Here is a 72,089-nt window from a genome sequence, read left to right on the forward strand (position 1 = left end):
AAGGACATTACTAAGTGACCCCCAACTTAATATATTTTGCAGAAAAAAAAGTACTACTCCAAAAAAAGTTTTGTATTTGACAAATTACTGTATTGTAATGAAAGTATACAGCTCCCTGTTATGTTTGAGCCCAAATTAAGACACATCTTTGGTGTTAGAATGTTTCACAATCTCATGAAAGATGCCAATACTTATTGAATGGACTGCATGTGTTTGTAATATATGATAAAAGACATATGACAGAAATCCCACAAGAACTTACATTGATCCTGAGGTTTGTGGAGATTCTTCTCTGATTCCCATATTATTATGATTCTACCTTTTGGTCGAAAAGGCCAGGCTACTGTACTTGGGTCACGGGTAGACCCCAGATGGTGAGAATGGGGCTCCTCTGCACTGACCCTGAGTACTGGAAACCATAGGGCTGCGTATTCAGTCCCCTCATACTCCCATTTCATATTACTGCTAGGCCACACACAGTTCCAACCTTATCCTCGACCCCCATCCTTTATGGTTGTAACCATAAAGCTCTATTTTGGTTTCGTCACTCAAAATTACAGGGTGCCAGAAGCTGTAAAACGTGTCAAGGTGTTGTCGGGCATATTGTAACCGGGACCTTTTGTGGCATTGGTGCAGTAAAAGCTTGGAACTCAGGACTGATTGTTGCTGATAATGGGCCTCTGTATGCCTATTCCATTGTAAATCAGCTGTTTCCAGCTAGAATTGTCACTTACAAAATTAACAATGTCTACACTGTACAGTATTTCTTTGCATTTCTATGTGACCCCAAACTTGAATTGTAGTATAGGTTTAAAAGTTTCGGCACCCCTAGCCTTCCCTGAAGTTGATGAAACAAGTAAGAAACATCCTCTAATTCAAAAAAGAGGCCATTACAATAGTTAACCCTACTAGTGATAAAAGTAAGGATGAGCTTCTCTTTGTCTTTTTGGGACACCAAGCCCCTGATTCTGGCTATATTTTAAGATGATAGAATACTGTTGTGGTGACTGCTTTGATATGACAGTTAAATGTGAGGCCAGAGTCTATCAGAACACTTAGAACACTGTTTTTTAGGGCCAGGGAATCCAGCTCTTTAGTAATACCAGTTATTTAATTTTGTTGCCAAACCCAATAAAATAATCTTTATCTTGGTTTAATTGTAGACAATTTTGGTTCATCCAGGTATTTATGTGCTCTATACAGTGACACAGAGAGTCTATTGAGCTGTTGTCATAAGGTTCGAGGGCCATATATATTTGAGCATCATCCATTGTTAGAGTTAAAAAAATGAATAGAGATTGTTATAAATTAGGTCCATTGTTATAGAGTTAAAAAAAATAGGGATTTTTGATCAATTAAAACTGTAACATAACCAAGTTATGTCTTGGTGGTCATGGTGACGGTACAGAGTCCTTGTTAGACTGCATAGTTCTGATGGTCCGTCTAATACTTATACTTTTTTCAGTAAAGAAACACCCAAATTCATTACATTTCACAGTGGACATGAGTTCTGATGCTATCTGCTTTATTGGGTTTGTAAGTTTGTCGAGCATGACCAATAGAGTGCTGGTATTGTTGATATTCTTGTTGATCATTCCCGATAAATGTTGCTGTCTGGCCCAGCGTAACTCATTGTTGAAGCTACCAAGGCTTTGTTTATAGAAGTGATAGTGAATTTGAAGTTTAGTCTTCCTCTACTTACATTACACTTTCCTACATTCTCTTTTATTGGCGCTTACCATCATGATTGTTCTCCATGGTGTCTACTGTTTGCTCATTTTTCAGGTGCAAAATGATCCATGACAATCAATATTTTGGCATGAAAATTATCCAGTTTAGCACCCAGACTCTTTTACCATGTAGGCATGCTACATTCATTTACAGTTGGCAAAAGGTAAAGCCAACTACTACACAGTTGTCATCGTTAACACACAATGACTCAACATCATTAGAAACACACTTGTTTCTAATGATGTGATCAAACCAATTGCACAGAATATAAGCCAGTTCAGAGTGCACAGGTGGCACAGGTGCATTGAATGTTGATACCAACATTGGATGGAAACAAACCAAGAGGCTGAGGACAAATACGTCCAAGGGGTCATGGAAGAGGAGGTAGAGGACAAGAATGGGCGAGAACAGTAGTGTCAGATATAATTTGGGCAACTGTGATAGACCATGTTCTTGTCCATGGAATGACAATGAGGGAAGCAGGACAAAGAGTACAACCCAGTTTGAGCTAATGGCCACCATAATCAGGACATTCAGAGAAGAGAACAGGTAATTGTTTCTCTTCATTTTGGTAATTGAAAGTTTCCTTTATTCATTTGAGTCAGTACATAACTTTGTCAATAGAAAAAGGACTGGGGAAGAAGAAAACCTTTCTTACCATACAACATTTTACATACAGTATAGAAGTAATGTCCATTCTACTTTATTCATATGTTTGTAAGTGCATGTTCCCTTGCAAGACGACCACATGAGTGTGGAAGGACTGCTATGTCCTTCAGAAAAGCACCATCTGACTGCCTGAAATACAGCAAAGAGTTTTAGAAGACAATGTAAACTTGGAAGGAATCAGCAGTGTGATCCTACCTCAGACCGTGTCCTCCAACGCAACAGGGTACGTATGAAGCAAGTGTACACAGTAACCTTTGAGTGCAACTCAGAAAGGGTCAAAGATCTATGATTTCAGTATGTGCAAGTAAGTGCACCCTCAGACACTCTCAGTGCTGATGGTTACAGTACAATTCTATGCTACTAACCAACTGTTACTGTAGACTGCACTATATTGTGGGGAATGTACAGTGGGGAGAACAGGTATTTGAGACACTGCCGATTTTGCAGGTTTTCCTACTTACAACTGTACCTATGATAAAAATTACCGACTTCTACATGCTTTGGAAGTAGTAAAACCTGCAAAATCGTCAGTGTATCAAATACTTGTTCTCCCCACTGTAAATAAGGTGTGCATACGAATACATTATTGCAGAAGTTGTCATGTCCTCCCTTCCCTGAGGTGCTCTGTCTTGGGTTGCTCCAGGTTGTCAGGGCAACGCATTAAGGGGCGTGGCATCACTCTTTTGAATAGAGCCGGTACCAGCTGTTCCCTATCCCCAATCACACACCTGTTCCCGCTTGACTCATCACCGGCTGTATATCTGAGGAGCCCTGACGAACCGTCCCTGCCGGATCGTTGATCCACATCCGTATGTCACGGCTCACAAACCCAATCCCTGAGATACTTGCGTGTCGATCCTGCTAATTCTGTTTCCCTGTGTTTGTAGGAATCTCCTGACAACCTTCACCAGCCCGTGTGCCAACCTCCTGCCTGTCCAAGACTACTCTGCCTACTCCCTGTCTGTACCTCTGCCGCCAGCCCGTGTACCGAACCTCTGCTTGCCCACGACTACTCTGCTTACTCCCTGTCTGTACCTCTGCCGCCAGCCCGTGTACCGAACCTCTGCTTGCCCACGACTACTCTGCTTACTCCCTGTCTGTACCTCTGCCGCCAGCCCGTGTACCGAACCTCTGCTTGCCCGCGACTACCCTCATATTAAATTGATTCTCACCGCACTCATCCAGTCTGCGTTTGGGTTCCTTTCAGATCTGACAGAAGTCTGTCTTTCAATATTACTTATTTAACTACTTATTTATCTGTTTTTATGTATAGAGAGTGTTTGAATTGGATTCCATGGAAAGGCCCCATGAATCACTTTTGTAGATGAGGCAGGGTTCAATCTGGCAAAGAGGAGAAGGAGAGGCAGGAACATAATTGGCCAACGTGCCATTGTGGAAGTCCCTGGCCAGCACAGTGGCAATGTCACCCCTGGTGCAGCCATAACTAATTGTGGGGTTCTCCACCATCATGCAATCCTGGGGCCATATAACACTGAACATCTCCTTCCATTTCTGGGTGGTCTTTGGGATGATTTGTTTGAGCGTGACCAGCAGAATCATCAGCAGGGAATGCATCCTGTCTATGTGGTGGTTTGGGACAATGTCAGCTTTCACCATGGTGTCCAGATACGCCAGTGGTTCAACATCAACCAGCGATTCATAAATGTTTGCCTTCCACCATACAGCTCTTTCCTCAACCCAACAGAAGAGTTTTTCTCTGCATGTGGAAGGTCTTTGACTGACAACCATATACCAGGGAGAATGTTTACAGGCAATGGAACTGACCTGTGGTGACATAGCTGCACAACATTTTTGAGTTTTGAGTATGCTTTTCATTTAGAGTTTTCTTTTTCAGTGGGCTTTTGCAGTTGGACTATTTTATTTTCCTGCAAGTGCTGAATATAAAGACATTCAATACCGTATTAATTACAGTAGTTGCAGTTTGCAATTTTTTCATAGAACTAAGTTGTGATTGTTATACTTTATTTATTGCAAGATGCATTTACTATGTAAAAATAAACATATTTGTCTGTAACTACATGCCCTTGAGAGGAAATGGGCATGAGAAACTTAACACAACACAGATGTGCTGACTAGCTCTGAACAAAGGACAATACATAAGACATGATGCCTGTTACTGATGGGCCCCACACATCCTGTCCATACCTCCTGTCCATACATCCTGTCCATACATCATGTCCATACCTCCTGCTAGGAGTTGCCCATGTGACTGTCATAGGCTCTGTGAATAGGCCCATGTACCATGGGTTGGAACATACCATACAAGGGTCTATTGTAGTATAAACCTTTCTTATTGGAGGATAATGTACTGTGTAATGGTTGGTTATGACCACTGGCCACCTCCGGACGTATCCTGGCATAAAAGACTGTGTTAACTTCATAATTATTGGAAAAAAATGAAAGAACTATGGAAGGTCAACATCGTAGACTCATGCTGAATAAAGATGTCTCTCCCCTGACATCCGATTGCATTAATTTTGTTCATGGATAAAAAATGAACCCCCTGGATGCTGTGTTCTCCATTTTTATACAGTTAAGCCCAAAAGTAATCATACCATGCCATAGTGAGCCATAGTTTGAGCCATAGTGAATTTGTATTTGACCAATAGGTTTCTTCTGGCTGGAAATTATATAAACAATTTGTTTCCTCTGGCTGGAAATGACATAAACAAGTGGTAGAACACAGTAAGACATTGTGCTGGAGATACAAATAAATAATGGAACTATTTCTGAGATTAATAACAGAGTTTCTTTACAAAAAATACCATGTCTAGCATTATTCATACCCCCTTGAAATTGTTGCAAATGTTTGAGAAAATGCAAGTTTCAATACCATTTAAAATGGTCTTGTAATTTCCACTATTAGAGAGCATTCTACAGTGCGTGCACAATTATTAGGCAAGTGAGTATTCTGATCGTATTATTATTTCTATACACATTTTCCGACTCCAGACCATATAAACCTGAATGCTCATTGGATTGAATCATTTTCAGGTGACATGTATTTGTGTGATGTGGGAGGGTGTGGCCACAGTGAATAACACCTTATATCAAGGTGTGCATAATTATTAGGCAGCTTCATGACCTCAGGTAAAATGGGCCAAAAAAGAGATTTAACTGACACTGAATGTCACGGCACGGTGAGCAGCAGTGCCACTGTTCCGTTCAGCCTCAGTTCCCGTCACTCATGAACGCATCCTGGACTTGTTTTGTGTCGCGTCGTTAATCATGCACGCCAGGTCCCTATCATCTACTTTGTAAGTGTTTAAATGTTTCCCCTCTGCTCCCCGCATTCGTGGATCATTGTTGTTGTATTTGATGTTGTCGTGTGTGTTGCCGCTAAATGTAAGTTTATACCATACCATACCATCTTCTTCCGCTTATCCGGGGCCGGGTCGCGGGGGCAGCAGTCTAAGCAGGGATGCCCAGACTTCCCTCTCCCCAGACACTTCCTCTAGCTCTTCCGGGGGGACACCGAGGCGTTCCCAGGCCAGCCGGGAGACATAGTCCCTCCAGCGTGTCCTAGGTCTTCCCCGGGGTCTCCTCCCGGTGGGACGGGACCGGAACACCTTCCCAGGAAGGCGTTCCGGAGGCATTCGAAACAGATGCCCAAGCCACCTCAGCTGACCCCTCTCAATGTGGAGGAGCAGCGGCTCTACTCTGAGCTCCTCCCGGGTGACCGAGCTTCTCACCCTATCTCTAAGGGATCGCCCAGCCACCCTGCGGAGAAAGCTCATTTCGGCCGCCTATATCCGGGATCTTGTCCTTTCGGTCATGACCCAAAGCTCATGACCATAGGTGAGAGTAGGAACGTAGATTGACTGGTAAATCGAGAGCTTCGCCTTGCGGCTCAGCTCTTTCTTCACCACGACAGACCGATACATCAACCGCATTACTGCAGAAGCTGCACCGATCCGTCTGTCAATCTCCCGTTCCATCCTTCCCTCACTCGTGAAGAGGACCCCTAGATACTTAAACTCCTCCACTTGAGGCAGGCACTCTCCACAAACCTGAAGTGGGCAAGCCACCCTTTTCCGACTGAGGACCATGGCCTCGGATTTGGAGGTACTGATTTTCATCCCCACCGCTTCACACTCGGCTGCAAACCGTCCAAGTGCATGCTGAAGGTCCTGGCTTGAAGGGGCCAACACGACAACATCATCCGCAAAGAGCAGAGACGAAATCGTGTGGTCCCCAAACCTGACACCCTCCGGCCCCTGGCTGCGCCTAGAAATTCTGTCCATAAAAATTACGTACAGAACCGGTGACAAAGGGCAGCCCTGCCGGAGTCCAACATGCACAGGGAACAAGTCTGACCAAGCTCCTGCTTAGCAAAGGACCCAGGACCCCATATTCCCGAAGCACTCTCCACAGGATGCCGCGAGGGACACAGTCGAATGCCTTCTCCAAATCCACAAAACACATGTGGACTGGTTGGGAAAACTCCCATGAACCCTCCATCACCCTGTAGAGGGTATGGAGCTGGTCCAGTGTTCCACGGCCTGGACGAAAACCACACTGTTCCTCCTGAATCCGAGGTTCTACTATCGGCAGTATTCTCCTCTCCAGAACCCTGGCATAGACTTTCCCGGGGAGGCTGAGAAGTGTGATCCCACTATAGTTGGAACACACCCTCCGGTCCCCCTTCTTAAAAAGAGGGACCACCACACCGGTCTGCCATCTGGGATGGTGATAGAGTCATTTTTATTTTTATTTGTGACCGATGCGGAGGAAGGCTTTATTTTAATAAGGTTGTTTTTGTTAGCACTTCCTTGTTTAACTTTTCTCAGCCTGGAACGAGTCACAGTGGCAATAGGTAAAGCTGTACTAACTACTCTGGCTATGCTATCGACAGACTCCACTATGCTAGCAGGCTGCCTAACAGCCTGACCTGCACCCTAACTCATGGTGAGGCTTTAGGAGTGAGACTCCTGTCAATGTTCCTAGATAAAAGAAGAGCACCACTCCAGCTAGGATGGAGTCCGTCGCTCCTCAGCAGATCAGGCCTGGCCCTATTTCTGGGAGAGTCCATAAAAAGAAAGCCAGTTACAGTTTTTTACAATCGCTATGACAGTTTTTTCAATACATTTAACAAGTTTCCTAAACTCTTAACACAGCTAGCACAACATCCATCTTTGTAGGCTATACAATTAACACATTTCTTGTTGCTTTGACACAAAATGCATACAGTTAACACAAATTTAAAATGCTTAAACTTATTTTACACACAAGCTCAACCAAGACCAAAACAATGTAATTTTACAGTCAAATTTACAAATGCTTTCACACTGAATGTCAGAACAGATAACACCATGTTCTAAACCTAACCTTACAGGCTAAAGTCAAGGTAAACAGCTGTGTATATTGTGAATTGAAACACAAATATATTCCCTGTATCTTATTCCATTGCTAATGAGAAACAGCTTATTGAAGTTATGCAAATATATAAATCACAGCTGATTCCCATCTAGGAAGCACATTTAGGTGTTGAGGTTCTTTCAATCGCATGATCATATGTTCTAAAAGAGTACTCTTTGGGCTGATATTGTGTGGAAAAGGAACAATATGGAGCAACACAAAGAAAGAGAGAAAGAAAGAAAGAAAGAAAGAAAAAAAAATGCCTGCACGACGGAGAGGAAGACGAGTACCAGGACAAGGGAGAGGAGTGGGACAAGGACAAGGGAGAAGAGTGGGACAAGGACAAGGGAGAGGAGTGGGACAAGGACAAGGGAGAGGAGTGGGACAAGGACAAGGGAGAGGAGTGGGACAAGGACAAGGGAGAGGAGTGGGACAAGGACAAGGGAGAGGAGTGGGGCAAGGACAAGGGAGAGGAGTGGGGCAAGGACAAGGGAGAGGAGTGGGACAAGGACAAGGGAGAGGAGTGGGACAAGGACAAGGGAGAGGAGTGGGACAAGGACAAGGACAAGGGAGAGGAGTGGGACAAGGACAAGGGAGAGGAGTGGGGCAAGGACAAGGGAGAGGAGTGGGGCAAGGTAGAGGATGAGAACATGTGGCCAAATGCAGAAGACCAGGCAGATTAGAAGACTACTTTGTTTTTGTTATTATTATTCCAGTGCTTTTTCTTTTTGTATATCTTGCAGCAATGTCCTTTTACAAATAAAGTCTTTACTGCAGCAATTTTGTCTCTCTCCTTTTTTTTCATAAACTGTACATTCTATAAAGCTACTCTAAGATGGTCATTCATTTTTTGTATTGAATTTCTGCAGCAAAAGAAACAAAATGCATGCATTTACTAAACCCAACAAAACAAAAATGTAGAGGCATCAAAAGAAACTGCAGTGCAAAACACAATCTATGATCAATACAATATACTGTCTATTGTATAAGGGCAGACCTGATACATAAAATAATGCAGTTTCTGTAATTTCAGCTGATGATGGTGTTTTTTTTGTCATTGTGTTATGATTGACTAAATGTTCCTGTTGGAAGAGAACATGTGTTAGTGTTTTGAATAATTATTTGATTTTGAAACATGTTTGCAGTGTTTTGTTAGACATAGTGTATTGTGTTAGTGTATTACTGTATTTTGTAAATTAGTTTTGGAGTTTAGTTTACAATGTGTGATTTTGAGCATGAAATTAACCGTTTTGCCAATTGTGTGTTTTAGGTGTGTTGGTGCGTTAAGAGTTTAGGAAACTTGTTAAATGTATTGAAAAAACTGTCATAGCGATTGTAAAAAACTGTAACTACAAACTCTACCTCCTGCGACGGGCAGAACTCCGTTTTCAGCCAGCGATTGAGTTGCGCAAGTCTGCTGAAGAGCTCGTCACCACCCCTAGCTGGGAGGGGGCCAGAGACAATTACTCGATGCCGACACATCTTTCTAGCTAGTTTACACGCTGATGTTATGTTCTGCTTCTTAACCTCTGACTGTTTCATCCTAACGTCGTTGGTGCCAACGTGAATAACAATAACTCTGTCCACTCTATACTTGCCAGTTTTAGACTTCGCTAGCACCAACCCCAGATTTGCGGCTACGTCGGTGGCTGTGCCCCCTGGTAAACAGTGTACGATCGCCGGCTGATTCTTTAATCTAATACTGCGGGTAATGGAATTGCCAATGACTGAAGTTTTCAGTTTTTCAAGGCCACCGGTAGAAAATGCCTGCTCATTCGTCTTCATTGTTGTTTTTCTCTTCCCCTTTTGTAGTTGTTGTAATTAAGAAATTGGCTTTTTCTGTGTTGAGTGGATTACTGACTCATCAGATATCAATTTGGGGTTAATTGAGGACATAAGGTGTGCAATTGACTATTTCACAATTCACAGAGTTTTGTTTGTTGTGTTTTGAAAATGGTTCAGAAATGCTTGTGATCATTGTGAAGACCAATGAAAAAAGCTCCAAATGTCTTTCCTGATATATTATAGATTTGGTTGGCTGTATGAACTGCTGTGATAAAAATAGGGAATTTTGTGCACAGTGTTTTGAGAAAATTATGCTTTTGATTTGTAATTTGTATGAAAGGAAGGAGAATTTACTATCTGTTTAGGACAATTACAAAGTGCACAGATCACTGTGTTAAATGTTTTGAGAGCAGTTACCTGAGATTGGAGAAATGTACCAAATCGATTGAGAAAAACTGCAAATTATTGTACGAACAATGACACAGTGAAATTATCGGTTGTGTGTGATCTAAATTAACATTTCAATTGTATTTCACAATAAATTATTTTTTTTTAACCAATGATTGTGCAAGTGCAAGATTTCTTTAAAGATATTAATCCACAATGTAATGTTTTGAACACAGGACAGTCTGTGTTACAAGTGATGACCATTTAGAGTTTTGTGTCTAGAGTTTTGAAAAATGAAGTCAAGGTTCTGAAATTAGTGCCGAAGTGATTGTAAAAAACGGTAACTGATTGGAAACAAACAGAGAAATAACAGAGTTTTGTTTATGTTTGAAAAATTGTACAATGCTTGTGATTTTTGTAAAGATCAATAAAAATAGCTTTTTTTCCTGATATATAAAAGTTTTGGTTGGATGTATGAACTACTTTGAAAACATTTGAGAATTGTGTGCACTGTTTTGAGAAAATGATGCATGTGATTTGAAACATATTAAATGAAGGAAAATGTACAATCTTTTTAGGACAATTACAGTGTTCAGATCACTGTGTTAACTGTTTTGAGAGCAGTTACCTGATTTTAGAGAAATGTGTCAAATTGTTTGAGAAAAACTGTGAATGGTTTTGAGGCGAGTGTTTGATTTTGACAGAAGAGTCAGGGGTTTTGTGAATGTAGTTTGAAGATTTGGATCTGTGTTAAACGTTTTGAGAAAATGGGTGAAGGTTTCAAGAAGGTTGGAATTTACCCCGGTGAACGAGAGGGTCGTTTCCCTGCGCCTACGGGTCGGGGATAGGTCTCTCACTGTTGTTTGTGCCTACGGGCTGATCGGCAGTGCAGAGTACTCAACCTTCTTGGAGTCTCTGGGAGCGGTGCTGGAAAGTGCTCCGACTGGGGACTCTATCGTTCTACTAGGGGACTTCAACGCCCACGTGGGCAACGACAGTGACCCCTGGAGGGGCGTGATTGGGAGGAACGGCCCCCCTGATCTGAACCCGAGCGGTGTTCAGTTATTGGACTTCTGTGCTAGTCACAGTTTATCCATAACGAACACTTGTCTTGCTCTCCCTCCGGGACCTTCTCCTCTCCCTTGTTGGCCTCCTCCTCTCCCTTGTTGGCCTGCTCCTCTTCCTCATCTGATTTGAACTCCTCATCCTCGTTTTTGCATTGAGTTGTGTTACAGTAGTGTACATGCAGAATTTACTATAGATTTATACTCTTCATATGAAACTCACAAATCTAAATGCCTAATCCTCTGCAGAGATCTAAGAAGATCCATTACTGTAAAGTTTCTAAAAATATGCATTGGCAGTTATGAAACAAAGAACCTTCTCACAAATTGAGCATTGTGTTTTCAATTGTTTTGCTGTAGTGTGTAATGATGTGTATAGTGTTTACATTTTTGAAAGCTTCGAGCTGCTCTTTTGGTGTGAAAGTTTGAGTTTTGAAGTGAGAAGGTGTGGTTGTGTTTATGTAGCTTTAGAAAAGGGTGTTGTGTTTAGACATTGGGGAACATGGAGGAAACGTTTGTGATATGATTTTTAGCATTTGAGAAAAACTGTAATTGTTCAAGAAAATGTATCTCTCAAAACATTGAGAGCAATTCAAATATGATCATATTTATGACTAATCTTGATTAAAAAGTGGGTATTAAAACACATTCCAAGGGCAAAATTCAGACAATGCCAATGACAGAATATGGAATACATATTGCCTCATAGCTCATAAACTATTGAATATTCCACAGAGAAAGCAATGTTGGAAATGTTCAGGAGAATGTGTAGAGTAAGAAAAACCTGTCTAATCATGGGGAATGGTGTGCTACATCTAGCAACAAGGCAAGGCAAGGCAAGGCAAGGCAAGGCAATTTTATTTATATAGCACATTTCATACACAATGGTCATTCAAAGTCCCTTACATAAATATCCATTTGACAGAGGTACTGTTACAGAAATAAGAAATAATAAAAACCATTAAGAATATAAAATCAAATACAGAACAGTGAAGAAATAAGAAACATTAAAACCGTTAAGAATATAAAATCAAATACAGTTTAGAATAAAAAATATAATAAAATAAAGGACAGTGAAAACAGTCGGACGGACAGTGGCACAGTGCTCATTCATTAAATGCAAAGTAAAATAGATGTGTTTTGAGTCTGGATTTGAATGTGACTACTGTAGGAGCACATCTGATCTCTTCTGGAAGCTGGTTCCAGCTGCGACTGGCATAATAGCTAAAAGCAGACTCTCCTTGCTTAGAGTGAACCCTTGGTATTTCTAGCTGATGTGATCCTAATGATCTGAGTGTTCGTTTGGGTTTATATTCATTGAGCATATCTGCAATGTATTGAGGTCCTAGGCCTTTGAACGATTTATATACCAGTAGTAATACTTTAAAATCGATCCTATATGTAACTGGCAGCCAGTGTAAAGACCTGAGGACTGGTGTGATATGATCATATTTTCTGGTTCTGCTGAGAATCCTGGCCGCGGCGTTCTGTACGAGCTGCAACTGTCTTATAATCTTTTTGGGAAGGCCAGTGAGGAGTCCATTACAATAATCCACCCTGCTGGTGATGAAAGCATGCACTAGTTTTTCTAAGTCTTGACTAGAAACAAAGCATCTAATTCTTGCAATATTTTTCAGATGATAGTATGCTGATTTAGTTATTGCTTTGACATGACTACTGAAGTTAAGGTCTGACTCTAGAGACACACCGAGATTCCTGACTTGATTTTTAGTTGTTTGACCTTTAGAGTGAAGTGTAGATGTAGTGATTGTATAAGTTAGTGAACTGTTATAAGCTGTTGTAACCAATGTAGATGTATTGATTATATAAGTTAGTGAACTGTTATAAGCTGTTGTAACCAATGAAACAAAATATTAAATGTCTGTGATATGAACCGAAACTGAAGGAGCAAGTAGGAGAATAGGAAACCCTGGTTAAGCAGTTGCCGGGGAGAGAAAGATTTAGTATGTCTGTTTTGTGAGAAACAGGACACAGGTTAGAGACACACACACACATAGTCTGACAGGCCAGACAGATACCAGGAGGAGACAAGAAGATACTTGCAGTTATCCTATAAGGAATAAAACTGGGATTGGGCCAATGGCACACACTTTGTAAGTTAACGCCTCTATCTTTTTGGGCGTAGTAGAAGTATAAAAATGATGTTTTGACTGTTGATCCTTAGACATTGTGCGGCGACACCTTGTCTCCAAAAGCTTTTGTAATAAATGGACGTATAATACGGTATTTGCCCTGACTCCTGGTGTTTTATTCTCCTTTCCAACAAACCAACTCGGGGAAGTGTTATACTTCAACAATTTGGGGGCTCGTTCCGGGATTGGAAAGAGGAGAAGGAATTCGATCTTGTCCAGACAACCTACGCGAGATTCACAGGTTCCGAGCCGGCTCATGATAAAGGTAAGCAGAGCCTGTTATATCTAAATCTGCATATTGGCTATGAACTAAATTGTGGACCTGTGGAAAACGTATTGGGAGACTGGTTTAAATTCAGGGGGTCAGGGGAACGGTGTGTGAGTTAGAGTCTCACTGTAAGTCGGGTTAGAGGCCCGTTAATCGTTCTAGGGTTGACTACCCTACGCCACTTCCCGACGGGGACGGTGGAGAGTTGCGAGTTAGAGTCTCGGCAACCAGTCGGGTTAGAGTCCCGAGGACTTAGGGGCACCTCGAAGTATTTATTGTGTGTAAAGGTTCATCTGGGTTAGAGTCCCGGGGAGTTTTAGAACTCCCCAAATTCTGTATCTGGGTTAGAGTCCCGGGGAGTTTTATAACTCCCCAAATTCTGTATCTGGGTTAGAGTCCCGGGGAGGTTTAGAACTCCCCAAATTCTGTATTGGGTTAGAGTCCCGGGGAGTTTTATAACTCCCCAAATTCTGTATCTGGGTTAGAGTCCCGGGGAGTTTTATAACTCCCCAAATTCTGTATCTGGGTTAGAGTCCCGGGGAGGTTTAGAACTCCCCAAATTCTGTATTGGGTTAGAGTCCCGGGGAGTTTTATAACTCCCCAAATTCTGTATCTGGGTTAGAGTCCCGGGGAGTTTTATAACTCCCCAAATTCTGTATCTGGGTTAGAGTCCCGGGGAGTTTTATAACTCCCCAAATTCTGTATCTGGGTTAGAGTCCCGGGGAGTTTTATTACTCCCCAAATTCTGTATCTGGGTTAGAGTCCCGGGGAGGTTTAGAACTCCCCAAATTCTGTATTGGGTTAGAGTCCCGGGGAGTTTTATAACTCCCCAAATTCTGTATCTGGGTTAGAGTCCCGGGGAGTTTTATAACTCCCCAAATTCTGTATCTGGGTTAGAGTCCCGGGGAGTTTTATAACTCCCCAAATTCTGTATCTGGGTTAGAGTCCCGGGGAGTTTGTAACTCCCCAAATTCTGTATCTGGGTTAGAGTCCCGGGGAGTTTTATAACTCCCCAAATTCTGTATCTGGGTTAGAGTCCCGGGGAGTTTTGGAACTCCCCAAATTCTGTATCTGGGTTGGAGTCCCGGGGAGTTTTAGAGCTCCCCAAATTCTGTATAAGGGAACTGGGTTCAAGTCCCAAAAAGTGTTGGGTCAGGTACCCGTTAATCATTTGTTAATTATTCTGAGTCCCGGTAACGTAAGTCAGGTTGAAATGGACGGGAAGTGTGAGAGAGAAGTTGATGACGATGGGCGGTGTCCAGGCACTGGGAAGTGGAAACAATTGGGGATACAGGTGGCAAATGTAATGACTGTTGTAGGCAGGATGGACCCAATTCAGAAAGAAAAAGAAGGGATAGAAGAGAAATTGCGACAAGTGGTGAGCGAGGCAGGATTAAGGATGGAGGAAAGGAGACCATTACATGTTATTTTGTGGAATAAGGAGAAGGAGTGTTCCAAAAATCGAGATAGAGTTAGAGACAAGAAGGAAACAGCCAATTTGGTCAAGAGAGGGAGATATAGAGAAAAGGAGAAGGAATGGGAAAAGCACAGAAAAGAATGGTGTAAATTAGCAGTGTGGTGTCAGGGTGTAGACCATTTGAACAAAGAGAATAAGGGACAGAAAATTAAGGAGGAAAGAGAGGGAGGAGAGATAGAACCCCCAGCATATGAAGATGACTTGGGGCTTGGTACGGGCCAGGCACCATTATATCCAGTCTTACGTTTACAGAGTGGTATATTGTCTTTAGACACACAGGATAGCAAGCCCATAACTCAAGTCACAGGAAAGCAAGATAAGAGAAAGTTGACTAGGAAGGCGGAGTCACAGAGCGAAACAGACACTGAGGGGGAGGTGAAACCGTTCAAGGCAAGGGCAGAGAGAGAGTACGGAATATACGATGAAAAGAGACGATTAGGAAAGAATAAACAAGAGGAGATTACAGGGGCCATAAAGAAAAGATCAGGCCGTACTAAAGGCAGGGTAGGTGAGGACTCAAGGTCGGGGTCGGACGATAGTGACACAGTGAGAAGGACCAGAACTAGGCAGAAAAAAAGGAATTCACATAGAGGACGGGTGGTACTCACGGGTAATGCAGTAGGGAGATGGACTGACTCAGACAAAGACCCCGACACAGACAGTAGTGGAGACGGGAGTGAGGGAGACGTGGACGTATACCCTCTGCCGCGTACGCCCCCACCAGAACATAAACTACACCATGACACAGTAGAATCACTTCAAAAGACTCAAAATAAAATGTATACACGGTCACAAGCAGGGGAAGCTGGTTGTGCTGGGTTTCAGCTGCCTCTCTTTAGAGTGGGAGGCGGCGAACCGCGATATAAACCATTGGGGCTGGGAGACGTACAGGCACTGGTAGATAAATGACCCCCGATGGGAGAGGGAGGTGGACTATGGTTGTCACAATTTGATAAACTCACAGCTGGTCAAACGTTGGCACTGGGGGACTGGAGGGCAGTAGCCGCCCGAGCCATGTCCGCCCAGGCTATGAATGAGATAGAAAAAGGGGCCGCCACTAGGCGGAGCCCTGACGACACTCCTTTCAGTCAGGTGGTCGGGCGCATAGCCACGGCCCTGAGGGAACGATTTCCCTTGCCCGCTGGGGCCCCGATGCCCAAGTTACCTTGGGAAAAAGAGCAACACCCTAGACAGTATCTAGAAGCATGTAAGGACACATGGACCAAACACACAGGGCACCACCCGGGGAAAGGGGGTCTGCAGCAGGAGTGGTTTAGAAGGGCGGTCTTAGAGGGACTTCCAGAGAAAATAAAAGAGGCAATGATGGCAAATCCTGACTTGCCGGGTAGTGAATCACACGTATGGGAAAGACACATAGTACATCATTTACAGAGGGCAAAAGATGAGGAGACAGAGAAAGACAAACAGATACAGGGACTGAAAGAGAACCTGTTGCGCTTACAGCTGGGTGAAGTCAAAGGGAGGCTCAATGAAGGGAAAAAGAAACACAGACAGATGGCAGCCCTAGGCTCAGGAGAACCTGACACACCCGATTTATACCCTGTTCCCACATGGGCACCCCAACCTCACGGTGGCCGGGGGGCATTCACCGCGCCCTACCAATCAGGGAGGGGAGGTTATGGTAGGGGGAGGGGGCGGGGTAGAGGCAGAGGGGCTCCAGGAGCCCAAGTCCCATACGGAGTCTGCTTTACGTGTGGTGACCCGAACCACTGGTCCAGACACTGCCCACAGTACACTGCAGGGGGCAGAGGATACCCAAACCAAGGGGCAGCTCCAGTTCCCAACCCACACGCCGTCCCACCACCTAGTGTACCTGGACAATACCCACTCTCTTATGAGGGAGGGTGGGACCAGGCGTGACGGTCTACAGGGGGGGGAGGGGACAGCGGGGGAAGGGCAGACCCTATGCTGTCCCTGAATGTCGACGGGAAGGACTTCCCCTTTCTGGTTGACACAGGTGCCACTTTTTCCACCATCACCGCCCCTCCCGTCACAGGACTACTATCCTCCAAGACAGTGGAAGTTGTGGGGTTTGAAGGAGTGGGACAGACTTTGCCAGTGACATTTCCTCTTAAAACGAGACTGGGTAAACAGGCCCTCAGCCATCCGTATGTGGTGTCGACAAACACACCAGTGAACTTATTGGGGAGAGACTTGTTGATAAAACTGGGGGCTAATATCTTATGTTCTCCAGATGGACTAACTGTCACGTTACCAGACGGGATGTCGGCGGTGTGCAGACCTGAAACCACACGCAAAGGGCAGTACCTGGTACAACCGGTGAAGGGTGAAATAGCAGAGATATATTGGGGACTAGTGACACCGGAAAAGCCGGACAAGCAGGGTATTTTGTCCCAGTACTTCAAATGGAGGCCGTGGATCTCTCTCCTCGAGCCGTACTTTCCTCCACCAGACCCCCCACATGTGACCCTATTTTATGATCGGCAGGGCGATGAGGTGTATAGAGAGGGGTTTGGGGATGTAGTGTGTGGGGACACGTGGCAGGTCGGGTCTAAATTCATATATGTAGGCCCTGAAGGGGTAGTGGCAGATGTACAGTTGACTGACGAGCAGGATCAGTGGTACATGATGGCGGAGGAGTCCGTCCCGCATGTGTCACTGGCACTGCATCCTAAACACCAAGCAAAAGACCTGGGGCCCATGGTTAAAAGGGCGGTCGAATGCACTGATTGGACACTCACTCAGGCGCCAAACGTATGGTACTCACCCAGCTGTAAGACGTATCGGTTAGAAGCACCAGGGACGGATTGGGTGTGTTTAGAGCGAAGGGAGATAACTCGGGATCATGGGAGGGAAAAGATGGATCACCCTGTAGCCACAGCCAGACTTAATGAGTTACCTGACTCACTGTGGTCCAAGGGTCCCACGGATGTGGGGCTCACCGATTGCCCACCGGTCACCTTTAAAATCAGCCCGGGAGAGCCCATATGGCTGCCCCAATACCCACACAAACCAGTGGCAAAGGAAGGGTTAGATGTGACATTGAATGGTTTGTGGCCCACCGGGGTGTTGGAGGAGTCATGTTCCGCGTGGAACACACCTATCCTCCCGGTAGAAAAGAAAGGGACAGGGAAATACCGTATGGCCCATGATCTCAGGTCTATAAACAACATTTTACTCACACCCACTATACAAGTACCTAACCCATATGTAGCACTCAATAATTTGACCCCGGATCAAAAATAGTTCACCTGCATTGACCTGGCTAACGCTTTTTTCTGTCTCCCACTAGCAGAGGACCTTCGTGATATTTTTTCTTTCACACATAGGGGTCGACAATGGAGGTACACGAGACTACCACAGGGGTTCGCGCTTTCCCCTGGCATATTCAACCAGGTACTGAGAGAAGCGCTGCAGGGATGCTGCCTGCCGACAGGGGTAACTTTGGTCCAGTACGTAGATGACCTGCTGCTGGCGGCCCCGACGGTGGCCGCCTGCATCCAAGCTACAATGACAGTCCTCACCAGACTGGCGGAGAAAGGGTTCAAGGTGTCAAAAGAGAAGCTACAGCTGGTAAGGACGCAGGTCTCCTTTCTGGGCAGAGTTATCTCGCAGAAGGGAGCGGGGCTTTCCCCAGCTCACCGCACAACCATCCTCCACCATCCTAAACCCACTACTGTTCAGGAAATGCTATCATTCCTAGGGCTCACGGGGTACAGCCGCAATTACATCCCAAACTATTCAGGGCTCACAGAGCCTCTTAGAGCGCTAGTAAAGGAGCAGGGAATGCGTAAACTTAAAGCCACTCTCATTTGGACTTGCCCGGCTGACCAGGCCTTCATTTTGCTGAAACAACAACTAGCCACCGCAGCTGATCTGGCCATACCTGATTACGCAAAGCCCTTTTTTCTAGATGTTTCTGAAACAGGACAAGTCATGAACGGGGTCCTGTTTCAGAAAAAAGGGGGCGATAGGAACATCCTTATGTACATAAGTGTAGGATTCGACAAAACGGAAAGAAGGCACCCCACCTGCACACAGCATGCAGCGGGAGTAGCGAGACTCATTCAAAAATGCGCACACATAGTGATGGGGCATCACCTTCAGATACTCACAACACACAGTGTAGTGGCGTATGTAAATTCACAGATGTTCACTATGACTTCCCTCAGGCAACAACACCTAAGCAAAATTCTCGGGGCTCCAAATTTGATTTTCACACATGAAGGGATAAATATTGCAGACCGAATGGGGACGGGGCTACCACATGAGTGCGCGCAAGAGGTAGTGAGGGAGAGTAAGACACGAACCGATCTGGAGGCAGAACCCCTCCCAGGGGCAGAGGACCTCTTCACTGATGGGTGCTGTTTCAGACACGAACAAGACGGCCTGAGGGCGGCTTTTGCGGTAGTGAAACTAACACCAGAGGGTTTAGTCACGCTGAAAGCAGAGAGGCTCCAGGGGATGCAGTCAGCCCAGAGAGCAGAAGTTAGAGCACTAATAGAGGCCCTTAGACTGGCCCAGGGAACAACAGTAAACATTTACACTGATTCGGCATACGCAGTAGGCGCAGCACACGTGGAGCTAGGACAGTGGTTAAAAGCTGGGTTTAGAACAGCAGGAGACAAACCGATTAAACACGAGGCAGAGATGAGAGAACTAGCTGAGGCCCTAGACCTGCCCGAAAAGGTAGCCATCATAAAATGCAAAGGACACGATAATTCAAATAGTGTAGTAGCTCAGGGAAACCAAGCGGCAGACACAGCAGCAAAACAGGCAGCAGGGTACACTCCGCGAGTGATGGTGGTAAGAGCAGAAGAGGAAGCGGGGTGGGGAGAAGGCCCTGAGAGAGATGAGCTAGTGAGACATCAAAAGGGGGCTTCCCCACAAGAGAAAACAATTTGGCAACAGAGAGGAGCAACAGAGACGAGCGGGCTCTGGAGAGGGCCAGACGGTAGAGTAATACTTCCACCAGCTATGCGGGGAGATAAATTTGCAGAAGCCCATGGGTTGGGCCATGTAGGGCCAGCACAGATGTTGAGGAACCTGTGCCATTGGTGGCACCCGTTTATGGTAGACATGGTACGTAACTACACTAGGACATGCACCATCTGCACACACCACAATCCAAAACCGACGATCAAACCTGAGATGGGGGCGTTCCCCATGACGACGAGACCTGGACAAGAGATAGTGATAGACTACACGGACATGGGGGAAACTGTACGGGGGTGCCGTTACATGTTAGTGTGTGTGGACATGTTCACAGGGTGGCCAGAAGCCTGGCCGGCAAGAAGGGAGGACAGTCAGACAGTGGTCAAGTGTTTAGTGAACCAGTACATTCCCAGATACGGCTTCCCAGAGAAAATTAGGTCAGATAATGGGACTCACTTTAAGAACAGTGATTTACAGAAGGTAGAGAGATTATTGGGCCTAAAACATGCTTTTGGCACTGTGTACCATCCACAGTCCCAGGGAAAGGTAGAAAGGATGAACCAAAACTTAAAAAACATGTTGGCTAAGATATGTGCACAGACTAAATTGAACTGGGTGGATGCACTGCCACTGTCACTCATGACGATTCGATGCTCGTTAAATCAGACCACTGGGTTCACCCCATACGAGCTGCTGACGGGGAGACAGTTTCCAGGACCAGCCGCGGGGCCTGCGGTCCCGGAAGGGGAAAAGTGGCCCAAAGACCATAAAGTGTATTTTGATGAATTGCGAGCTCTCGTTTCAGAATTCACCAACAGAGTCGGAGAACGGAGGGACCTGCACCCGCTGGACCAGAACCTGCCCCAGGCGGAGTGGGTGTTGCTGAAGGTCATCAAGCGAAAGTGGTCGGAGCCAAGGTGGACGGGCCCTCATCAGGTGGTGGAGAGAACGAGTCATGCGGTCCGCCTGAGGGACAAAGGAGAGACGTGGTACCATTGGAGTCAGTGTACACCAGCGCAGGAGCCAGGGAGGTCGCTAACGGACCTCATCCAAGCCGGGAAGGAGAAGCTTTCCCCAGCGGGGACGGAAGAAGGACCAACACCAGCCGGACCGGTGCCAGGAGCGGACCCCAGGACACGGCAGGACCACGAGCGAGTGAAGGAGACAGAGGACGGCGCCAGGGGAATAGACTCTTAGGGGAAAGAACTGAAGAATACTGTAACAAAAGGGGGTATAGGACACCGAGTGGCTCATACCACTCGTACCAAGATGACAGGGTTACAGAGAAAGGTCTGGGGAGATGATAGTAGAATGAAATGGTATATGGGCATTGGTGGAATAATGATATGTGTGTTGTATGTTGCTACAGGTTTCCCTGGCTGGCGTCGAGTCTCCATCTCCACAGCGAGAAGGCAGGTGACACAAAAAGAGGACGCCTGCCTGAAGCAGGGAGGGGGTATTGAATTGGATTATATCAAAGGGTCACATACTGCTTTCACGTTTGACCTATGCTCGGTCATAGCTTGCGGGAGATATAATGGCTCGTGGAGGGATTACAACCTGTATGTGTGTCACACTCCAGATGTAGATAGGATGTGTGGCCTGATGGGACGTCTGCCGGGTGAGAGGTGGTGCCCGGGATGGGACGAGGTCCGAGCGTATATGGGACAGTGGCAGCCCGGACTCCCGTGGGGACCGAATGCCACTATGTGGAGCTCGTTTAAGTTCCAACGAGATTTCAGCTCCTCCCAGAATCCACTTACCTTGTCTGTCAGAGGTTGGGACACCTCTCCATACAGAGGCGCGGACACAACATATTTGGTTCTCGGAGTGGAGCATGCAGGGACTGATACCAAAGCGTTTATTAAAATCAACATTAGGGTGCCGACAACTAGCTCTCCAGCTGTGGCAGTTACGGGGACTGTGGACACCTTAGCAGGTAAGGTGCAACCGGGGGAAGTGGTAGAGGTGGACTATACCAAATTGAAACCATTAGAGGTGATCGAGAAAATCACGGGGTATCACGAGAGTAATATTTGGCTTGATTGGATGTTGCAAAATGCCAAAGAACAAGATTTAGGGGACTGTGTGGCATGTGCCGCCGCCCGACCTCAACTATACACTGAGCCGGCTCCTTTGTATTCAGAGGACCCTTGGGGATATCAGTGTATGTTAGCTCTTACACATAGCGCTTCCCCTGTGAATTGCATCACCCTGGCAAGGGTGTTTCCTCCGATAGCTAACGACACCCGGACGGGGCCGTTCACTCCCCATAAAGGGGAAGGGGGATATACCTGTTTCCGCTTCACCAGTCAGAAACCCGTGGTAAACGTTGGCGAGATCCCCTTGCAGTGGTGTAATGGTACGATTCAGAGCAGATCTATTATCGGACCCTGGGCCCGGTCTGGCCTGTATTACTATTGTGGGGGCACCCGACTCCTGGTAAGAATCCCAACAGGCACCCAGGGGGTATGTGCGATGGTACGGTTAGCAGCACCCTTAGTGCTGATAGGTGACCGAGTTAAAGCACTCCAGGCAAAAAGGAGCGATGCCCTTACTCAGCGCCGGCATAGACATGTAATAGGCCGTCGTTCACGTGATACATTTGACCTCACTGTGGACTCCCCAACTTATATAGATGCGATAGGGGTCCCCAGAGGGGTCCCCAAAGAATTTAAACTCGCAGACCAAGTCGCGGCAGGATTTGAAAATATTCCTATCCTGTCCGCTTTGTTCCCTGTCACTCCAAACAAGAATGTAGACCGCATTAACTATGTACATTATAATGTCTTACGTCTCTCTAATTTGACCCGTGACGCGATAGAGGGCCTGTCAGAACAATTGGGCCCCACCTCGTTGATGGCGGTGCAAAATCGCATAGCCCTCGATATGTTATTGGCAGAGAAGGGCGGGGTTTGTGCGATGTTTGGGGACATGTGTTGTACTTTCATTCCTAACAATACAGCCCCGGACGGATCGGTTGCTAAGGCGCTGCAGGGCCTTAGGACTCTCTCGCGAACTATGCACAAGCATTCTGGGATAGATAATCCGCTGGAGGAATGGATGACCTCAATGTTCGGCCAGTGGAAAGGTTTGATAATGTCTGTTCTTTTATCACTTTCTACATTTGGTGCTATAATGGTTACTTGTGGGTGTTGTTGTATCCCATGCATAAGAGGGCTTGCCATGAGAGTGATTTCTACAGCCATTGAGAAGGCACCAGGACCGCCACCAGGGATGCTGATGCCTCTACTGGAGCAGCATGACCCGGGAGAACTGGAGCTTGGCGAATAGGGGTGATCTCTCTGGGGAGAGATCAAAAGGGGGAATTGTAGATGTAGTGATTATATAAGTTAGTGAACTGTTATAAGCTGTTGTAACCAATGTAGATGTATTGATTATATAAGTTAGTGAACTGTTATAAGCTGTTGTAACCAATGAAACAAAATATTAAATGTCTGTGATACGAACCGAAACTGAAGGAGCAAGTAGGAGAATAGGAAACCCTGGTTAAGCAGTTGCCGGGGAGAGAAAGATTTAGTATGTCTGTTTTGTGAGAAACAGGACACAGGTTAGAGACACACACACACATAGTCTGACAGGCCAGACAGATACCAGGAGGAGACAAGAAGATACTTGCAGTTATCCTATAAGGAATAAAACTGGGATTGGGCCAATGGCACACACTTTGTAAGTTAACGCCTCTATCTTTTTGGGCGTAGTAGAAGTATAAAAATGATGTTTTGACTGTTGATCCTTAGACATTGTGCGGCGACACCTTGTCTCCAAAAGCTTTTGTAATAAATGGACGTATAATACGGTATTTGCCCTGACTCCTGGTGTTTTATTCTCCTTTCCAACAAACCAACTCGGGGAAGTGTTATACTTCAACAGAAGGTACGCGTTCACCTTGAGAACTTCATCTTTATTTCCAAACGCAATAACTTCAGTTTTATCTGTGTTTAACTGAAGAAAGTTTTGGCACATCCAACTATTTATTTCATCAATGCATTGGAGCAGGGAGTCAATTGGGCTGTAATCGTTTGGCGATAGGGCTAAGTAGATCTGTGTGTCATCTGCATAGCTGTGATAAGAGATTTTGTTCTTTCTCATTATTTGGCTCATTGGGAGCATGTACAGGTTGAATAGGAGTGGCGCAAGAATTGAGCCTTGAGGAACTCCGCATGTCATGGACGTCCACTCAGACCTATGGTCTCCTATACTCACATAATACCCTCTTGCTTCTAAGTATGACCTGAACCATTTTAGGACTATCCCAGAGAGCCCCACCCAGTTTTCCAGCCTTTCTAGAAGTATGTTGTGATCGACAGTGTCAAATGCAGCACTGAGATCAAGTAGTATCAGCACTGATAATTTGCCTGAGTCAGTATTTAAGCGAATATCGTTTATTATCTTAATGAGCGCTGTCTCTGTGCTGTGATGCGGTCGGAAACCAGATTGAAAATTGTCAAAGTATCCGTTTGAGCTTAAGAATTTGTTCAGCTGATTGAAGACAACTTTTTCAATGATCTTGCCTATGAAAGGAAGATTTGAGATCGGTCTATAGTTGTTTAATATGGTCTTATCCAGATTGCTCTTTTTCAGGAGGGGTTTGACAACATCAGTTTTCAGGGAGTTTGGGAAACTTCCAGAGAGAAGTGAGGCATTTACCACTTTTATGAGATCTACTTCTAAACAGTTTAACACACTTTTGAAAAAAGATGTGGGAAGTGCGTCAAGGGCACATGTTGATGTTTTAAGTTGTTGAACAGTTTCTTCCAAAACTTTGCAATCAATTTCTTCGAAATCAGACATAGTAACCACTTTCTCAGGTTGTGGTTGGATCTGTCTGACCCCAGCACTACTCGAGGATGTGCTGATCACCTTTCTGATATTATTGATTTTCTCAGAGAAAAAGAATGCAAACTCACTGCACTTGCTGTCTGAGAGCATTTCACTGGGAATCTGGCTTGGGGGATTTGTTAGTCTATCGACAGTAGCGAAAAGAATGCGAGTATTATTTAGATTTCTGTTTATAATATTTGAGAAAAAAATCTGTCTAGCTTTGCCTAATTCCATGTTGAAAGCATGGATGGTGTCTTTGTAGATGTTGTAATGGACTACAAGTTTTGTCTTTCGCCACATGCGCTCTGCTTTTCACAATATTTCCACATCCTCTTTTTCCACAATGTAACTCAAAGGAAATGAAATACATATTGACTCATACAGAAAAAACTATTCTATATGCCAAAGTGAATGTATTGTAGGAAATGTTTAGGAGACTCTATAGAGTGATTATGTACAAAAAAATCAAAGGGCACTGTGTATTTGCAAATGTTGCTGGCCTTTTACTCTACCCATACCATTGGCCACATTCCAAATTGCTGAATAGCCTTTAGATCCTTTATTCCTTTTGTTAATGGAGGTGATTATCACCACTTGGTGATTACTTAACAATTCAGCCAATGATCTAATGTAGTTGTCAATGACAATATATTAACTGGTCATTAGCCTGTTGTACCACCTTTAGAGATGAAGCTGTAGTATTTTATCTGTGAAAATCTAAAATTAATATTTAATGTGTGAATGTGATACTGAAAGAAAGGGAATGTTTGCATACTTTCTTTGTAAGAAACTATGCTGTTACAGTTTTCAGCTACATCAGAACAGTGCCAAAATGTCTTAACTACTGAAAACACCAACATGTAATTATATTCCAAGTACCAAAGTACCAAGCTATTCTGCAATATGTAGTCTAATTACCAGTTGAACTAAATTATGCAAAATCTAGATCACTGCTCAGCATTTGGATACATTTCTTATAAAATGTAAAATGTTATAACTTCAGCTTCATGACTGGGTTTCTTTTATCATTTATAGAACTGTTTGCAGTTCTATGTATACAAAACATTCGGATGACTTTTGTACTTTTCATCAGTTTTATACTTTTATACATTTGACTATAAAATGTACTTGTGCTATAGATATCCCAATCATCCTTTCAGTTGCCAGGTAGCATCTCGTTCACAAATCTCTCATTTGAATAATATGTAATATGGGAGGGTTTGTACCAGGTTAGTAGGACCAACCCCATTTGCAGACAATCCTTGTTTGGACACTGCTTGGAACAGCTTACATTTGTACTGAATTACTGTAAAAAATTCCTTCAGTGACTTTTGAAGAGGCTTCATTTCTTTATCAGGTTGGCAATTTCTTCTCAATTTGTTGGTGTTGCTGTTTGATTCATGTTGGTATGCATATGTTGTTAATTTAATTTGCCTGAGCAATATTCTGATTGATTGAATGATTTGTATTGCCAAAATGTAGAGGCTGAAAATGAATACACACAGCTTCTCCTTATTGGCTAATGTAGATTATTTACAATAAAACTCTTAAAAAGTATTCATAGCAATATTCCCAGAGAGGTCTTTAAAGCACCATGGACATCTCTATGTTAACAAATTTATAGCATATGGCTGCCCTGTATGATGGTCGCGTAGGGCCAAAACCCAGGTCTTCATTCTCACATTACTGAGCGTATATGGGACAGTGGCAGCCCGGACTCCCGTGGGGACCGAATGCCACTATGTGGAGCTCGTTTAAGTTCCAACGAGATTTCAGCTCCTCCCAGAATCCACTTACCTTGTCTGTCAGAGGTTGGGACACCTCTCCATACAGAGGCGCGGACACAACATATTTGGTTCTCGGAGTGGAGCATGCAGGGACTGATACCAAAGCGTTTATTAAAATCAACATTAGGGTGCCGACAACTAGCTCTCCAGCTGTGGCAGTTACGGGGACTGTGGACACCTTAGCAGGTAAGGTGCAACCGGGGGAAGTGGTAGAGGTGGACTATACCAAATTGAAACCATTAGAGGTGATCGAGAAAATCACGGGGTATCACGAGAGTAATATTTGGCTTGATTGGATGTTGCAAAATGCCAAAGAACAAGATTTAGGGGACTGTGTGGCATGTGCCGCCGCCCGACCTCAACTATACACTGAGCCGGCTCCTTTGTATTCAGAGGACCCTTGGGGATATCAGTGTATGTTAGCTCTTACACATAGCGCTTCCCCTGTGAATTGCATCACCCTGGCAAGGGTGTTTCCTCCGATAGCTAACGACACCCGGACGGGGCCGTTCACTCCCCATAAAGGGGAAGGGGGATATACCTGTTTCCGCTTCACCAGTCAGAAACCCGTGGTAAACGTTGGCGAGATCCCCTTGCAGTGGTGTAATGGTACGATTCAGAGCAGATCTATTATCGGACCCTGGGCCCGGTCTGGCCTGTATTACTATTGTGGGGGCACCCGACTCCTGGTAAGAATCCCAACAGGCACCCAGGGGGTATGTGCGATGGTACGGTTAGCAGCACCCTTAGTGCTGATAGGTGACCGAGTTAAAGCACTCCAGGCAAAAAGGAGCGATGCCCTTACTCAGCGCCGGCATAGACATGTAATAGGCCGTCGTTCACGTGATACATTTGACCTCACTGTGGACTCCCCAACTTATATAGATGCGATAGGGGTCCCCAGAGGGGTCCCCAAAGAATTTAAACTCGCAGACCAAGTCGCGGCAGGATTTGAAAATATTCCTATCCTGTCCGCTTTGTTCCCTGTCACTCCAAACAAGAATGTAGACCGCATTAACTATGTACATTATAATGTCTTACGTCTCTCTAATTTGACCCGTGACGCGATAGAGGGCCTGTCAGAACAATTGGGCCCCACCTCGTTGATGGCGGTGCAAAATCGCATAGCCCTCGATATGTTATTGGCAGAGAAGGGCGGGGTTTGTGCGATGTTTGGGGACATGTGTTGTACTTTCATTCCTAACAATACAGCCCCGGACGGATCGGTTGCTAAGGCGCTGCAGGGCCTTAGGACTCTCTCGCGAACTATGCACAAGCATTCTGGGATAGATAATCCGCTGGAGGAATGGATGACCTCAATGTTCGGCCAGTGGAAAGGTTTGATAATGTCTGTTCTTTTATCACTTTCTACATTTGGTGCTATAATGGTTACTTGTGGGTGTTGTTGTATCCCATGCATAAGAGGGCTTGCCATGAGAGTGATTTCTACAGCCATTGAGAAGGCACCAGGACCGCCACCAGGGATGCTGATGCCTCTACTGGAGCAGCATGACCCGGGAGAACTGGAGCTTGGCGAATAGGGGTGATCTCTCTGGGGAGAGATCAAAAGGGGGAATTGTAGATGTAGTGATTATATAAGTTAGTGAACTGTTATAAGCTGTTGTAACCAATGTAGATGTATTGATTATATAAGTTAGTGAACTGTTATAAGCTGTTGTAACCAATGAAACAAAATATTAAATGTCTGTGATACGAACCGAAACTGAAGGAGCAAGTAGGAGAATAGGAAACCCTGGTTAAGCAGTTGCCGGGGAGAGAAAGATTTAGTATGTCTGTTTTGTGAGAAACAGGACACAGGTTAGAGACACACACACACATAGTCTGACAGGCCAGACAGATACCAGGAGGAGACAAGAAGATACTTGCAGTTATCCTATAAGGAATAAAACTGGGATTGGGCCAATGGCACACACTTTGTAAGTTAACGCCTCTATCTTTTTGGGCGTAGTAGAAGTATAAAAATGATGTTTTGACTGTTGATCCTTAGACATTGTGCGGCGACACCTTGTCTCCAAAAGCTTTTGTAATAAATGGACGTATAATACGGTATTTGCCCTGACTCCTGGTGTTTTATTCTCCTTTCCAACAAACCAACTCGGGGAAGTGTTATACTTCAACAGAAGGTACGCGTTCACCTTGAGAACTTCATCTTTATTTCCAAACGCAATAACTTCAGTTTTATCTGTGTTTAACTGAAGAAAGTTTTGGCACATCCAACTATTTATTTCATCAATGCATTGGAGCAGGGAGTCAATTGGGCTGTAATCGTTTGGCGATAGGGCTAAGTAGATCTGTGTGTCATCTGCATAGCTGTGATAAGAGATTTTGTTCTTTCTCATTATTTGGCTCATTGGGAGCATGTACAGGTTGAATAGGAGTGGCGCAAGAATTGAGCCTTGAGGAACTCCGCATGTCATGGACGTCCACTCAGACCTATGGTCTCCTATACTCACATAATACCCTCTTGCTTCTAAGTATGACCTGAACCATTTTAGGACTATCCCAGAGAGCCCCACCCAGTTTTCCAGCCTTTCTAGAAGTATGTTGTGATCGACAGTGTCAAATGCAGCACTGAGATCAAGTAGTATCAGCACTGATAATTTGCCTGAGTCAGTATTTAAGCGAATATCGTTTATTATCTTAATGAGCGCTGTCTCTGTGCTGTGATGCGGTCGGAAACCAGATTGAAAATTGTCAAAGTATCCGTTTGAGCTTAAGAATTTGTTCAGCTGATTGAAGACAACTTTTTCAATGATCTTGCCTATGAAAGGAAGATTTGAGATCGGTCTATAGTTGTTTAATATGGTCTTATCCAGATTGCTCTTTTTCAGGAGGGGTTTGACAACATCAGTTTTCAGGGAGTTTGGGAAACTTCCAGAGAGAAGTGAGGCATTTACCACTTTTATGAGATCTACTTCTAAACAGTTTAACACACTTTTGAAAAAAGATGTGGGAAGTGCGTCAAGGGCACATGTTGATGTTTTAAGTTGTTGAACAGTTTCTTCCAAAACTTTGCAATCAATTTCTTCGAAATCAGACATAGTAACCACTTTCTCAGGTTGTGGTTGGATCTGTCTGACCCCAGCACTACTCGAGGATGTGCTGATCACCTTTCTGATATTATTGATTTTCTCAGAGAAAAAGAATGCAAACTCACTGCACTTGCTGTCTGAGAGCATTTCACTGGGAATCTGGCTTGGGGGATTTGTTAGTCTATCGACAGTAGCGAAAAGAATGCGAGTATTATTTAGATTTCTGTTTATAATATTTGAGAAAAAAATCTGTCTAGCTTTGCCTAATTCCATGTTGAAAGCATGGATGGTGTCTTTGTAGATGTTGTAATGGACTACAAGTTTTGTCTTTCGCCACATGCGCTCTGCTTTTCACAATATTTCCACATCCTCTTTTTCCACAATGTAACTCAAAGGAAATGAAATACATATTGACTCATACAGAAAAAACTATTCTATATGCCAAAGTGAATGTATTGTAGGAAATGTTTAGGAGACTCTATAGAGTGATTATGTACAAAAAAATCAAAGGGCACTGTGTATTTGCAAATGTTGCTGGCCTTTTACTCTACCCATACCATTGGCCACATTCCAAATTGCTGAATAGCCTTTAGATCCTTTATTCCTTTTGTTAATGGAGGTGATTATCACCACTTGGTGATTACTTAACAATTCAGCCAATGATCTAATGTAGTTGTCAATGACAATATATTAACTGGTCATTAGCCTGTTGTACCACCTTTAGAGATGAAGCTGTAGTATTTTATCTGTGAAAATCTAAAATTAATATTTAATGTGTGAATGTGATACTGAAAGAAAGGGAATGTTTGCATACTTTCTTTGTAAGAAACTATGCTGTTACAGTTTTCAGCTACATCAGAACAGTGCCAAAATGTCTTAACTACTGAAAACACCAACATGTAATTATATTCCAAGTACCAAAGTACCAAGCTATTCTGCAATATGTAGTCTAATTACCAGTTGAACTAAATTATGCAAAATCTAGATCACTGCTCAGCATTTGGATACATTTCTTATAAAATGTAAAATGTTATAACTTCAGCTTCATGACTGGGTTTCTTTTATCATTTATAGAACTGTTTGCAGTTCTATGTATACAAAACATTCGGATGACTTTTGTACTTTTCATCAGTTTTATACTTTTATACATTTGACTATAAAATGTACTTGTGCTATAGATATCCCAATCATCCTTTCAGTTGCCAGGTAGCATCTCGTTCACAAATCTCTCATTTGAATAATATGTAATATGGGAGGGTTTGTACCAGGTTAGTAGGACCAACCCCATTTGCAGACAATCCTTGTTTGGACACTGCTTGGAACAGCTTACATTTGTACTGAATTACTGTAAAAAATTCCTTCAGTGACTTTTGAAGAGGCTTCATTTCTTTATCAGGTTGGCAATTTCTTCTCAATTTGTTGGTGTTGCTGTTTGATTCATGTTGGTATGCATATGTTGTTAATTTAATTTGCCTGAGCAATATTCTGATTGATTGAATGATTTGTATTGCCAAAATGTAGAGGCTGAAAATGAATACACACAGCTTCTCCTTATTGGCTAATGTAGATTATTTACAATAAAACTCTTAAAAAGTATTCATAGCAATATTCCCAGAGAGGTCTTTAAAGCACCATGGACATCTCTATGTTAACAAATTTATAGCATATGGCTGCCCTGTATGATGGTCGCGTAGGGCCAAAACCCAGGTCTTCATTCTCACATTACTGAGCGTATATGGGACAGTGGCAGCCCGGACTCCCGTGGGGACCGAATGCCACTATGTGGAGCTCGTTTAAGTTCCAACGAGATTTCAGCTCCTCCCAGAATCCACTTACCTTGTCTGTCAGAGGTTGGGACACCTCTCCATACAGAGGCGCGGACACAACATATTTGGTTCTCGGAGTGGAGCATGCAGGGACTGATACCAAAGCGTTTATTAAAATCAACATTAGGGTGCCGACAACTAGCTCTCCAGCTGTGGCAGTTACGGGGACTGTGGACACCTTAGCAGGTAAGGTGCAACCGGGGGAAGTGGTAGAGGTGGACTATACCAAATTGAAACCATTAGAGGTGATCGAGAAAATCACGGGGTATCACGAGAGTAATATTTGGCTTGATTGGATGTTGCAAAATGCCAAAGAACAAGATTTAGGGGACTGTGTGGCATGTGCCGCCGCCCGACCTCAACTATACACTGAGCCGGCTCCTTTGTATTCAGAGGACCCTTGGGGATATCAGTGTATGTTAGCTCTTACACATAGCGCTTCCCCTGTGAATTGCATCACCCTGGCAAGGGTGTTTCCTCCGATAGCTAACGACACCCGGACGGGGCCGTTCACTCCCCATAAAGGGGAAGGGGGATATACCTGTTTCCGCTTCACCAGTCAGAAACCCGTGGTAAACGTTGGCGAGATCCCCTTGCAGTGGTGTAATGGTACGATTCAGAGCAGATCTATTATCGGACCCTGGGCCCGGTCTGGCCTGTATTACTATTGTGGGGGCACCCGACTCCTGGTAAGAATCCCAACAGGCACCCAGGGGGTATGTGCGATGGTACGGTTAGCAGCACCCTTAGTGCTGATAGGTGACCGAGTTAAAGCACTCCAGGCAAAAAGGAGCGATGCCCTTACTCAGCGCCGGCATAGACATGTAATAGGCCGTCGTTCACGTGATACATTTGACCTCACTGTGGACTCCCCAACTTATATAGATGCGATAGGGGTCCCCAGAGGGGTCCCCAAAGAATTTAAACTCGCAGACCAAGTCGCGGCAGGATTTGAAAATATTCCTATCCTGTCCGCTTTGTTCCCTGTCACTCCAAACAAGAATGTAGACCGCATTAACTATGTACATTATAATGTCTTACGTCTCTCTAATTTGACCCGTGACGCGATAGAGGGCCTGTCAGAACAATTGGGCCCCACCTCGTTGATGGCGGTGCAAAATCGCATAGCCCTCGATATGTTATTGGCAGAGAAGGGCGGGGTTTGTGCGATGTTTGGGGACATGTGTTGTACTTTCATTCCTAACAATACAGCCCCGGACGGATCGGTTGCTAAGGCGCTGCAGGGCCTTAGGACTCTCTCGCGAACTATGCACAAGCATTCTGGGATAGATAATCCGCTGGAGGAATGGATGACCTCAATGTTCGGCCAGTGGAAAGGTTTGATAATGTCTGTTCTTTTATCACTTTCTACATTTGGTGCTATAATGGTTACTTGTGGGTGTTGTTGTATCCCATGCATAAGAGGGCTTGCCATGAGAGTGATTTCTACAGCCATTGAGAAGGCACCAGGACCGCCACCAGGGATGCTGATGCCTCTACTGGAGCAGCATGACCCGGGAGAACTGGAGCTTGGCGAATAGGGGTGATCTCTCTGGGGAGAGATCAAAAGGGGGAATTGTAGATGTAGTGATTATATAAGTTAGTGAACTGTTATAAGCTGTTGTAACCAATGTAGATGTATTGATTATATAAGTTAGTGAACTGTTATAAGCTGTTGTAACCAATGAAACAAAATATTAAATGTCTGTGATACGAACCGAAACTGAAGGAGCAAGTAGGAGAATAGGAAACCCTGGTTAAGCAGTTGCCGGGGAGAGAAAGATTTAGTATGTCTGTTTTGTGAGAAACAGGACACAGGTTAGAGACACACACACACATAGTCTGACAGGCCAGACAGATACCAGGAGGAGACAAGAAGATACTTGCAGTTATCCTATAAGGAATAAAACTGGGATTGGGCCAATGGCACACACTTTGTAAGTTAACGCCTCTATCTTTTTGGGCGTAGTAGAAGTATAAAAATGATGTTTTGACTGTTGATCCTTAGACATTGTGCGGCGACACCTTGTCTCCAAAAGCTTTTGTAATAAATGGACGTATAATACGGTATTTGCCCTGACTCCTGGTGTTTTATTCTCCTTTCCAACAAACCAACTCGGGGAAGTGTTATACTTCAACAGAAGGTACGCGTTCACCTTGAGAACTTCATCTTTATTTCCAAACGCAATAACTTCAGTTTTATCTGTGTTTAACTGAAGAAAGTTTTGGCACATCCAACTATTTATTTCATCAATGCATTGGAGCAGGGAGTCAATTGGGCTGTAATCGTTTGGCGATAGGGCTAAGTAGATCTGTGTGTCATCTGCATAGCTGTGATAAGAGATTTTGTTCTTTCTCATTATTTGGCTCATTGGGAGCATGTACAGGTTGAATAGGAGTGGCGCAAGAATTGAGCCTTGAGGAACTCCGCATGTCATGGACGTCCACTCAGACCTATGGTCTCCTATACTCACATAATACCCTCTTGCTTCTAAGTATGACCTGAACCATTTTAGGACTATCCCAGAGAGCCCCACCCAGTTTTCCAGCCTTTCTAGAAGTATGTTGTGATCGACAGTGTCAAATGCAGCACTGAGATCAAGTAGTATCAGCACTGATAATTTGCCTGAGTCAGTATTTAAGCGAATATCGTTTATTATCTTAATGAGCGCTGTCTCTGTGCTGTGATGCGGTCGGAAACCAGATTGAAAATTGTCAAAGTATCCGTTTGAGCTTAAGAATTTGTTCAGCTGATTGAAGACAACTTTTTCAATGATCTTGCCTATGAAAGGAAGATTTGAGATCGGTCTATAGTTGTTTAATATGGTCTTATCCAGATTGCTCTTTTTCAGGAGGGGTTTGACAACATCAGTTTTCAGGGAGTTTGGGAAACTTCCAGAGAGAAGTGAGGCATTTACCACTTTTATGAGATCTACTTCTAAACAGTTTAACACACTTTTGAAAAAAGATGTGGGAAGTGCGTCAAGGGCACATGTTGATGTTTTAAGTTGTTGAACAGTTTCTTCCAAAACTTTGCAATCAATTTCTTCGAAATCAGACATAGTAACCACTTTCTCAGGTTGTGGTTGGATCTGTCTGACCCCAGCACTACTCGAGGATGTGCTGATCACCTTTCTGATATTATTGATTTTCTCAGAGAAAAAGAATGCAAACTCACTGCACTTGCTGTCTGAGAGCATTTCACTGGGAATCTGGCTTGGGGGATTTGTTAGTCTATCGACAGTAGCGAAAAGAATGCGAGTATTATTTAGATTTCTGTTTATAATATTTGAGAAAAAAATCTGTCTAGCTTTGCCTAATTCCATGTTGAAAGCATGGATGGTGTCTTTGTAGATGTTGTAATGGACTACAAGTTTTGTCTTTCGCCACATGCGCTCTGCTTTTCACAATATTTCCACATCCTCTTTTTCCACAATGTAACTCAAAGGAAATGAAATACATATTGACTCATACAGAAAAAACTATTCTATATGCCAAAGTGAATGTATTGTAGGAAATGTTTAGGAGACTCTATAGAGTGATTATGTACAAAAAAATCAAAGGGCACTGTGTATTTGCAAATGTTGCTGGCCTTTTACTCTACCCATACCATTGGCCACATTCCAAATTGCTGAATAGCCTTTAGATCCTTTATTCCTTTTGTTAATGGAGGTGATTATCACCACTTGGTGATTACTTAACAATTCAGCCAATGATCTAATGTAGTTGTCAATGACAATATATTAACTGGTCATTAGCCTGTTGTACCACCTTTAGAGATGAAGCTGTAGTATTTTATCTGTGAAAATCTAAAATTAATATTTAATGTGTGAATGTGATACTGAAAGAAAGGGAATGTTTGCATACTTTCTTTGTAAGAAACTATGCTGTTACAGTTTTCAGCTACATCAGAACAGTGCCAAAATGTCTTAACTACTGAAAACACCAACATGTAATTATATTCCAAGTACCAAAGTACCAAGCTATTCTGCAATATGTAGTCTAATTACCAGTTGAACTAAATTATGCAAAATCTAGATCACTGCTCAGCATTTGGATACATTTCTTATAAAATGTAAAATGTTATAACTTCAGCTTCATGACTGGGTTTCTTTTATCATTTATAGAACTGTTTGCAGTTCTATGTATACAAAACATTCGGATGACTTTTGTACTTTTCATCAGTTTTATACTTTTATACATTTGACTATAAAATGTACTTGTGCTATAGATATCCCAATCATCCTTTCAGTTGCCAGGTAGCATCTCGTTCACAAATCTCTCATTTGAATAATATGTAATATGGGAGGGTTTGTACCAGGTTAGTAGGACCAACCCCATTTGCAGACAATCCTTGTTTGGACACTGCTTGGAACAGCTTACATTTGTACTGAATTACTGTAAAAAATTCCTTCAGTGACTTTTGAAGAGGCTTCATTTCTTTATCAGGTTGGCAATTTCTTCTCAATTTGTTGGTGTTGCTGTTTGATTCATGTTGGTATGCATATGTTGTTAATTTAATTTGCCTGAGCAATATTCTGATTGATTGAATGATTTGTATTGCCAAAATGTAGAGGCTGAAAATGAATACACACAGCTTCTCCTTATTGGCTAATGTAGATTATTTACAATAAAACTCTTAAAAAGTATTCATAGCAATATTCCCAGAGAGGTCTTTAAAGCACCATGGACATCTCTATGTTAACAAATTTATAGCATATGGCTGCCCTGTATGATGGTCGCGTAGGGCCAAAACCCAGGTCTTCATTCTCACATTACTGACTTATTTTGACCGGGGATACCATCTGAGTACAGTTGAGTCAGTCTGAGTGCTAATTTCCTCTAAGAAACAAAACACAGAAGGGTTTTGCCCCTCCAGGACAAACCATGTGCAGTCCTTTAATATATTTGTCTTCAAGCAAATGTTCTCGTTCAAGACAGCCGGAAATAATATTGACTTTTCAGTCATGACAGGAATGTACCAGTTTGGCTCCGGCCATGCAGTAAAATATTTGGCCACATTTGGAATACAGTGCCCATCCTAAGCATCATACACTTTAAGACTGCCATGGCGGAAGGAGGGTGAGTAGAAAGGTGAGTAACTGGTTTGATTAAGTACTGCGTACCCTGTCCTGTTATCATTTAATACATCTTCTTTTATATTGCATGTTGTTTGATGTAAGTTCCGAGTTGTAATGCCCCATATTAGTTGTATTTAGATTTAACCTAACAGCCCCCATTCAGAATTTACTATGAAGGTTTTAGGATGTGCACCTATTTTCAAAACAATATATGTATAAAAAAAAGTATTATTATTTATATTATTATTATATTATTATTGGGATAAATCTCTAACTTTCTTTCCTTATAGTTTGTCTAGGTCATTGGTGATTCTCATCTCCATGCCTAAGTGGATAACATTGTCCCCATGCCAAATCAGGCTGATTCCACTGGTTGACCTACCATGGCTTTTGGCTTCATGTCCACTCCTGGAGCAAGAGTTTTACATCTGATGGCAGATGTTCGTGGGGAGGTGTTACCCAGAGGCCTCATCCCAGACATAGTATGTCTGATCATTCCTGGTAACAACCTTGAAGCCAGCCCATCCATCTCCCAGGCAGGGGAAGAGTTTAAACAACTCCACAATCAACTTTCAAGGACACATTTGAATAGAACAGCATTTTAAACAATACACATACAAGAGTTGATGCTTGGAGAATTTACTAGGAGTATTGGAGCAGGAAAAGATACAAAAAGTGAGCCTGTCAGTGCATGATTTTAAAAGGATAGTTCTGTCAAAATACAAAATATTTTATTAGACACATTTCAATATGAATACATGGTTGGGTTTTGGCCACAAAGCTTTTGCATTTGTGGTTCAAATCCAATGCAAGTCAACAGTAACAACATTGTTGTTTTTAGGACTTCATGTCCCAATCTTTACTGATCAACTTCATTAAGATAACCAAAGAAACCTAATCAATGCATAGAAACCCATGTAATTGTTTATGTTTATGTTTAAATACAAATGGTTATTTGTAATTTGGTTGAACTATACCATGAAACAATAGTCTCACATACTTTACAATCAGGATTTTGGTTTAAAAAAAGGAGAAACAGAAAAGAAAGAATTGGACTGCTTTCATATGCTGAACAAAACAGTCAGGATGGCTTATGCCTAAGGATTGGAGTTAATAGTCTTTTTAATAAAGTCCAAGTAGCTGGCCACACGGATGTAGTATCCAGGTTTATCTTCTTTAGCACACCCTTCACCAGAACCTGTGATTCCCACCTGGACAAACTTCTTATCAGACAGACAAACTAAAGGCCCACCAGAGTCCCCCTAAAAGATGGACAAGAAAAACCACAAATAGTCTGTTTACAGGAAATTAACCTGATTCAGTCAAGACCTGACCCTGCCTAGTAATCAAATCTGATAAACGGGACTGTTACATAACATTTTCTCAAGAGCAATTCCTGAGGGGGACACCAAGTGCAGTGCTGTAATATTGTTTTAATTTACGCCATCGGTTTGCTCGCTACTGAAGCTCTGCAAACTCAGCAATTGCGTGTGTGAACCCTACCAACATAAAACAAACTGACTGGATTAACCTCACATTAGCTACGTGCATTGAGTGCTTTTCAGACGGTAGACACAAACACTTGCCAGCTGCAAACACTGGTTGATGTTTCCGTAATTAGCTAGCAAACGTCAGCAAAACGCTATATAACAAAGTGTGACCTGTATTTCAATGCAGTGAAAATGAAGACTGGTGACGGTTATAAATCTGTCTTATTGTATTGAGTGGTAAAGTAAAGAAATGTCTAACATATCCTTTGTTTGAACATTCAATTGTACTTTTCTACCTCGAGAACCTCATTGGTGCTATCCCTGCATTTCATTTGCACATACCACCTTGCCCCTTCAGTTTGCACTGTACATTTAGAATTGCCATTTTACATGCATTATTTTTTGCACATTCAGAATTACCATTTGCCTCATTGCACAACTATTCAGTTCCCACTTGTACATACATATACTTAATATTTGTACATTTTCTGCCCTCTTCTGCTTTTTGCACTTCTGGTTAGATGCTAACTGCATTTCGGTGTACTACTCGTATTGTTCAATGACAATAAAGTTGAATCAAATCAAATCTTACTGAAAGTAAGCGACCAACGACAGACTCTATCAGATACCCACACATGCACTGTACCTGCATGATGTGCCACTTCTGGGGGCTGGAAAAGCAGTGGATCAAACCATTGTATAGGTTTTATTTGACAGAAAAGACAGAGTTAGATATGCTGAAAAACATTGGGCCGGATTCAAACCCATATTGCAGATTTACATCTGCACTAGAACCAGTTGCTTAAAGCACTGGACCAAACTAACTGTTCATACTACATAGTGTTTATAACTAGTGAAGATCTACAGTATTAATCAACAGTACAACATTTTATAAATTGATCATAGTAGATAATCATACATTGAACACTTAAATATAATTGTTTCGCTTCACTGAAGTTGAAGTAGTGTAAATATGAGAATGCAAGTGCCTCCATTAGTACATGTGCCACTTCCTGTGGGAGATAAGCTCATAGTCTACGAATACAGATTGTTGTCAAGATGTTGGCTAGGCACACAGAAATGCATGTCGCTGACTGGATGTCAAGATGTTGGCTAGGCACACAGACATACATGTCGCTGACTGTTGTCAAGATGTCGGCTAGGCACACAGAAATGCATGTCGCTGACTGTCATGCATCCATCCATCCATCTTCTTCCGCTTATCCGGGGCCGGGTCGCGGGGGCAGCAGTCTAAGCAGGGATGCCCAGACTTCCCTCTCCCCAGACACTTCCTCTAGCTCTTCCGGGGGGACACCGAGGCGTTCCCAGGCCAGCCGGGAGACATAGTCCCTCCAGCGTGTCCTAGGTCTTCCCCGGGGTCTCCTCCCGGTGGGACGGGACCGGAACACCTTCCCAGGAAGGCGTTCCGGAGGCATCCGAAAAAGATGCCCAAGCCACCTCAGCTGACCCCTCTCGATGTGGAGGAGCAGCGGCTCTACTCTGAGCTCCTCCCGGGTGACCGAGCTTCTCACCCTATCTCTAAGGGATCGCCCGGCCACCCTGCGGAGAAAGCTCATTTCGGCCGCCTGTATCCGGGATCTTGTCCTTTCGGTCATGACCCAAAGCTCATGACCATAGGTGAGAGTAGGAACGTAGATTGACTGGTAAATCGAGAGCTTCGCCTTGCGGCTCAGCTCTATCTTCACCACGACAGACCGATACATCGACTGCATTACTGCAGAAGCTGCACCGATCCGTCTGTCAATCTCCCGTTCCATCCTTCCCTCACTCGTGAACAGGACCCCTAGATACTTATCTCCTCCACTTGAGGCAGGCACTCTCCACCAACCTGAAGTGGGCAAGCCACCCTTTTCCGACTGAGGACCATGGCCTCAGATTTGGAGGTACTGATTTTCATCCCCACCGCTTCACACTCGGCTGCAAACCGTCCCAGTGCATGCTGAAGGTCCTGGTTAGAAGGGGCCAACACGACAACATCATCTGCAAAGAGCAGAGACGAAATTGTGTGGTCCCCAAACCTGACACCCTCCGGCCCCTGGCTGCGCCTAGAAATTCTGTCCATAAAAATTACGAACAGAACCGGTGACAAAGGGCAGCCCTGCCGGAGTCCAACATGCACTGGGAACAAGTCTGACTTACTGCCGGCAATGCGGACCAAGCTCCTGCTTCGGTTGTACAGGGACCTGACAGCCCTTAGCAAAGGACCCAGGACCCCATATTCCCCAAGCACCCTCCACAAGATGCCGCGAGGGACACAGTCGAATGCTTTCTCCAAATCCACAAAACACATGTGGATTGGTTGGGCAAACTCCCATGAACCCTCCAACACCCCGTAGAGGGTATAGAGCTGGTCCAGTGTTCCACGGCCCGGACGAAAACTACACTGTTCCTCCTGAATCCGAGGTTCTACTATCGGCCGTATTCTCCTCTCCAGAACCCTGGCGTAGACTTTCCCGGGGAGGCTGAGAAGTGTGATCCCCCTATAGTTGGAACACACCCTCCGGTCCCCCTTCTTAAAAAGAGGGACCACCACCCCAGAGGCACTGTCCCCGACCGCCACGCGATGTTGCACAGGCGTGTCAACCAAGACAGCCCCACAACATCCAGAGACTTGAGGTACTCAGGGCGGATCTCATCCACCCCCGGTGCCTTGCCACCGAGGAGTTTCTTGACCACCTCTGTGACTTCAGCCCGGGTGATGGACGAGTCCACCTCTGAGCCCTCATCCTCTGCTTCCTCAATGGAAGACATGTCAGCGGGATTGAGGAGATCCTCGAAGTACTCCTTCCACCGCCCGACGACATCCTCAGTTGAGGTCAACAGCTGCCCACCTCTACTGTAAACAGCGTTGGTAGGGCACTGTTTCCCTCTCCTGAGGCGCCGGATGGTTTGCCAGAATCTCTTCGAGGCCAGCCGATAGTCCTTCTCCATGGCCTCACCGAACTCCTCCCAGGCCCGAGTTTTTGCCTCCACAACCACCCGGGCTGCAGCCCGCTTGGCCTGTCGGTACCCGTCAGCTGCCTCAGGAGTCCCACAAGCCAACCAGGCCTGATAGGACTCCTTCTTCAGCTTGACGGCATCCCTTACTTCCGGTGTCCACCACCGGGTTCGGGGATTGCCGCCTCGACAGGCACCGGAGACCTTACAGCCACAGCTCCCAGCGGCCGCTTCAACAATGGCGGTGGAGAACATGGTCCACTCGGACTCAATATCTCCAACCTCCCTCGGGATCCAGTCGAAACTCTGCCGGAGGTGGGAGTTAAAGATCTCTCTGACAGGAGACTCGGCCAGACGTTCCCAGCAGACCCTTACAGTACGCTTGGGCCTGCCGAGTCTGTCCAGCTTCCTCCCCCGCCATCGGATCCAACTCACCACCAGGTGGTGATCAGTTGACAGCTCCGCCCCTCTCTTCACCCGAGTGTCCAAGACATACGGCCGCAGGTCAGATGAGACGACAACAAAGTCGATCATCGACCTGCGGCCTAGGGTGTCCTGGTGCCACGTGCACTGATGGACACCCTTATGCTTGAACATGGTGTTCGTTATGGACAAACTGTGACTAGCACAGAAGTCCAATAATTGAACACCACTCGGGTTCAGATTCGGGGGGCCGTTCCTCCCAATCACGCCCCTCCAGGTGTCACTGTCGTTGCCAACGTGGGCGTTGAAGTCCCCCAGTAGAACAATAGAGTCCCAGTCGGAGCACTTTCCAGCACCCCTCCCAGAGACTCCAAGAAGGTCGGGTACTCTGCACTGCCGTTCGGCCCGTAGGCACAAACAACAGTGAGAGACCTATCCCCGACCCGTAGGCGCAGGGAAACGACCCTCTCGTTCACCGGGGTAAACTCCAACACATGGCGGCAGAGCTGGGGAGCTATGAGCAAACCCACACCAGCCCGCCGCCTCTCACCATGGGCAACTCCAGAGTGGTGAAGAGTCCATCCTCTCTCAAGGAGTGTGGTTCCAGAGCCCAAGCCGTGCGTAGAGGTGATCCCGACTACCTCTAATCGGAACCTCTCAACCTCACGCACCAACTCAGGCTCCTTCCCCGCCAGCGAGGTGACATTCCACGTCCCTTGAGCCAGTTTCCGTGTCCAGAGATCGGGTTGTCTAGGCCCCTGCCTTCGACTGCCGCCCGATCCTCTTCGCACCGGCCCCTTATGGTCCCTCCTGTGGGTGGTGAGCCCACGGGAGGGCGGCCCCACGTCGCCCGTTCGGGCTGAGCCCGGCCGGGCCCCATGGGGGAAGGCCCGGCCACCAGGCGCTCGCATACGAGCCCCAACCCCGGGCCTGGCTCCAGGGTGGGGCCCCGGCTGCGCCATACCGGGCGACGTCACGGTACTCAAAATGTTTTTCTTCATGAAGGGGGTTTTGAACCGCTCTTAGTCTGACCCGTCGCCTAAGACCTGTTTGCCTTGGGAGACCCTACCAGGGGCATATAGCCCCAGACAACATAGCTCCTAGGGTCACTCGGGTACTCAAACCCCTCCACCACGTTAAGGTGGCAGTTCTTGGAGGGGACTGTCATGCAATAAAATGAAAATGTATTATTTAAAAATCATACAATGTGATTTTCTGGATTTTTGTTTTAGATTCCGTCTCTCACAATTGAAGTGTACCAATGATAAAAAACCCTCTACATGCTTTGTAAGTATGAAAAACTTGCATATTCAGCAGTGTATCAAATACTTGTTCACCCCACTGTATGTGAATGTCTGTTAATATTTTTTGCATGGTGTTTCACTGCCTAGGATAGTAACATCATACAAAATTAGGAAGTTTTTTTCACTTATAGGACCCAATTATGTTTTTGTACATTAACAGGAAATAGGTTTATGTAAGATATCAGGCTGATATTATACCCAGAATTTATGAAAGTCAAAGGCAGCTCTTGTGGCATTGTCTAATAAACGTAATTTACCCACTTCTGCGGCTTGTCTGAGGTGGTGTAATCAACTAAAGCACAAAGCTAGGAATGGTAAAAAGAACATGCCCTATTTAAACAATTCAAAATCTGAAGTAAAGAATAGAGGGGATTTACATTTTTTTCATATTTATTGATCAATTTGGTCTGATCACCAATTTATTTAGTTCTCTCTTTCTCTCTCCTCCAAGCACTATGAGCCACAGCCCAGATGGTCAGGCGCATCACAATCTTCTCTCACCCCTACTATTGTCAGTGGATACAATGGCAGTGTTTACTTTTGTGTTGTGGAATTATCGATTTTTAGTTGTTGTTTTTTTTTGTTCATCGCAGTTAAACCCTCTACAGCTCCTTTCCATTATGTTTTAGGGAGTGGCTATTTACCAAAGGGTATGTGTAGGGAAAACCGTGCTTGTAGAATTGATGCATTACCTGACAGGTGTCCTTTCCTCCCTGCAAGAACCCTGCGCAGATCATGTTGGAGGTTAGTTTAGGATTCTTGTCCAGGCAGACAGTCTGGTTGAGAATGGGCACTTCGAGCTCCTGTAGGTTTGAGTTACCAGCCAACGGTACTGGAGAATGGCAGAAAGAAAAAAAGCAGGGTCATTAGTACAGGGGGGATATAAAAATAACATTCCACATTTTATTTCAGGATAAAGAATACATTTATTTTTGTTCAAATAGATGCTCTGAAAGTATGTTAGGACCTAGACAAACACAAATTATATTTTTTTCATTAAAATCATTTTAATTAAGGCTAGATATAAACAGGTAGAGAATCAGAGAAACCCTGGCAGAATAGGCATTCTGTGTAAAGGTCTGCTCTAACCAAAGCATGGTAATTGAATATATGGCCCAATTATTGGTACCCCTGCAATTAGTACAAAGTTCACCCTCCTCTTGCCAAGATAACAGTAGTTTTTGACTAGAATATTTGATGAGGAGGGAGAACACATCAAGGCATCTGAGACCATTCACACATACATCATCTCTCCAGGACTTTCAGAGACATTGGCCCTCGCCATCATACCTCACAGTGGGGACTACTTTTCTGGTGGCAAAATGTGACTTTTGTCATATCTATCAGACCATACAACCCAGTTCCAATCAAAGTTGCAATTATGTTTAGCAAACTCTGGATGCCAATGTTTATGTCTTCATTAGAACTGAGGCTTTCATCTGGTAAGACATCAAAATAGCTTACTGGCATAGATGTTGTGTCTAACTGTAGGAGAGCTGGTGAACAAAAGGTATATCTAAATTCTGCAAATTGATCCTTGGGAGATTTTTGCAGGCAGGAAGAATACTTTTGGGTTTTACCAGGCATGTTCCACAGTTCCAGCTGAGGTACAGGGGAGATTTGCCTAAGAGGGACTTGCTGGTACAAGTGAGTCTGGCCATTTTACCAGCGTGACGATCAGTGATAAGTGCTGTAGGCTGTACTGGTTTCAAAGTGGATGGCGTAATGGTATAACGGTGGCGGATGTGGGTCTGAAACAAGTGAGCAAATCAAATACCAAGATATTGGTAGGTATCAACATATTCAAATTTTTGCTTTCTTACTACCACTTGACCTGTCAAAGCTGCAGCTGGAAGTCTTCACAGTTGAAACTGAGACCTACTTTGACCAGTGTTAAGCTGAAACTGAGACTTACTTTGACCAGTGTTAAGTTGAAACTGAGACCTACTTGGACCAGTGTTAAGCTGAAACTGAGACCTACTTGGACCAGTGTTAAGCTGAAACTGAAACCTACTTTGACCAGTGTTAAGCTGAAACTGAGACCTACTTTGACCAGTGTTAAGCTGAAACTGAGACCTACTTTGACCAGTGTTAAGCTGAAACTGAGACCTACTTTGAACAGTGTTAAGCTGAGCTTGAAGCTGTTGTCCTGTGAGTCCCCAATCACACAAGCTGTTGACTCTAAGAAACTTGTCTTCTGGTTCTGTTCTGGTTTTGGGTCTGCCAGACCTCTTCCTTAGCGTAGTCATTTTCCCTGTAGTCCATGAATTGCATGGGCTAGCGTGCTTTTCTGTTGGGTTATGGGGGTTTTCGTCTTCCTCCTGGAGTTGGGTTTCATTTTGCTGCCTAGGGGTAGCGCTGCCATCGGAATCTGTCACGAAGGGTTCTTTGGTTTCCTGCTGGAGGCCACGAGTTGGGTTTGGTGTTCATGCAGTGACTTTGACCACCTTCGCTGGAAGGGCTTGTTTACTACTGTGTTGCCTCTCCTCTTCTTTTAACAGTACTCTGTAAGCATTTTTGAGTGTTTTTCAATTCAGCGTTTGTGAAATGATGAGATCAATTGCTGTTTTTCTGAAAGTCAAATGCTTTCCATTCTTGCTTGATAGAGGATTTCAGCTGCTCAACAGTTCAGGGTCTCCTTTATTGTATTTTTCTGTTTTCAATAGGTGATGTCTGGACTGCAAGCAGAGCCATGCAAAGAATGTGGTTTGGCATTGTCTTGCTGAAATAAGCTAGGCCGTCCCTGAAAAAGACGTCTGGATGGTTGCATATGTTGCTCCATAACCTGTATTTACTGTTACAATAGAAAACGGTGCACCCCCCACATGCCTCAGCATCCAAAGTCCCCCAGAGCACGAGTCAAAACCACCACCGGACTACAAAAACTAGGTGTGCAGCGACAAAACATGTTGCCTGTTCAGACACACTTGTATAATGAAAAGATGTATCTTCCCGAGATTACCTGTGGAATCTCAGGGGGATTTAATCCATAATTGACATTCACGAATACACACATATGTATGTACACATACACACTCATTTATACGCACCCTAATTTTATTCTGGTAATATATTTAGTTCCATTCCTCTCGATTCTAAAGAGGCAACCATCTTTCCCACTTAACTAAAAATTTTTTATTACCAGCAGCAGTATATTTATAGTCTTATGATGATTCTTTACGAGATATTAGAAACTGTTGAATCTGAATCAGCTCAAGGCAACCACCAATGCAGTTTTGAAATTGTATGTTTTCCCCAGGAGAAGAATCATGTTTTTAATTGATTGAGCATTGCCTGTAAGGTCACACAATATGACTCTCTCTAATGACCAGTCTTGAACATGAATCCAGAATTCCTTTATTTTCAGTTGACTGTGATGAGGCCTTTTTTAAAAAAAAATTCAACAATTTCTCTTCATTAAGTGAAACAATATATGGGGCAAGCAAATGACCTGGCCGGATTGTGGACCAGGCAAATGAGGCCGGGGACCGGGAGCCTCTGACCATTAGGGGCCTCAGGCTACAAGCCACCCCGATGGCTGATAAAGGTCCAAAGCCTTTAGGGCAATCTACTGTGAAATGTAGATAGAGCAATAGCCCTTGAAAATGCAGAGCACAGCACATCAAGTGCCCCTGACTACCAGGGTCCCTCAACAACCCATACCAGGGTCCCTCCACAACCTATGCAGGGGCCCCTCAGTCCTGCCCCATCTACCAGGGCCTCTGACATATCATATGTGTGTTTGGTATTTGATCTATTTAATATTATGTTTTTAATATTATCAAAACAGAGATTAAGTAATATATGCACCTGAGTACCATTTATATATTTAATAGTGTATATATGAGATGCTGTAACTTACTGTTTTCTCCGACATTACCCCAGCCTGTCACCCAGCATTCAGATGTTTCGTTGAATACGTCCTTTGGTTCAGGAAGATCAATTTTTTTAACCAGGGGTGTGAAGTAGACAGGAGGATTCAGCTTTATAAGGGCGATGTCATTGTCATATTTTTCATATTTTGGGTGAACAACAATGTGTGACATGGTTCGATTAAACGCTTGTTGCTCCCTTAAGTACTTCACGCTGTGGACGCCCAGATAAACGTAGGATGACTCCCGAGTAATGTTTCTTCATTCAGAGACAAAAAAAACAGAAAACATAGTCAATTTCATACAGATCCTTCTCAACTTCTTAGTAGTTGATCATCTCTGGATAATTACAGGACATTTATGTGTAAAGGAACATTTACAAGACATTTCATAACTTTATTTCACATTCATCTATAGGAGGCCATGTTGTAGCCGGAACAGTACCGTTATGCAGTGCAACACATTCTGACCATGGGCATGGTTTTTTATCCAGTGGTTATCCTACAATACATCACTGTATTGTAGGATGCTCATAAATAAATCTTTGGAAGCCATTTGGCAATTCTGATACTTGAAATATTTTCTGCATTTTAATTCCAGAGAGCTAACCAGGGACGTTTTCCTAGATGGCTCCAATCAGGACAGGCCACCAATAACATGGATCGCGAATGAGTTTGTTACACAGTAGTTTACCATGTTCCTGCACATGGTGTGACAATGAAGTCAGCTGGGTTGAGTGCTGCCAAACCTGAGGTAATTGACAGTGGTATCAATTGTTGAAACTTTCACAAATGGGTTACTTTAAACTAATCTCACTACTGTGTTAACCACCATGTCGTCTGAATCTGTATACATTTGCACAAGCAGGACAATACAAAAAATAACATTAAATTAAATGTATTCTATAAAATGTATCTAAAGATACGTAGCCATATACATTTTCTTAATTTTGGAGTTGAGAAAGACACTATTCTGGTAACCATATATGGTATCTGAAACTCAATAACTAGCTGTTGTGAACATGGATATGAACCAGAAAAGGAACCAGGCAAACCTAGTTCAGCCGGCCCGAAATTAGAAGGGATGAATGTTATTGTCCATGGCTGGTTTCAAGCTGTGGTTTTCTATGTGGCAGAATGTGTCTTTAACCATTATACAATTTAAACAGCAGGAATGCAACTTTAACCTCAGCCATAAAATTTATGCTGAAATTACATGGACAAGTGAACATTTATTAACAGAACTAAAGTGTACTCTTGTACAAAGATTACTGTAGATGGCTAACTAATAACTATACAGCCTACATGTAACAAAACAATGACTCCAATCACTCCATGGCTAGTTTGTATCTTTAGAAAACAATAACAGTATACATATTTTCTTTTTATTAAGCTGCCAGTTGTGGACCTGTGAGGTGTCTGTTTCTCAAATTAGACATATAATAAAGTTGTCTAATGTATTTGATCTTGCTAGAACCACTACCATTCTGAATATTGGATTTCACTAGAATCATTTATAAAAGGATTTGCTAAGATCTAATTTGGGATCCCACTGGAACCATTCAAATCCAGGTCTATCTAGAAACAATATGAGATCTTGCTAGAACCCTTACAACTCTGGTGTACATAAAACCAATATTGGATCTTCCTAGAACCTATTGAAATGGTTCTAAAAGGATCAACCATTCATATTCAAGTCTCTCTCAGCCCCAAGGTCTTACGCTGCTATATTATTGTGCTGGGGATGTCGGGTCAGTTCTCCTTCTCCACTACAAATCCCTGTAGATCTAAGGAATGCATTTTCTAAATTTAAAACTTAGGAGGACTTGAGGTCTTGGCCCACACCTGAGGAGTACCAGGCTTGAAAGACCCATTGCTGTCCCTGTCCAAAGTCCTCCTGGTTGTGTTGCAGATCAAGACGATACCAGAGGATTTTAGCTGCCACTGTGCTGCCACCTCCCCCTCCCCCGTGTTGTCCCTGCCCTTGTCCATTTGCTCCTTGGGGTTTAAGGCTGGGTATTTTGTAAAACTGCTGATGGAAAAAGGGCTTTATAAATACATTTGATTGATTGATTGAAGTCTACCTAAAACCAATTTCATAAAGAACCATTATTAATGGCCTGCCATAAAGCACCATAAATTTGTCTTGTTATAAAAAAATATGTGTTGGTTCAACTTGAGCCATTTCTTTGGAGGAGGAGAGACAATTACTGTTTTAGTTATTGTCAGGTCAGCCCAGACACTACCACACAAATTCCTTTGCTTTAGTTGGCCTTCATAGCTTATCACAAAACTGCCAGAAATTTGCGGCTCAACAACCTTTGGCTGATCTAGCAAATTTAAACAACCAATCTACAACTACACCCTCCCCAAAACTGAATGGATTTTGTACTTTTCAGGATATTTTTTGGCTGTTTTATTTTTTTTTATGCTGTTCATCCTGCATGTTTATAAATACTTTTCATTTCAGGGTTTACATTTTTTTCAGGGATCAAATGCTCATTAATTAAGGAATGAAAAACAATACTTTGCTTCAAGAGCATGAATGAGGGATTAAATGAATTTTTCTTGTGATACACCCCTTAATACATTTTGAAACACCTACCATTACATAAAGTTTCACAAACATTTCATTGTACCTTGTCATTCTGTTATTAAAACTCAACATATTTGTATATTGTGTTTTCCTCCTTAACGAGGAGAGAGAATAATTAACATATACAGCTAGACCTACGCATTACTGCATGTCTTCCAACTCTGTGAACTTTGTTTTAATCTTGACACATCCTCAATAGTCGCAATCCACACAAGTTCATGGGTTCCACTGCCTTCACACATATGAAGAAACTTACTTCACACAGTGTGCCGCAGTGAGCACCCACTCCTCATTAAGGAGAGAACCGCCACAGGCCTTTATTTCACCTGCGATCTTCAGGTAGGCCATCCATAGCCAACTGCCCTCGGGAGCATCCTGTCCCCCGACAATAGCACTTCGAGCCCTGGGCACAGATGACCCTGGGGAACAAAACAGTGGAGAACATCAAGAATTAACCTTTTTTTGTATCCGATGTAAATAATACAATAACCATGAACCATTCTACACGTCAAAAGAAATACATTTCAATACAAAACATGTATTAATTACTTAACTAATGAAACTGTAGTTGTCTTGAGCTCACCTGCGGCCTCACAAACCAACAGAACTAAAAACAGTTGTCCCAAAAAGCCCATAGCTATTTGTGTGAGCACGCAGCCAACCAGACAACTCTTTTATAGACAGACACAAAATGACTGACTGGTGCTCACCTTTATTGGAGTGCATGCTCAGATGATATCGATATAATGTGGTATCAATGCCACATTCAATCTGATTACCAGTTCCAGTGCCAGCAGGCTGCTTGTCTGGATTGCTGATGAAATACAAAGTGCTGTGTTACAAACCACTCAATTTGAATAAGAGGACTGAACACATTTTGGGTTTTTTGATCCAGCCTTGCTTAACAACCCATTGCCAGAACAGGTTTCGTTGTAACTGCTTGGTTACTGTTCTGTGATATGAGATGTTACATGTGTTTGAAGTTAGTGAATGTATTACTTTTGAGTATTTTGTGTTCGGGGTCACACTGGGCCGAACTGATGGTCTAGTCAATTAATCAATTAATTGTATTTTATAAAGCCCATTTTCTCATAAGCAGTGGTCACAAAGTGGTTTTACACCCAGCCTGAAACCCCAAAAAGCAAACAACAACAAGGTATTGAAGCTGAGTGGCAAGGAAAAACTCTCTAGTAAGGTTGGAACATACAAAGAAATCTCTGGGCTCTGAAGTGTCTTTTGCATTGATAATAAAAAATAAAAAACGATAACCATTGAAAGATGGAATCTGGATACATAAATTAGTAAAATATATATTGGTTTGTGTAGTGAGAACTTTTCACCATTCTGTGTGCTGTAAGTAAATTTTTGGAAATGCTTTATCTACTCACTTTAGCTTAAATATCTCCTTCAGTAGTGTAATCTCTCAATGCTGATATTTGAAAATTGTGCATGTAACAGGGCTGGGGTGTGTGGGTAATTGTGATTGGGTCTGGGGTTGGCTGACGTAGGTTGGTTGTGCTATATACTGCAGATAAATATCTCCTTCAGTAGCGTAATCTCTCAAAGCTGATGTTTTTTTTCCTTCCTTTTTCATTGAGTAGTGTGATTTGTTGCTGATTCCAGATCTGCAAAGCTCTTGAGACTTTTTGAGGGCAGGGTTATGCAAGTTGTGCTTTCAGTTAAGTCATTCTACGCCCCATCATTTTGCTTGTATTTGCTTGCATGAGGCCTCCCTGTGGGGTGGTGTACCTAGTGAACTGTGTAAATGTATTTGGTTGATATTTAACTTCAGACAAATTATGAATATTGTGCATGTAACAGGGCTGGGGTGTGTGGGTAATTGGGATTGGGTCTGGGGTTGGTTGACGTAGGTTGGCTGTGGTACATACTGCAGATATTGGGCCTGAGGGATATGGATAAATATGCTAATGATATTATAAGATGAGCACTCTAGGTTTTCATCTAAAGAAGTACTTTTAGAAATTATTTCAACAACAACAAAAAGGCTATATGGAATAAATTTTACAACATACACTACCGTTAAAAGATTTTGGTCACATTTTTGAAAGAAAAGCAAAATCACTTGTAGACACTATTTTAAGGTTTACCATATAATTTAGCCACACATAAATGCAGTTTAAACAACAGACACACAAACACAGCTTGATGCTTGCAGAGTTTATTAAAGGATCATCAGAGGATTAAAGTCACAGTCAAGCCTATAAATAGATGAATAAAAGCCTCATTTTATCTATGAGATCAATGCATGTGCTTCTTGTCATAATCCTTTAGGACTAAAATGTAGCTACAAAAAGTAAACTAGAACAATGCATGAGTTGCTGCCATATATTTTTCTTTGATATAGTGTAAGGAAATCAATGTCCATAAAGTAATCACAATTTTTTTTTCTTTCTATTCAGCTGTGAAAAATAGATTAAAAGAAATGTGACTGTTTCATGTGAAAAACAAGACTACTTAGGCCTTAGCAAAAGCCTTGGTGACAGGGTTAATAGTCCCTTTGATGAAGTCCAGGTAGCTGGCCACCCGGGTGTAGAGTCCAGGGTAGGGTCTTGTAGTACAGGAAGGCCTAAAACCTATGATTCCCACCTGGAGAAACTCACCAGCAGAGACACACACCAATGGCCCACCAGCGTCCCCCTGAAAAGTTGACAAGACAAAACACACGTAAGACTGTGTGTGCATGCATGCATAAAATACTTTTCCACAGCAGTGTGTTCCTTGAAATCATGCCTTACCACACAGGTGTCCATCCCACCCTTCCTGTCTCCAGCACACATGAAGTTGGAGGAAAGGTGCGGGTACACTTTGAGGCAATCCTTCTTACTAACAATGGGTATATTCAGCTGCTGCAGAATCCCATCGCGTGGTGCTGGATGACATGACAGTGAAGGACAGGGATAGAATGAGTAATATATTGACAGGGAGAATGTCAACATGGGTCTAGAAAATAAAGTACGGGATTGAGAGAATACAATAAAATGTGTGGAAGGAGACCTGGAATACAGGAATGTAGCAGGACCAGATAGTCATATGTGTGTTAAATGAGGTTTTTGCAGTGCTACAGCTTACCGCCATCCGTGGTTTCACCCCAGCCAGTCACCCAGCACTCAGACGCAGAGCTGAAATTGTCATCAGTTTCTGGCAGTTTTACACGCCCAACCAGTTTTGTCAAGGCCACACTCTGATTGACCTTCACCAAGGCAATGTCATTTACAGGACCGTTACTCAAGAACTTATAGTCAGGGTGAATGACAACTTGTGATATGGCTCGAACAACCACATCGGGGTCCTCCAGCTCCTCTAGGCTGTGTACGCCCAGCAAAACGTAGGACTTCTCTGGAACAACGTCATCGCTAATTCATTCAGACAGACAAACAAAAACACAAACATTATCAATAAAGGGCCTTTTTGTTTATACATTGGTTTAAAAAGACAAACAAAGACACCTACGGGTCCACACAGTGTGCTGCAGTGAGCACCCAGTCTTCATTAAGGAGAGAACCGCCACAATTCAAGGTGTTTCCCTCAGCAGAACTGGTCTTCAGGTAGGCCATCCACGGCCATTTGCCCTTGTAAGCTTCTTCGCCCCCTATGATTGAGCTTCGAGCCTGGGGCACAAACAGCCCTGGGGAGGGAGGATGAAGGGTGAAGGAGTCACAGTTTGTATCTCTACTGGAACCTCCAAATGTTTTTTATTTCACCTGACATACTCAGTACTAACTTAGCTATCAATGAGAAATTGGAAAGCCACTCAAAAAAACTCAAAACATAGATTGCAATAAAACGTAGGTAGACCCATTAGTAAAATAAAGCAAGTTTGTCTGCCTGACATTCAAGAATCTCTGAAGTAAAATTTCATTGACCTCACCTGCAGCATCATGGACAGATAGAACTGCAAACAGCAATCCCCAAAAGCCCATTGCTCTTCCAGTCAGCATCCAACCAACCAGGCAGAGAGACACAAAATGACTGACTGCTATCCAGCTTTATATATCCTCAAAGTCATTCATTACACATTCAATTTGATTAAGATCTTAGCTCAAACGGTGGGCTTTTAACAGTAGAGTCTAAGCAGCTGAAAAGGACGGAAACAATATTCTAATCTAGATGGAACCCATGCATGGACACATTTTTCATATTCTTTGCTGTCTAATTCTGTAATTGTGGAAAGTGTGCTGTTTTGGATATGCGTAAAATGTTGTTATCAACAAGGTTCTAAACAAATTTATTTGGTGTAATAGGGCAACCATCAATGTTGAGAGTGAGGTCCAAAACCTTGTATGTCGTTTTTTTTCTGGTCAAATAGCATCACTTCTGCTACAGTGGATATAAAATGTCTACACACCCCTGTTAAAATGCAGGTTATTGTGATGTAAAAGAAAGAGACAAAGATAACTCATGTCAGACCTTTTTCCACCTTTAATGTGAACTATAACATGAACAATTGAAAAACAAACTGAAATCTTTGAGGGGGACAAATAAAATATAAAAACTCACAATAACCTGGTTTTGGTCAGTCAATAACCATAGTTCCTAAGAAAATATAGCAAAATGAAAAGGAAATATGGTCAGTTAATGACCATATATCCTATTAATTTTGCTATATTTCCTGTTCAAACACATTTCATGTATGTTTTCATTGAAAACGACATATTTAACTGAAAATGATTGTCCTTCAAAATGTCATCAAAGAATCCTCGATTTGCACCAATTACAGCCTTGCTGACCTTTGGCATTCTAGTGGTCAATTTGTTGAAGTAGTCTAAAGAGATTTCACCCCATGCATCCTGAAGCACCTCCTACAGGTTGAATTGGCTTGATGGACACTTCTTATGTACCATACAGTCAAGTTGCTCCCACAACAGCTCAAAGGGTTGAAAACTGGCGACTATGCTGGCCACTACTTCACAAACTAGACACTAATGTATTTGTCCTCTGATTCAGTGGTTTAAGGTGTGTGACATAGGTTAGTTGAGACTCAAGCTCTGGTCAGAATTTTCTTTGTTTTTCAAATCTAATGAAATTAATACAGCTTAAGCATAGGTCTGGCTACAATGTTGAAGTGATCTAGGGATATCTTTATTGTCATCTATTGTTTTAGAAAGGTATACAGAAGCTAGGGCTTGCTTGTACTCTGCGATGCTATCTGCCATGGCAGCCTGTATAACTCAAGCTTGGTGAAATGCCAAGCGTTTTAAAGGTACAGTGCTTCACCTTGTTTTCTAAATGGTGCCATTGTATCTATGCATCTAGGCTGTTCTTAGAGCATGGTGGAAATGATCTCTCATGTCATAAATTGGAGTAGGCTGGTTGGGTTTTATAGTATATATAGTATGTCTGGGATGTAAAGGACTTCATGAGGATTCTAATGTGCATTTTGGGTTTAGCTCTTACGTAGACTGACGGCACAATTTCAAAAATTATTAAAAGAGGGGTCTGAGAGTACAGGATTATGAGTTGAGATTGGTTATTTTAAAAGATCAATACCATAGGTTAGGGCTAAGTCTAATATATGGCTATGTTTGGGCCTGATACTTGCTGAGCAAAGTCAAACATCCCTTGTTTCCCAGGGCATCACTTTCGGTGTCAGCATTTACATTAAAATCAAAACAAACATAACGATTTCATTAGATCAATCAATCAAATATATTTATAAAGCCCTTTTTACAACAGCAGTTGTCAGAAAGTGCTTTACAGAGACACCCAGCCTTAAACCCCACGGAGCAAACAACAGTAGTGTTGAAAAACTCCCTAAGAAGGTTGAATTTTAGGAAGAAACCTAGAGAGGACCCAGGCTCAGAGGGGTGACCAGTCCTCTTCTGGCTGTGCCGGGTGAGATATTAAGAGTCCAATTGGAATAATAAGGACAGGGACAGCAACGGGCCCCCCAAACCAGGTACTCCGCAGGTGTGGACCAGGACCTCATCTCCTACTAAAATGTAAAACTGGAGGAGACTGAGAAAAGTTAGTAGTACATCCCTCATATCCCCCAGCACAATAATATAGCAACACTTTGGAACTGAGACGGGGGGGTCCGGTGACACTGTGGCCCTACCCGGGGGAGGCCCCGGACAGGGCCCAACAGGCAGGAAATCAATCCAACCACATTGCCAGGCATCAACCAAAGGGACACCCACCAACCGGAACCCCCCTGAATGAGGGCTGAGTATTGCTAGCAGCGTATAGCCCAATTGCACAAGTGCGCAACAGAGAGTCAACAACAAGCCAGTGACTCTTCCCCCGAAAGGCATTGGAGGGAGGGCATCCCAGTGGTGACGAGAGCCCACCTGGCAAGACAGCAAGATGGGATTACAAGGCATGATGAAAACAATTCCCTCAAAAATAAAATGTGGATAGATAATGTAAGTGGTGGGCATAATACATAATTATTAACTGGGTAGTTTAAATCCTGATTGCAGATAGGCTGATAGCCATGATATATTGCGATGCATCATGTCTAAAATCAGCTCTAAGCTGTGGTATATTGGCCATATATCCGACCACATTATGGCTTACATATATAGCATATACATCATGGTGGGACTGCATGCTCAAATCATTTCACCCAGCACAGCACACCCATACATTTCCCCCAAAATTACTTCATAAGCACACCAAGCCTCAGACTACATGAAAAAGTAATGACCATTTCCTTTAGTAGGCTACTTATCTGGATTGCTGATAAAATTGTGTTGCAGATTTTGAACAAATGTAAAACTTTTGGGAACTAGTGTAGTTACCCAGTTTAATTTAATGTAATAATTCTCTTAGATATTTTTTAATTGTAAATGTATGGTAACACTTTATAATAAGGTACCATTTGTAAAGGGTTTGTAAAGGCTTCATAATGACACTATTAAGGGTTAGTTCAATGTTTGTTAATGTATTATACACCATAAATATGTATATATATATATATATATTGTAACACATTGCTCAAAACAATGCAGTGGACCATTGTTGAAAAACAAGCCATAGGACGGCACCATCATGTCTTATATAAAAGTCAGGAAAATTACAGCAAAGAACTGCATAGTCCACCCGCAAACATTCACAGTCCGGATTAAAAGGGTTCGTGATAGAAGCAGTTGTAAATGCTTAAACGATTAATAACTGAGAGTAAATATTGTCTCACTATTTGCCAAGAACTAACCTGCTCTCACACTATTTCAAGCAAAGTGTTATAATGGTTTAGAAATTATGTTAAATACATTAGCAATTGCTTAAATAACCATTAATAGCGTCTTTATAAAACCTTTATAAACCCTTTACAGATGGTATATTATAATCAAGTGTTAAAATTTTATACTACTGACATGTATTTTATGTCCAGTAAAACTGTATAGAATACAGAGTAAATAACCGTAGATTTGTTTTACTGTGTTATGGGGCATTGTAAAAAAAAACCTGGGCAAGGTATGACTTTCTAGCTTATTGACATATTTGAAGGCTATGTGTTGCTGTAACCCCACAGAATATTATAATGCACTAAGAGTGTTTATAGGCTACAGTTCTTGCATCAGAGATTAACATATATATTTTGTAAATGAGTGAAACACTCTGGTGGTGTGAAACACTTTTCAGGCATCTTCTGAGGTCTAAAGGCAATCTCTCACTCAGTGCTCCATTTGGGAGGTCTCAGAAGGTCTTGGAACACATTTGGGTGCATGCGAGAGATGTGGGGAGGTTGAACCAATCAGGTCAGAAGGTGTGGAGGCTAAAACAAGGGGCTGTAGGAATAGACAACTTTATAAACTTGCTTTTTGTAGAAGGTTTAAAGGGCAAAGCACATATGTTTTGAAAAAAGACTAATCATATGTGATACCAGATCTCTGGAATCCCAGTTCATGTTGCATCCTGCTGATGGCCGGGCCAGGATTTGGCATAAGCAACATGAATACATTAACCTAGCCTGCCTGGTGTCATCATGGTGTAATAGTATAGGGAACGCTTTCCTGACGCATGTTAGGTTCCTTGATACCAAATGATGGAAAAGGATATTAAAAGATATCCAAAACCTTGCAAATGCCAGTCAGTACTGTTCAATAACTTATTAAGAAGTGGAAAATTCAGGGAGCTCTTGATACCAAGCCAAGGTCAGATTTCAGCTAAAACTGCCAGAAGAATTGTTTGGAATACAAATTAAAACCCAACGGTAACCTCAGGAGAAATATAGGCTGCTCTGGAACAAGATGGTGCGGTTGTTTCAAGGAGCACAATACAACGATACTTGAACACAAGTTAGCTGCATGGTCAAGTTGCCAGAAAGAAGCCTGTACTGCGCCAATGCCACAAAAAAGCCTTGTTACAATATGCCCGACAACACCTTGACACGCCTCACAGCATCTGGCACACTGTGATTTGGAGTGAAGAGACCAAATTAGAGCTTTATGGTCGCAACCATAAGCGCTATGTTTGGAGAGGGGTCAACAAGGCCTATAGTGAACAGAATACCATCCCCACTGTGAAGCATGGTGGCGGCTCATTGATGTTTTGGGGGTGTGTGAGCGCTAAAGGGAATCTTGTGAAAGTTAATGGCAAGATGAATGCAGCATGTTTTAGAAAAAATAGGCAGACAATTTGCATTTTTCAGCACGAAAGCTGCGCATGGGACACTCTAGGACAGGGGTGTCCAAACTATTCCATGGAGGGCCGTGTGTCTGCAGGTTTTCACTCTCTCCTTGTACTTGATTGACTAATTAGGTTACTAATTGGTTAGTTTCTACCGTCAGCTGGTGGTTTAGGTGTGAACTGTGAACCAATTTATAGGAAAAACCAAAAACCTCGGCCCTCCGTGGAACGGTTTGGACACCCCTGATCTAGGACTTTCCAGCACAACAATAACCCTAAGCACGAGGCCAAGTTGACCCTCCAGTGGTTAGAATAGAAAAAGGTGAAGGTTCTGGAGTAGTCATCACAGTCTCCTGACCTTAATGTCATCAAGCCATTCTGGGGAGATCTCAAACGTGCAGTTCATGAAAGACGACCAAAGACTTTGCATGACCTGGAGGCATTTTGCCAAAACAAAGTGATGCTAAAGGGGGAAATACACAATATTAAGAATTAAGGGTATGCAGACTTTTGAACAGGGGTCAATTCCTTTTTTTCTTTGATGCCATGTTTGGTTTTATGATTGTGCCATTCTGTTATGAACGACAGTTGAATGTGAATCCCATAAGAAATGAAAGACATGTTTTGCCTGCTCACTCATGTTTTCTTTACAAATGGTACATATATTATCATTTCTCCAAGGGTATGCACACTTTTGAGCACAACTGTAACTCATATTTTATGTTTTTATTCAGTTACACTTTGGTGCTAAAAGCTGAAGGAACACCACATATTGCTGTTGAAAATGTGAGGCCAGAACCGTAAAGATGGTTTTGGTTAGTGGCACTTCTGGGGAGTTCTGGGGAAGGCACTACTGACTCACTTTCCTACAAACAGCAGGAAGCTTATCAGTTTAACTAATACATTTTCTCAGCTAATGTAGAAATGTACTTAATGCATGCAGTAAGATTTGCAGATAAGATAAATTCTTTGGCACAACGTCAGATGAGTTATCAGTGTGAGGTTTTTTTTCAATCTAGTGTCTTATGCTCCATGACATTTTGGAGAAACATCATCACTTCAAGGGCTTTGTTGCATGGAAAAAGGATACTTACTAACTACATTTTGTTGGCTAACATATTATTAACCTTTTCTGCAGGTAATGTGCAGTGATCATGGATGTCAGAATAGAATGCCAACACATTCGATGTGGGTGGCACAGGGTCAAATACCTGTGGCACGTGGGTATTACCCAGAGCTGAGTGTGATGAAAAACAAAACTCTGTGTCTGCTCTTTTGTGTTTGTTGGTGAGGCCTATCTGACCAGTCTAATTCAACTCACCCATACCTGCCTAACCTCCACCATGTGTGTCTGATCACATGCCACCACTGAACTGTCTACACAGATGCTTCTGTAGGGTCTGCATACAGGTTCAAAGGTCATGCCATAATCATCATCTTGAGCCATGAGTAGATCACTCTGTCTTACAATGTAATGCCGCGAAGCATAGATTGGAATTTGTCTCTAGTTGATTGGCTACACAGTACCCGTCTTGTGATTCTGAAGTGAATTAATCTAACTCCAACTAGCCTGACTGATGAGACATTAATATGTATCCTCTCACACAATGTGCTTATGACAGAACTGTTATAATAATATAATAATAATAATAATCTTTATTTATAGAGCACATTTTGAGATCATGTTACAAAGTCCTTCACAATGCAAGGACAATGAAATACACATAACGCAAATAACAAGATACTATACATGATGAAAGCAAAAAAACGACTTAAGAAATTAAAAAACATATATATATAACTGACTTTGTAAAAATACAAAGTCAATTAAAATCAGGAAGCCTCTCCTATTAAAGTATATTTTAAGAAGGGACTTAAAATTATTCACTGACTCAGCCGACCTGATGTCCTTGGGCAGGCTGTTCCAGGGCCCAGGTCAAGACCTAGTTTTCAGTCGAGACTCTGGAACAGACAACAGACCTCTGCCCTAAGACCTCAAGGTACGTGCCGGTGCATATGGGACTAAAAGGTCAGAGACATAACATGGAGAGAGGCCATGAAGAGGCTTAGAAGTTATCAATAAAATGTTAAAGTCTATTCTAAAACATACTGGGAGCTAGTGTAACAAAGCAAAAACAAGGGTGATGTGATCATGTTTCTTGGTTCTGGTTAAAGTCTGACAGATGATTTCTGTACAGTCTGGAGTCCATCAATATATTTTGGGTCAAACAAGTAAAAAGGCTGTTGCAATAATCCAGGTGTGATGAGGTAAAAGCATGTAAAATGGTCTCAGTGTCCTTAAAAGTTAATACTGTGATCGTATCTTTGATATATTTCTAAGATGGTAAAAACACGTTTGCACAAGTTTTGTGGTGTGCTGTTCGAAACTTAAGTTACTGTCAAACCAGACGCCCAGATTATTTTCAACAGGCTTGATGGGTTCCACTTTGGAACCAACAGATGGCAGTATTTGCATTTGCAGGGACCCAATGACCCATTGAGTTCAGCTGGAGGAAATTATTTGACATCCAATTTCTGACATGACAAAGGCAAGTGTACTCAGCATTCCAGGGTTAGTGCATCTGACAGGGAGGTACATCTGACAGGGAGGTGCATCTGACAGGGAGGTGCATCTGACAGGGAGGTGAATCTGACAGGGAGGTGTATCTGACAGGAGGTGAATCTGACAGGGAGGTGAATCTGACAGGGAGGTACATCTGACAAGGAGGTGAATCTGACAGGGAGGTACATCTTACAGGGAGGTGCATCTGACAGGGAGGTGCATCTGACAGGGAGGTACATCTGACAGGGAGGTGCATCTGACAGGGAAGTGAATCTGACAGGGAGGTGCATCTGACAGGGAGGTGCATCTGTGTGTCATCAGCGTCAACATGAAAAGAGACACAGTGTTTCTTAATAACATGTCCAAGTGGAAGCATATATAAGGAAAATGAAATATGTCCCAAGACTGACCCCTGGGGCACACCATATTTAACATAGTTATTCACAGAAACACAGAACCTCCTGTTGGACAGGTACGATGAAAACCATTCTATAGGCTGTACCAGAAATCCCCACCCAGAGCCTCAGTCTGTCTAACAGGATGTTGTGATCAGTGTTGTCGAATGTGGCGCTAAGGTCTAGGAGTCCTAGGACTGAGCACATGCCATCATCAGCAGATATCAAAAAGTCATTGGTGACCCATGTATGTAGCTGTTTTGTTCATGCCTAGATATTAATCAATTTCACTAGTATAATTTGAATCATAAATGTTAGATTACATTTGGTATGAAAAGTAACAAAACAGTCATGAGACATTTACAAAATCTTCCACAAGGGGCAGGTAGTCTAGTGGTAACCAGCATCCGGCAAGTGGGCAAAGCATTGCTAAGTTGAATCCCAGTGCTGGGAAGGTCTTTATACTGTTAACTCTAATTGTCGACTTTTGGTAAAAGTGAAATTGTGCAATTGGCGTCTGAAATCAAGGGTTTCAATTGGAGAGGTGCTGCCTAGGATTTTGTTAAACATTAATGTTATTCTATTGGAAACTCTGTACACCAACCCAAGGTTATTTAGAGAGATGCCATGTCTGCCTTTATGCACATCACATTATCTTCAATACATCTGAATTCAGCACAGCTTCAATACCAAAAATATTTTCAATCTGAAACTACAACCCCATTTCTCAAAATGTTGGGACGCTGTGTAAAATGAAATAAAAACAAATAAAATAAATGCAAAGATGTGCAAATCATTTAAACCCTATATTCAATGGAAAACTATTTTGAAACTGAATAATGTAATTGTTCCTTGAAAGATATATGCTTTCTATTTCATGCCAGTAACGCATTAAAAAAAGCTGGAACAGGGGCAACAAAAGACTGGAAAAGTTGTGTAATGCAAAAAAGAAATCTGGTGGAACATCTCACAATTAATATAGTCAATTGGCAACAGTTCAGTAACATGATTGGGAATTTTAAAAAAGCATAACAGAGAAGATGAGTGTTTCAGAAGAAAGAATGGGGAGTGGTTCACAACTATGTGAAAGACTGTTATTTAAGAAACATTTTCTCAATGTAACATTTTTTGGGGAGTTTGAGGGATCTCATAAACTACGATACATAATATCATTAAAATATTCAGAGAATCTGGAGAAACCTCTGTACGCAAAGGCCGAAAACCAATATTGTATGGTCATGATCATTGGGCCCTCATGGAATTAAAAATCCTTGGGCCACTGCTTTACAAACAGATACAATTCTAAAATTTTTCGTGCAAGGATAGTTTGGGTTGCTATGAGAACTTTTCACCAGGCAACGACATTTACCATGCATCTTAGAAAGGCTAATGTGTAGACAACAATAGAGATTACAAGGGTGCACATCACTATATATGATGTTTTGAACCATAATACATCGTTTGTATTATAAATATGATATAAAAATAAATATTTAGTCCACATAGTATGGGGGTGTTCTTGAGTTTTTGGGAAGAAGTTGGTAATTTTTCTGAGTTTATAAAATATATAAGTCCAAACGTAACTAGCGATCTAGTGCTGCCACCTGCTGGCCGTTTTGTGTCTATACACCTAAAAAACCGTTAGATAGGGTTATAATCTTTCATTTTATAGTGTTTTATTTCTAGGTAGAAGAACCAATTTTTTTGAGGGTGCCTATATTTTTTACCTTCTATTATTTCATTATTTCATTATTTTCAACCCAATTACAGTGTAATTTGATAGTAAAGGCATGAAAGTATGAGGAAATACCATTGACACAAAACCTCAATATGCTTTCAAAAAATCTGGATGCTGAATGGCAGAAATGTTTTCAGAAACAATTTTCTTTATAAATATTGACCCAGAAGTCTGTTCTTGCACGAAAAATTTTAGAATTGTATCTGTTTGTAATGCAGTGGCCCAAGGATTTTTAATTCCATGAGGGCCCAATGATCATGACCATCCAATATTGGTTTTTGGCCTTGTCCATTGCATGCAGAGGTTTCTCCAGATTCTTTGAATATTTGAATGATATTATGTATCGTAGTTTATGAGATCCCTCAAACTCCCCAAAATATTTTACATTGAGAAAATGGGCTCAGGAACACTTTCGAAAATCATTGTCTGTGAACACAGTATGCCGCTGCATCCATAAATGCAAGTTAGTTTTGGACATTCTTCGTCAGTTTTGGACATCCTGGTTTGACACGTTTCGGTGCTAGGTGTCATGTATTGGTATGACGTCATTAGGTTGAGTGTACTAATGGAGGAAGAAATGTAAACTAAAGTTACAACTTTATCTCAGAGTCCATGTGATTTCATTCAATATCCTTTGTCAGGATATATCACTAGGTTCAAGCAGTTTAAGCACTGATATAGAAAACAAAAGTGTATTTGCTTTGACTACATGTTGAAAAAGCACTCTAGGCTGATTATGCTTGTACCAATTATGTAAAATTAAATGGTATTTTCCAATCCAGGCCTCCCTTTTGCAAATGTTTATACAGGATTACCATTCATGCATTTTCCATGATTCAACGTAGTAGACTAATATGAACATGCTGTGTAAGGTACATTGTGCGGTGGACCTGTGAGCAACTTCAGGGTCAGCTAAACTGTTCTGAATGTCCTATGCCGAGACCTGTGGGTTCTGCTGTGTAGATCTGAACAGTTTTCATGAAAATCATTGTAATGGTTTCTCCCTCCTTTGACTTGCACTGTTCAATTTAACTGTTAACTGGAAGTGTGGAATTTTCTATAGCCTGATGCAGAAAGGTGGCAAGTTTCCATTTGCATCATGTAGAGTTAAGGTCAACATCTGTTTGCATAAAAAAAAATACAAAATCCAGGGATGTCTGGAACAAGCACATTTATAATTTTAGAGTAATGACGTTGTTATGGACTTAAAACATTGTTGGGAGGAATATAAGTGTTACATGTCTTGGAATTGATTACCTGAGGACTAATATAACCCTTATCTTAAAAGCTGATTCAATAGCATAAATTACAAGTAGAACAGGTCCCAAAGAGCACAACAGATATTATTGAAAGTCAATTAATGTAGCCCAAAATCTTAAAGTTAATGGCATTACTTAAAAATATTAATTAAATGATATGCCAGTTAGACAATCAAACATTTTATTATCCCATTAAATATTCTAAACATTACATTACTAATAGGTATCCTCATCAACAAAAATAATTAACAGAGAAGCTCAAAATTATCACTAAGTCTTCTTTTGTCTATTTTGTCCATTAATGTTTCAGTGTCTTCAAAATTATCAAACAACATGAATTGGGAGAGAGCTTATTGTTCCTCTTCTGAGCATCTGCACAGCACCCTGTATTTCCTCATCATTCAGGGGTGAGGACCCAGTCTCAGAAGAGGCCCATGTTGGCATTTACCCAGGCAACAACGCATCTTGGGAACTGAAATGAAAGATCACAACAATCACATAGAAGTAGAGGTGTACAAAGTACAAAGTAAAAGTACTCAACTGGGTTCGGCTGTGTTCACCACTTTAGGGACATATCTAATTTAGATCAATGTAACCAGGTAAAGGGAGTTTAAAACTAACCAGTGATCAATACAATTAGAGGAAGAGTGTAAATTAAGGTCAATGGTTAGTTATGAACTCTGTTTCGGTAATTTAGCTCATCCTTAGCAACTTCCCAAAACTGGTGAACACTGCCAAATACTATTTTTACACCACTGCATAGACAATGGCCATGACAAATTATTATGTTATTTACATTTCTAAATCATGACAACATAGTGTATATGAAGCTACAAAATAAATGGATCTTGCCTTCTTGCATAGAGTGACAGGTGCATCACGCATCTTTAACTAGTTATAACGTACCCTAATTGACTAGAGCTGGCTTAAGCCTCGTGTGGTGCGAAACAATGCAACCGTGTTTGACAACCACCTGTTTGACATCCACCTGTCAAACCCCAGGCCGTGTAAATTTTGTACCACCCTCTTCTGGAGCCTCACCCACTGTCAATTCGATTGAAGTAGAGTTGCAGCTGCACTGCAAGCTGGAACGCTTCAGTACGTTACCAGTAGGTTTTAGGTAATAATCACAATGTGCCACATCACAGCAGAAATAATTACAAGTAGCTTACTTTGTTGTGGAGCTCGCTACAGTGGATATAAAAAGTCTACATACCCCTGTTAAAATTACTGTTTTTTGTGCTGTAAAAGAACGAGACAAAGATAAATCATGTCAGAACTTTTTTCCACTTTTAATGTGACCTATAATGTGAATAATTCAATTGAAAAACAAACTGAAATCTTTGAGGGGGAACCCTTACAATAACCTGGTTGCATAAGTGCGCACACCCTCTTATAAACTGGGGATCTGGCTGTGTTCAGAATTAACCAATAACATTCACACTCATGTGAAATTGAAGTCATTACACACCTGCCATCGTTTAAAGTGACTCTGATTAATAACAAACAAAGTACAGCTGTTCTAGTAGGATTTTCCTGACATTTTCTTAGTTGCATCTCAGAGCAAAAGCCATGGTCCTCAGAGAGCTTCTAAAGCATCAGAGGGATCTCGTTGTTGAAAGATATCAGTCAGGAGAAGGGTACAAAAGAATTTACAAAGCATTAGATATACCATGGAACACAGTGAAGACAGTCATCATCAAGTGGAGAAAATATGCCACCACTGAGACATTACCAAGAACTGGACGTCCCTCCAAATTTGATGAAAAGACGAGAATAAAACTGGTCAGGGAGGCTTTCAAGAGGCCTACAGCAACATTGAAGGAACTGTAGGAATTTCTGGCAAGTACTGGCTGTAACCAAGAACTGGACGTCCCTCCAAAGTAGTCATTTATCAGACACTCTTATCCACAGCGTCTTATAGCTGTACCCATGGTTGCATAGATAAGAAATACCTTTTTATTTAACTATGTGTGTCCTTTTTCTTCAATTCATACAGATTGTGTTCTTGTGGATTGCTTCAGAAATTTGTCTCAGACTGTTTATAAATAATTAGCAATAATTCCAAAAGAGTAATATTAAGATTTACAGACATTGAAATTGAATAAAAAAATGGTGGTTGGAGACATCGTATTCTGTTCAAATTCTCTCTGTATTGTTGATGCAATATTTTACCATCCAGCCAGTCAACCAGCACTCAGATTCATGGCCAAAGATATCTTCCGGTCCAGGTTGTTTTACAGGCATAATCAGTTGGGACAAGCAGGCACTGTGATTCAGCTTCACCAGGGTGATGTCATTGAGTTCACCCCAAGAGCAGGAGTCAAGTTCTGTGTGAACAACTGTCTGACATGGCTCGAACAACCACATCTGGACTTTCTAGCTCTGGTTGGCTGTGTATACCCAGATGAACCAACCTGGGCTCATTGGAATATGGAATATATTTTACGTAAATCTATGGCACCCGATATCGTATGATATGTTACAATACGTTAGGTTACAATACAATGTGCATATACCATATGTTACAAACGCTAGCAAAACATATATGTTACGAAAGCGAGACAAACGTTTCATATGTTACGTACGCTACTAAAACGTATAATATATTCAGAATTTGCAAGAAAATATGCAGGCCATGTCTCAAACCGGCACCACTCTGCAGACAGGCTTCCTACCCACTTCTCCATACAGGGATATCTGATTTAGAGGGATGACTAATGGCCTTACCAAGGTCACTACAATATGTTACCAATGCATTTTAAGGTTACAGTCATGGCTTGACATTAGCACCTGCCCACCCACCAAATACGGGTGGAATTTGGCTGTGGCGTGTAACGCACTCACTCTTACTAGCCACTTTGGCGGGTGGAATTCTATATATCTATACAGCAGGATTTTTCCTGCATTCAAAACTCAAAGCTGACAGCCTTCCCAAAATCTGGCACAGCCAAGGTAAAACCATTGTGCTCATAAATAAAATACCAGCATAACACTGCAGCTAATTTGTTGGTAGGAGGAAACATTTTCCATTTCGGCAGTGTTGCCAGATGGGGGGTTTTGAACACACAATTGGGATTTTTTAGTGGGCTTGGGCGGGTCGATTTTCTCTGGAGTCTATGGGAGAACTGCAGTTTACTGACAATGAAATCTGGCAACCTTGCATACAGGACCACACTGGTGATCGCGGAGATGAGTAAAGTTGGAAAAACAAATAGATTCTTGTTTTTTTGCACCCAAGATAAAATGTAATAACCTCAAACTACATCCAATCTGCAAAATTTTTTTTACCATTTCAAGTGACTTCTAGTAGCCTAGAATTATAGATATAAGACAAATAAAGATGACTGGTGAAAAGACCATCAGATCAGGGTATGTAATGTCATCAAAAAACATTAGGCTATTAATGCAATATACTGTGTAAAGAAATATACAATTAACATATTTAAGTCACTAACAATATAAATATATGAACTTGAAGACGTTGGATCGGCAATAGCAGCAGAGCCAAGTGCAGCTGAAGGAAGTCGAGAGAGGGAGATAAACCATGTCACATCAAGGCAAGGATGGGAAAATAAATAACATGACAACGCTGTAATATATACAGCTCTGTTTCCTTTTTCATGCACCGCTATCTTAACAAGAACATAGCATGACAACGAAAATAGACAACAATAAAATTCACTGCAATTAATTACACTGAACAAAATTATAAACGCACTACTTTTGTTTTTGCCCCCATTTATCATGAGCTGAACTTTTTCTATGTACACAAAAGGCCTATTTCTCTCAAATATTGTTCACAAATCTGTCTAAATCTGTTTTAGTGAGGACTTCTCCTTTGCCGAGATAATCCATCCACCTCACAGGTGTGGCATATCAAGATGCTAATTAGACAGCATAATTATTGCACAGGTGTGCATTAGGCTGGCCACAATAAAAGGCCACTCTAAAATGTGCAGTTTTACAGCGAGGTTCCAAAAACCAGTCAGTATCTGGTGTGACCACCATTTGCCTCACGCAGTGCAACACATCTCCTTCGCATAGAGTTGATCAGGTTGTTGATTGTGGCCTGTGGAATGTTGGTCAACTCCGCTTCAATGGCTGTGCGAAGTTGCTGGATATTGTGCTGACAAATATTCTGATATTCTGGTGGACATTCCTGCAGTCAGCACGCTCCCTCAACACTTGCAACATCTGTGGCATTGTGCTGTGTGATGAAACTGCACATTTTAGAGTGGCCTTATATTGTGGCCAGCCTAAGGCACACCTGTGCAATAATCATGCTGTCTAATCAGCTGGTTTCTATATATATATATATATGATATGCCACACCTGTGAGGTAGATGGATTATCTCGGCAAAGGAGAAGTGCTCACTAACACAGATTTAGACAGATTTGTGAACAATATTTGAGAGAAATAGGCTTTTTGTGTACATAGAAAAAGTCTTATATCTTTGAGTTCAGCTCATGATAAATGGGGGCAAAAACAAAAGTGTTGCGTTTATAATTTTGTTCAGTGTATAAAGCTGACGAGTGATGACATTTTTCTTTTTAAATGACATGTTAATAGGCCTATGTTAAGAATAAATGTATTGCTTGTATATTTTGGTTGCTATTAGGGAGGACATTGTAGCGTGCATTAGCTGCTCAAATGGACAACAGGTTAGATTTAACACTAAAACAGTTGTTTTTCAAGTGTGTAGCCACATTTTATATAGAGTATTTCACAGAGGGGTTGTCCGGTATATATATATATACAAACTTTCACATTTTCTTCTCAAAAGATATCTGGAATTACAAACTCACTGCAATGTGAGTGCTACTACAAGCTACATCCCTACAACCATGAGCACTATCTGCATACAGTGTTTGATTCTGGTCTATTTGTGCTAGGCCTATTGCCTTGTGTGCCAGTGACCGACAGCATGAACAAGATAGACTACGATGTAGCACATCATAGTCAACTTTAATGAAATGAAAAATCATTTCCCAACAACAAAATAGTGGCTAGTGAAAATGGTGAGTGGCTAGTAACTTTGGAAAGCCATTAGCCACAGTGGCTGGTGAGACTTTTTTTTAATCTTAAGTGCTGGTTACAGTTCATGTTAGGTATAACAACACCGGGGTTAAGGTTAGGCTTAAGGTTTGGATTAAGGTTAGGTATCACAGCACTGGGGTAAAGGTTAGGGTTATAGTTTGGGGTAAGGTTAGAAAACGAAAAAGGTTAGGTTAAGATTTCGTTAGGTTTAGGTATCACAGCAGTGGAGTTAAGGTTTGGGTTATGGTTAGAAAAAAATTCAAGGTAACACTTTGTTTAAAGGCCATATGCATAATGCATTATACAGCATTATAAATGTACTCATAGTGCAATATAATACAGTAATTATGTAGTATAAGCATAGTTACAGACACTCGTAAAGACTCATGAAGATTTGTGATGTTGTACACAAATATACATAACGCAATATATGTTTAATTATAATGAACTATAATGTACAGAAGCATAGTGCTTCACAATATCTGGGAAATCTTTCCTCAAGGATCATACTGCATTATAATTATCAACACTGTGATTCATCTAAATGAAGGGGTCAATGAGCAGCACTATTAGTGCAGCATAATCTTTTTCATGGTGTGTTATAGCACATTTATAAGCCACTATAAAGTCATCTTTGATTGCTTTAGGTAAAGTGATAAAATGTCTAATCACACATACATAATACACCATAAGACATTACTATAACATTTTAAAGTGGTCATTGTCTGCATTCAGTAAAGTCAAATGTTCTCCACATTTCATATTGACACAATCCTAAATCTTTCATACTCTGCTTTATTCAACAAGTTGAATAATATAACATTAATTGCCACACAATCCAACAGCTGACTATTCGGCACTCAAAATACATTCACATAAAATACCCAAAAAAGAAAGAATGCAAAGTCAAAGACCTGCATGTCTGTTTTATCCGACTCAATCTAACATACATTGCGTAAGCATTTACATGTCCAAGTTAGATTTGAACCCGATCAGTCAAACTTAACAAATTAGCAATAGAGGACCACAAGTCAGTCGAATGTATAGAAATTATATACAATTTAGCTAACAATGTAATCCCAAAACATGAAAAGGTACTACATTTGATGCTGTAAGCCAGGTGTACTTTTCTTAGTTACTTGATTAAAAATGACGCATAAATCCTTTCCCTGACTGGAACAGGGCTGCTAGATGGGGTGTTGACCCTTGTCCAGCATTTCTTTGAAAGGTCCTTCTCAAAAATGCTTTACAAGTAACTCCGCCATCAAATCAATTTCTTCTCCTCCTTCAGCAATTGTGCATTAAAAAACAACAGGTAAAGTAAAAATCGCTTCCAAAAATCTAAATTTAATTAAAGAAAGTTTAAATAAACCTTAGATGGTGCTACATTTTGTGTTAGCTAGTAGGGGTGTGCAAAGCAGCCAGTATTTGTATCTGTATTTGTATTTGTTTAGGGGGAAAAAGTATTTGTATTCGAATAAAATTCAAAATATGAGTAAAATGCAGTTTTTTTTTTGCATTAGGGCTGGTTCACCCGATTGCAGCGTAATGAAATAATATCCCGATCAAACTCTGCATCCTGAAAGTTATAAATTGTCTTTGGATCCCAGTTAAGGTACAAAAATCGATAAAACAAAATTGTGACGCAGTTAAGTTTTTTTGCTCAGCCGAGCGCTCTCTGTTGCTGTGTGGAGAATGGAGATGTGTGGACCAGCCTGTGTATTCGGGTTCGGCTCCACCCCTACTAGCTACTTTAACTTAGCTAACTTGCCTCTCAAGCACACCACACTAAAATGCTAATGTAGGCAGCAAGCTCGAGGGCTCAAACACTGTTCTCATATTTGCAGACAACACAACCACCCTGGGTCTCATCTCCAACAATGATGAGACCGCTTACAGAGAGGAGGTAGAGAAGATACACTGTGCCAGGACAACAACCACTCCTCATCGTCTGCAAGACTAAGGAGCTGATTGTGGACTTCAGAGATGGACGGATTACCGGAAGCAGCCATTTTAGGATTGTTTGTGGTTTGGTCTTATGACTTAGGAGTCCTTTTGACTACCCCTAACTTTACACAGATTTTGGAGCTGGTTTTAGAGATAAAATGCTTTGTGAAATACTCTTAGTGTCACATCCTGATTGTGTTCACCCGTGTTGTCTTGTCTCACCCCCACCAGGTGTCTCCCATCCCCTCATTATCTCTGCCTCCTTAACCTGTCTTCTCTGTTTGTTCCAGTTGCCAGTTCATCTTGTTTGTTTACCGAGCGTTCCCACAATAACCCCATGCCAGTTACTAGTTCTGTCCCTGCCCTGTGCCTCGACCTCTACCTGCCCCTGGTATTCAAGATCTCTCTGCCTGCTCCCTACCTGTACCTTCACCGCCAGCCTGTGTACCGACCTCCTGCCTGCCCTCAATTCCTCTCTGCCTGCCGCTTGCCTATCCCTCTGCTGCCAGCCCAGTATCGACCCTGCTTTCTCTACTACTCTTCTTCGTTATAAACCATTGTTACTTGGAAATTAACCACTGTGTCTGGGTCCACCTCTAAACGTGAAGCCTGATACTTAGACCAACAATTTAGGAATCCTAAAATTCGGACTGACACGTCCATTGTTTTTAAGAGTTTCTCCTAAATCAGCAAGTCAGGAGCTACTTTTAGCCTTAAGATGTTTTGTGATTATGACCCCTGATCAAATTCATGTAATTTTATTGGACAAAAAATTTGCTTTTCCTTAAAAAAACAAGGACATTCCTAAGTGACCCCCAACTTATTATATTTTGCAGAATAAAAGACATATGACAGAAATCCCACAAGAACTTACATTGATCCTGAGGTTTGTGGAGATTCTTCTCTGATTTCCATATTATTATGATTCTACCTTTTGGTCGAAAAGGCCAGGCTACTGTACTTGGGTCACGGGTAGACCCCAGATGGTGAGAATGGGGCTCCTCTGCACTGACCCTGAGTACTGGAAACCATAGGGCTGCGTATTCAGTCCCCTCATACTCCCATTTCATATTACTGCTAGGCCACACACAGTTCCAACCTTATCCTCGACCCCCATCCTCAACCCCCATCCTTTATGGTTGTGACCATAAAGCTCTATTTCGTCACTCAAAATTACAGGGTGCCAGAAGCTGTATAACGTGTCAAGGTGTTGTCGGGCATTTTGTAACCGGGACCTTTTGTGGCATTGGTGCAGTAAAAGCTTGGAACTCAGGACTGATTGTTGCTGATAATGGGCCTCTGTATGCCTATTCCATTGTAAATCAGCTGTTTCCAGCTGGAATTGTAATTTACAAAATTAACAATGTCTACACTGTACAGTATTTCTTTGCATTTCTATGTGACCCCAAACTTGAATTGTAGTGTAGGTTTAAAAGTTTCGGCACCCCTAGCCTTCCCTGAAGTTGATGAAACAAGTAAGAAACATCCTC

The 72,089-nt window shown here is 42.4% G+C and overlaps 2 protein-coding genes across 2 annotated transcripts; both read right to left on the reverse strand.

Moving 5' to 3' along the window:
- Window positions 1–36,991: 36,991 nt before the first annotated feature.
- Window positions 36,992–49,726, reverse strand: LOC114840196 (serine protease 30-like). Its single transcript, XM_029123043.2, has 5 exons — window positions 49,648–49,726; window positions 49,321–49,483; window positions 46,460–46,728; window positions 43,290–43,429; window positions 36,992–37,684 (listed from the first exon to the last, which is right to left on the reverse strand). Exons 1-5 carry the CDS (start codon window positions 49,697–49,699, stop codon window positions 37,520–37,522), a joined length of 789 nt encoding a protein of 262 aa, XP_028978876.2. The 5' UTR covers window positions 49,700–49,726; the 3' UTR covers window positions 36,992–37,519.
- Window positions 49,727–51,227: 1,501 nt separating this feature from the next.
- On the reverse strand, window positions 51,228–53,060 carry LOC114840195 (tryptase-2-like). Its single transcript, XM_029123041.2, has 5 exons — window positions 52,954–53,060; window positions 52,536–52,710; window positions 52,155–52,438; window positions 51,821–51,954; window positions 51,228–51,722 (listed from the first exon to the last, which is right to left on the reverse strand). Exons 1-5 carry the CDS (start codon window positions 53,021–53,023, stop codon window positions 51,540–51,542), a joined length of 846 nt encoding a protein of 281 aa, XP_028978874.2. The 5' UTR covers window positions 53,024–53,060; the 3' UTR covers window positions 51,228–51,539.
- Between the last annotated feature and the right edge of the window lie 19,029 nt (window positions 53,061–72,089).

This window comes from Esox lucius, chromosome 11, assembly GCF_011004845.1.
Source record: "Esox lucius isolate fEsoLuc1 chromosome 11, fEsoLuc1.pri, whole genome shotgun sequence".
Lineage (NCBI taxonomy): Eukaryota > Metazoa > Chordata > Actinopteri > Esociformes > Esocidae > Esox > Esox lucius.

Coding starts and splice junctions, on each gene's coding strand:
- LOC114840196 (XM_029123043.2), bottom strand. CDS start 49,699: ATGGGCTTTTTGGGACAACTGTTTTTAGTTCTGTTGGTTTGTGAGGCC. Junction 46,729..49,320: donor ACTGCGGCACACTGTGTGAA/GTAAGTTTCTTC, acceptor CTCTGAATGAAG/AAACATTACTCGGGAGTCAT. Junction 37,685..43,289: donor GAGGAAAGGACACCTGTCAG/GTAATGCATCAA, acceptor TCCATCTTTTAG/GGGGACTCTGGTGGGCCTTT.
- LOC114840195 (XM_029123041.2), bottom strand. CDS start 53,023: ATGCTGACTGGAAGAGCAATGGGCTTTTGGGGATTGCTGTTTGCAGTT. Junction 52,711..52,953: donor ATCTGTCCATGATGCTGCAG/GTGAGGTCAATG, acceptor CTCCCTCCCCAG/GGCTGTTTGTGCCCCAGGCT. Junction 52,439..52,535: donor GCAGCACACTGTGTGGACCC/GTAGGTGTCTTT, acceptor TGAATGAATTAG/CGATGACGTTGTTCCAGAGA.